Source organism: Triticum aestivum, chromosome 2B (genome assembly GCF_018294505.1).
Source record: "Triticum aestivum cultivar Chinese Spring chromosome 2B, IWGSC CS RefSeq v2.1, whole genome shotgun sequence".
NCBI classification, from domain to species: domain Eukaryota; kingdom Viridiplantae; phylum Streptophyta; class Magnoliopsida; order Poales; family Poaceae; genus Triticum; species Triticum aestivum.
In genome coordinates, this window is record NC_057798.1 from 87,873,423 (window position 1) to 87,945,511 (window position 72,089).

Here is a 72,089-nt window from a genome sequence, read left to right on the forward strand (position 1 = left end):
AACTCTAACAAGTGGGGTCACGTATACGTGGGAACATGCAAGACCGGGCTCATGCGTGCGCGGTCGTGGGGTAGCACGTGTCCATGGACATGCCCGAAGCATCCCATCATATAAAGAGGGGCAACCACCTCCATCGCCCCTACCATTTTCCCCCAAATCCCCTTCATACCGTATTGTCTTCCTCTCCCCCACTGGCGTCGTCTCGCTCTCCTCCACTGCCTCCACCGCACCATCTCTCTCTCCCCCACCGCATCCTATTCCTCACCTTCATCGCCTCCATCTGTCAGATGGCCGACGCTCGTGGTGACACCGGCACAGCGGCCGGAGATGTGGTGGAGCTGCAGGGTCAGGGCGCTGTGACCACAGATGTCGGCGGCGTCCATGGCGGTGGAGGGAAACTCGCAACCGCTGCGGATGTGGCGGGCTCCGCCTCATCGCTGCATAAGGTGACGATGTCAAGCGGCGCAGTCCATCCTGATATCCGTGATGCGCCGCCTGCCGTGGAGCAGCAAGTATTTGCACTTGCTTAGCTTGTAGAGTGAGTTTATCCCTAGTTGCATTGGTTAGATTGTGATTCATACAGTAGTTCAGGTGGTTAGAGTAGTTGGTTTGACGGATGGGCCGGGTTTTTTTGTATGGGTTGGGGGGATGGGGGTTTTTGGACTAGGGTTTGTTGGATAAATTCGTTGCAAAAATGCTAGATGTTGTGAACTATGATTAGGTGCTACAATGATTGGGGTTTTTAGATTTGTTTTTAGATTTGGATAAATTCATTGCAAAAATGCTAGATGTTGTGAACAGATGCATGCTTATTAGATTTGTTTTTAGTGCTCATAGATTGGGTTTTTTAACGCTACTTAGATTCGCTGCCTTAGATTGGGTCCCTGTCAGATTTGTTTTTGAATGCTACTCAGATTGGGGTTTTGAATGTCATATGCCCAAATGGAATCCATTGATTAAGAAGTTAGTTATGTTTAGAATCACAATCCTACCGTATGAATCACAATATAAATTTGAATGTCATAACCAAAAGTAACCCTTGATTCATTAGTATATAAATTTGTCCACAATATGTAGTTATATTAGCTCTGTTGTTCAATTTGTGTGCATGACAATGGAAAATGCAAAACAATGATCATAGTATATTGGGAGTATATTAGCCCTATTTTCAACGTGTCATGTGTGCATATCTAAATTTTCAATTTGCTTCCGTATTTACTAGTGATGGATGTAATTGTATGTTCAGGAGGATGATGGTTGGGGGTAGAAAGAGGAAGCTGGCCCAGTACGACCCATATGATCTAGAGGAAAGTGATGATGAAGAATATAAGGTAAGCCTACTTGAAATTTAGATTGTTCATTTAGTTCCTTTGACATAGTGTATCCATGAATCTATAATGTATTACTGTAACTCATTCATGTGTGCAGTATGATTCTGGAGAAGAAGTGTACAAGGGCAACGTCGCATCCTTCACAGCCAAGGAGGTGGTGAAGATCAAGGCCAAGGGAGTTGCTTCCTTCTACAATCGCAAGACCAAGAAGTGGCACTGCCCCTACTGAACCACCAAGCCAAATCCAAGGGATGGACGCTTCGATCACCTTCTGTCTCATGCGGAGGATGTAGCAGTTTGCGGGGATGACTACACGATCAGGGGGCAGCATGCCGCCCTCGCAAAGGCCCTGACTCCAGCGTGATGTGATTGATGATGTGATGCTGTGAACTGAATCTTTAAGTTTATCTGTTGGGTTACTTTTGGTTTGTTGAACTGAATCTCATTGGTTATGGTTTGCTGAACTGAATTTAGTTTTCATGAATTTGGTTATGGTTGGCTATATTGATGCTAGTAATTTGGTTGCTATCTATATTTATCCGTCCTTAAATTTGCCAGTGGTATATTTGTCTGTCCTGAATCTATGGTTAGTTATGTTTAGATGTTGTGAACTATGATTTTAGGTGCTTCAATGATTACACATGTTGTGTAGGAAATCAAATGCATGCTCCAAATGAGATCATGTAAACCTTGGCAAACCTAGATAGTATAAATTCAAGAAAATTCAAAAACAAGTAAAACCTTGGCAAACTATCTATGTTTGTGTAGTAGATCATGTGCGCAAAATTTGAAGTGATTTAGAGGAGGTCAAGTAAATTTGAATTTGACAAATGTGCTCCAAATGAGCTCCCAGGCTAGGGTAAACAACCCATTTGTAATCAAGTTTTTTTGGGACCTACTCTAAATGAGCCAAATGTTTTTTTATTAACACATATTCACTTTCCATAGTGTAGATTCAAAGTCTCACTATTTTTTGAATTAATCTTCATATTTTTACATTTTATTTTGAAAACATATGCTTTAATATAAAAACTATTAAAAACATGTTTGAAATATGAAAATGGAAAACTAACTTCAAATCCTTCTTATTCACTTTGAAATAAAGCTTTGGTGTTTTTTTAATTTTTCAAAAACAGAAGGTAACCCTACCTCCTCTGCTTGAACTCTATGAAATCATGTACATGATAGCACATATGTGTGAAGGTTTTCTCATGAAAATGACCATAGACGAAGTTTATGATTTTTGGTTGGTAACATGTCACATAAGACAACATTGTGCGCAGGTTTTATATTTTTTTGATTTTTTAAATTAATGGTGCTCATTTGACCTAGATCGTGCCAACTAGTGTTTTTTTTCATGAAAATGACCATAAACTAAGTTTAGTATTTTTCCTCGTTAGTTTTTCTTATAAAATGACAAACAACGAAGGTTTCATATTTTTTCAATTTTTTTAAATTAGTTATGCTCAGTCAAAGCCTTCGAAACCCCGTTGACCAGCTCAAAACCCCTCTAAACCCCATGGGGTTTCGCCTAACCCTAGCTCCAACCATCAGCTGTTCGATCATACCCTCGCGCCAAGCGACAGCCCTCAGATCTAGTCTTCTAGAAGGAATTAGGTGGGTTGGCTGCGTGTAGGCTCCGCCCCGTTGGATCACAAGGACGGCTCCGCATCGTTGGATCATGGGGCGATCCGCGAGATGCGATCCTATTGGTTGTGATCAGCTACTCGCCCACCACCGACTCCGTGAAAAAAATGTTGTTATTGGGCCCAAGAGGAAACCAAGCTCTGGTTGGGCCGTCGAATTGCGTCGTTTTTTGCATCATTTGCTCTGTTTTTTGTGAACGTGCTGGCTCTGTATTTTTGGATCATTTACTCTGTTTTTTGTGAACGTGCTGGCTCTATTCTTTTTTTTCTATACAATGCAAAATGACCAAAATTTTGTTCAAAAATTGTCTCCTTTTATCCATATAATATATATGACCATAGATTCCCACCGTGCAATTAGCTTCTTTTTCTTCTTCTTTTTCAAACCATCGTTTCCCACGCGTGTACACTCCCAATGCTGCAGTGGGTTTGAACACATTTGACCCCGTTATTGCCACGGCCAGATAACACGTAGCACTACGACTATTTAAGCCACCCTCTGCCTCTGCCATCCCTCATCCATCTCCCATCCTCTCTGCCATATGCCCTTCTTGCTCTTCTACCACTTCTCCTTCTAGCATATGTTCAGCCATGCAGTACACCGGACCAACCTACCACTTCCCACACACCCTGCCGGAGAGGCTCTACCCTCTTGGCATGTACGTTGAGCGCACACTACGTGTGTGGGCGATATCAAGGTGGAGGACCGCAAGGAACTTCACCGAGTTCTTCCTCGCATCCGGCTACCACCACCTCCCGCGGGGATCTCCAAGGATGTTCCTTGTCGAGGAGGTCATCCAAAATGGGGTGGTGGTTGCTCTCCTTGCCCAGTTCACCAACACAATCGACGCCTTCTACCTCCTCGGCCGGGTGTTTTGGTGTGGCTGCGAGTTCATCACTTTCACCACCCACAACATGTTCAGGGAGTACACCAACATCTTCCCCACCGCGTCACGAATGCACACTCTTCCGTACCCCATCGACAGCGCCTCGGAGGAGCAGTGAAGGCCGCCCGGAGGAGGAGCAAGGCGGAGAAGGCGGCGCCTAGGGTTCTAAACCCTCTATCTATTTTTTGAGTCTATGTTATGTCAAGTTGTAATTGAACTATGTTGGAGATTCTATGGGCTTGTTGGCCCTTTTAGCAAGTTCTATTATTAAGTTTTCTATCTATTCTATTATAAAGTTCTTCCTAGTTTCAACTATGTGATCGTGTTTTGGGCTTGTTGGCCTGTCGGTGTACTAGAGTAGGGGTACCCTAGTATCCCTAACTTGTGCACGGGCAGTCCCCGCGGCAAGGCTTGCCGGGTGACCGCCAAGGCCCTCCGCGGTTCCTTTGGAGCCATTCAAGAACAAAGTATTTAAACCAAGGAGACAAGGCCCCGGCAAGAGGAGCTTGCCGGGAAGGCCAATCAAGGCAGCACAAGGAACTTGCCGCGACGCGCCGCGCATCCCGGCAAGGCCCGGTGAGCGACAAGCTTCCGGACCCGACAAGACAACGGCCGCGGCAAGGCGCTTGCCGCGGCAGGCTACCACTCTGTACCCACGCTCCAGCACATCCACCAACGTGTCGCTCTGAGGGCCTTTCTAGGCGCGCGTGGCAGGAGGCTGTGCAGCCAGCGGTGCGCGGTGGCATGCGAAGCTGACAAGATTGCCATCGTGGCGAACGGTGGCGTCCCTGATGGTCCTTTTCTGCACTGTTTGGGCGACGCAGACGGGCATTTAATGCCTTTGTCCCCTGCCGTCAGGGTTAGGTAGGATGCACTGTGTAGGTAGCTGCACCAACCACCTCTCTTTTTACATTTTTACCCTTCTCTACATTGCCACCTGTCGGTGACCCCTTTAGCATATAAAAGGAGGCCCATGCGCAACGTAGAGGGGGTTCGGATCATTTCGAAGCCAGAAAAACACTTAGCTCTCTGGAGCAAGAACACAATACAACCAAACAAGCAGCAGTAGGAGTATTATCTCTCCGGAGAGCTCCGAAGCTGGGTAAACTGCTCATGTGCTCCGCCTCGATCTGCTCTTCGTGCGATCTCCGCCCCCCGCCGAACCGAAAGGGGCTCGGTCCGCCGGTCCCATAGGTGCTCGTGGATCAGTTTCCCCGACATCTTTGGCGCGCCAGGTAGGGGGCGTTGAGGTTGTGTGAACCTGATCCTGCGTTCACATGAGCCAGATCTTCATTTTCTCCATCAACATGCCACCGAAGAAGAAAATCTCGGCGGCAGCTGCTCCGTCCACGTCACTTCCACCACCACCGGAGCAAACGGGTGGTGGAGTAGACGCCAGCGGAAGGACGGACGTCGACGAGGAAGCTCACGACGCTGCCAGGTCCAAGGACAAGGCTGCGCAGACCTCGGCGTCCGTAGACGTTCCGCGCCCATCTCAGGAGGTGCAGGACCGACAGCGTCATGGTACTCGCAGTACCATACGTTTGTTGGGTCAAGATCGAGCTGGTGGATCTCGGGGTGCTCAAGACCAGCATGCACGCCAACATGCTGGAACGAGCGAGGCACGGTCGCCTGGACAGGATACTGCTCCTTCTAACATAGTTAGAAGTCCGAGCATATCCCGCTCCTCGCACATTTCGCCACTGCCACCCACCACTCCAGCAGAAGCGTTGGCACGAGCTCAACTGCTCCTGGATTACCCTCCAGCGGAAGACAAGATCGACCAATGGAGGGCCACCATTCAGAGTCTCATCGGCTTTGCCAACGGCGACACTCCGCGGCAGCCAACTGCATCGCAGCCGCGGCAAGACTACCAGGCACGAGCCGATGGCGACGAAACTGGTGGGGGTGCAACCACCATGCACTCTCCACCCCGAAGGCCAAGATCGCCGACTCGTCGGATCCACCTCGACAGCGACTCCACCGCATCATTAGATCCACGAGCTCGCCGCGATCAGCGCCAAGTTCTTCACGAACGACAGCAAGAAGATGCTCGTACTCGCATCGAGCACCGAAGAGAAGCGCGACGTCAATCCGACAAGCGCGTTGGGCCCTGCGTTCACTCATGAGCTGCGGCAAGTCCAGTGGCCCAGCACGAAGAATTTCAAGCCAGATGTACCTGATAAGTATGACGGCAAGTCGCATCCGTCAGAGTTCCTCAGCATCTACACCATTGCGATGCAAGCTGCTGGGGGGCGAGACGACAAGATCCTTGCCAACTACTTCCCGCTGGTGCTCAAGCCCAATGTCAGATCATGGCTCATGCACTTGCCGGACAACTCCATATCCTCCTGGGCTGACTTGTGCCATCAGTTTGTCAGCGCCTTTACAGGCGGCCACAAGCCTCATGGCCAAGAAAGCGACCTTCATCCGCTCGCCCAGATGGAAGGAGAGCCCCTGCGCAAGTAACTTGTGCCATCAGTTTGTCGGCGCCTTTACAGGCGGCCACAAGCCTCATGCCCAAGAAAGCGACCTTCATCTGCTCGCCCAGATGGAAGGAGAGCCCCTGCGCAAGTACATTCAGAGACGAGCATCCCCGTCAAGGAAGCAAGCAAAGAGTGGCTGATGTACTTTGACGGTGCCTTCTCGCTGCAAGGCGCCGGTGCGGGCGTGCTACTTGTTGCACCCACCGGAGAGCACCTCAAGTATGTGGTCCAAATGCACTTTCCCAAGGAGCAAGCAACGAACAATACCGCAGAGTATGAAGGTTTGCTTGCCGGTCTCAGGATCGCGGCAGACCTTGGGATCAAGAAGCTCATTGTCAGGGGTGACTCACAGCTTGTCGTCCGCCAAGTGAACAAGAATTATCAGAGTCCGTTGATGGAAGCTTACGTTGATGAAGTAAGGAAGCTAGAAGAACACTTTGACGGCCTGCAGATGGAACATGTTCCAAGAGCTCAGAACGACATTGCTGACGGCCTGTCAAAGTGCGCCGCACTTAAGTTACCTGTGGAACCAGGGATCTTTGTGCTCAAGCTGACTCAACCGTCCGTAACACCATCAACTGGACAGAGCAAGAAGAGGAAGTTGATTTCTGGAGACTACTTTCCGGCAAAGCTCCCCGAAGCCGCCGCCAAGAAAGTCCTCAAGGTCAACACCAAGGATGCTGAGGAGCAGTCTACTCCGGCGAGCCCTAGGGTTTGTACCGTTGAAACAGATGCTCCTGACAAGTTTTGCTCCGGCAAGCTTGCCGGGGAACATCAAGCTCCGGCAGAGTCACAGGTTCTCACCGTAGAAGCGGATGTTCGCGCAGCAGCAGATGTGCCTTTAGTCCTTGTTGTCGAGCCACAAGCTCCAACCTGGGCACAGCAGATTGTCCACTTCCTTCAGACAGGAGAACTTCCCGAAGAGCAAGAAGAAGCGGAAAGAGTAGCCCGGCAGTCAAGTATGTACCAGTTTGTCGACAACACACTGTACAGAAGAAGACTCAACGGTGTGAAATTAAAGTGTATTCACCGGGAAGACAGACAAAAGCTATTGGCAGAGATACATGGAGGCATATGTGGCCACCACATTGGCGCAAGAGCACTTGCAGGCAAAGCGTTCCGGCAAGGTTTCTTTTGGCCGACAGCCCTCCAGGTTCAACTGCACAAGTAACCAAGTGTGAAGCGTGCCAGTTTCATTCAAAGCAGATACACCAGCCAGCTCAAGCTCTCCAGACGATCCCTTTATCCTGGCCATTTTTGGTCTGGGGGCTCGACATCCTCGGCCCCTTTCCCCGAGCTGTCGGGGGCTTTGAGTACTTGTACGTTGCAATCGACAAGTTCACAAAGTGGCCGGAAGTGGAAGCAGTGAGGAAGGTGACAGCACAGTCAGCAGTCAAGTTCTTTAGGTCGATTGTTTGCCGTTTCGGGATCCCTAACAGGATCATCACCGACAACGGCACGCAATTCACGAGAAGCACCTTCATGCAGTACGTCCAAGATCTTGGCACCAAGTTCTGCTTCGCTTCTGTTGCTCATCCGAGAAGCAACGGTCCAGCAGAGAGGGCAAATGCTGAAGTGCTGCGCGGGCTCAAGACCAGAACTTTCAACAGGCTGCACAAGTGCGGAAAGAACTGGATCGAGGAGCTGCCGGTGGTTCTTTGGTCGATCAGGACGACGCCAAATCGAGCCACTGGCCAGACACCTTTCGCTCTAGTCTATGGAGCAGAGGCAGTTCTCCCCACGGAACTCGTATACGGGTCACTCGAGTGCTCGCTTATGATGAGCTTGAGCAAGAGCAGCTGCGACAAGATGACGCGCTGCTCCTTGAGGACGACCGTCTTTAGGCTGCTGTACGAGCTGCTCGATACCAGCAAGCTTTGCGCCGCTACCATAGCCGCAAAGTTAATGCCAGAAGTTTCGAGGAAGGCGACCTTGTTCTTCGGCGCGTTCAGTCCGCCAAGAATTCCAACAAGTTGACGCCGAAGTGGGAAGGCCCTTACCAGGTGAAACGAGTCACTAGGCCCGGCGCTGTCTGCCTTGAGACCGAAGATGGCATTCCGGTGAGCAACTCCTGGAACATTGAGCATCTTCGTAAGTTCTACCCGTAGGGCGCGGTTGCCGGAACCCGTTCTGGCAACCACCTTTTGTACAAGTCTTGCCGATGTTGCATGTAATCCTTTGTACAAAGCTGGGCGCAGATCCCGTGCATAAGTAAAGCTCACGTGCTCCGCACATCTTGTCAATTTCATGCTTTCTACTTTATATTTGCATGCGCTATCTGACACTTTGTGCAGCACCTACCCCCGGTAAGCAATAACAAGCCGAAAGGCTCCATACCTTTATTTTCTCTTCTTTCTTTTTCTCAACAAAGGAAAGGAAGGTTCCCTCGCACACAAGTTTGCTGGGGGGAAAGGAGAAGAAAATGTGTGGACCAGGCATCATTCAAGGAAGTTTCGCCTTGTCGGGAAGCAAGCGACAGAAAAGCTAAGTTACCAAAGTTTGAGCAATCAGTTTTAAATTTTTTAAGTTATCTTCCTTGAACGACCGTGTATGGAAAACCTGTGCGCGGAGGAACCAACTCATAGCTAGTTGCGCCCTTACTTTGTTTCGAGTCCGCTCAACAACTTAAGTGAGCTGCGACTAGCTGCGACAAGGTTTCTTGTCGGTAGCGGCACCACCAGCAGGCTGCTGACGTCCCGCACTCAGCGCTCGCGGCTAAGGTGCCTACGCCGGCAAGTTCCCTAAAAGCGTAGGGCAAAAAGATACAAAGGAAAGGATCAAGTAAAGGGAATAACATAGCAAATCTCTAACCAAAATAGAGTTATATTACAAGATAGCTTGTCGCAGCTCTAATAGATGTTCTCGTGACATGACCAGCAGCGACAAAGAGAAAGGGAAAACGGGCGGCCTAATCGACGCGGTCGCCCTCAACCCTCTTGATCCCGCTCACCTTGTCCACGATGGGTGCGACAAGGGCCTTGAGCGCTTCCACGTCAGCATCCGGCGGCAAGGACTTGAGGACATTGGTGAAGTTGAGGCCTGGGTTGCGGAAGGCCACCTTCATCAGCACCTTCTGGAGAGCCCCCGCGCAAATCCTGCACGACTCGTCGGCCAGCTGCTTTGGGATCTTCTCCCGGAGTTGCTGGAGAGCCGTCGCCACGCCTTTGAAGAATAGGCTGAGCTTGGCGCTGGGTTGGAGATGCTCGTCGGAAGGATACCCAAAATCCTCCATCCCCAGCTGCGCCAGCTCCCCGTCGATGGCTGCAACGGCATCCACAAGACCCTCGGTCCAGTGCTCCACAGTCTCCCGGAAAGCATCATGGGCGGCAGCGGCGTTCGTCAGCAGCGCCTCGTCGGCCTTGATCTTTTCCTTCAGTGTCACCTCCTGCTCCCTGGCGCCATCCAGCGTCTGGGTCAAGGTGGCCAACTTCAGTTCAAGGTCCGCGTTGGAGTCCTTGGCGGCGCTGAGCTCCTTGCCCCTCTCAGCGAGAAGACCCTGCAGCTCACCATGAGCGGCAGCATCCTTCTCGCGCTCGCGCTTGAGCGCGGCAAGCTCCTCGCCGCTCGCCCTAAGATCGGCTTCCAGCTGCGCTACTTTCGCCTCCAGCTCCTTCTTGGCGGCCTCGGCAGCTGCGGCAGCATCCTTTGCCTCCTTGAGAGCCCCGCCAATCGCTAGCTCCCACGCGGCAAGCTCCTCCTCGTGGCTGTCAAGGTTCACCTTGTGCTGCGCCAACTCTCCTTCCTGCGCGAATAAGTTTTCGGCGACAAGCCGTTGCTTCTCTTTAGCTTCAGCCTTCTCGAGGAGGAAGGCTTTCCGCTCCTCGAGAAGTTGCTCCCGCTCCTCTACCAAGGACCGGAGAGCTTCCTGCTTGAGGCCTCAGAGCTCCTCCGCGCACTTCTCAATATCAACTCCTGCCTTTGCGAAAAGCGCTTCTCAAGAGGCCAGCTTGGCTTGTCGGGCACGGTAGAGCGACGTCAGCTTCCGCAGCAGCCGCTCCTCTTCAGGCTCGTCGCTGCTGCTGCTTGGCACATCGACTACCGTCAACCCTGCAGAGGCGAGCACCTCTCCGTCCAGGATTTCTCCCTTGACTGGCGCCCTGGAGCTTGACGCCCAGGGGAGCTTGATGAAGATACCGTCGCCGACCTTCAAGTAGGCACCGGACTGGGGCTCTTTGGAGCCTGGTGCTGCAGCATCGGCGGAGGGATCGGCGGTCGGCGTAGCGCCTGGCGCTCCTGCGGCCTCAGGGCCGTCAGTGCGATCGCCGGATCCCTCGCCTGCTTCTGCGGTGGCAGCCTTGGTGGCCTCTTCGCCGGCGGGATCATCAGCACCGGCCTCTTCTTCGGTGGCGGCGGCGTCGTCGTTGTTGCCGCGCGTGTTCTCCTCGCCGGTGTCCTCGGTTTCTGTTGGGGATATTACCACTAGGCGTAAACCGGCCTACTTGGGCCGGGTTAACTTCATTAGTGGCGTAAACAGATGAAGGCCCAAGGCCTGTAGTCGGTTAGAACATGTAGCCGTAAACCAGCCTGATGTATGACTTGTATTGTAAGTTAGGAATAGAAAGATACCAACCAGGATACAAGTATGAACCGGTTGGGACTCTATGGACCGACGGGCGTCACCCGTGTATATAAGGGGACGACCCGGCGGCGGTTCAGGGACAACCACAACTCGAGCCTAGGCGAAGCTTGTTTGCTCCCTAGCCATCGAGATCATATCAATTCCATCACAACTAGACGTAGGCTTTTACCTTCATCGAAGGGGCCGAACTAGTATAAAACCCTCATGTCTTTGTGTCCGCTTTAACCCCTTCAAGTAAACCCGTGGCGATGGCTCCACGACTAAGTCCTTCCGCTAGGACATCTGCCATGACAAATCCACGACAGTTGGTGCCCACCGTGGGGCTATCGCACGATGGTTTGACGATCTTGGAGGGCAAGCTCAAGGGACTCGAAGGCTATGTTGTGGGCCAGATGACCAAGAGTCGTCGGGGCAGGATCTACATCGACGATGCAGGATGGGGTCCCGAGGCCGATTCGATCGAGTACGGGTACCGGGTCCCCTTTGGTGGCATACACGTTTTCATTGGCAAAATCGGTGAGCCTGGGCCTGAGCCGGACATCTGCACCAACCTCATCGAGACGGCTCAGTGTGCGAGATCTACCTGGGCTAAACCGGCCGTGAAGCGTGTCTTCGTTGGAGTCGTCCACGAAGGAGAGCGTGAGGACGAATCAGAACACGGTAGTGAGACCGTCGTCTATTCCGATGACGAGTCCTCGACCGGAGAGACCGAATCTCTATACCAGTTGCAAGACGACCAGATTAGGGGCTGTTCCAATGGCGACAGTATTCCGGACCCCCCGGGCCAGGTCAACCGGGTTGGAATATTCATGGTCGGCACACAGGCCGCGAATCACTCTTCGACCGCCGCAGCAATGCTCTCTGGATTAGCAGCGGCAGCTGCAGCAGGGGCAGGAGGCCTTGTGCGCCCTTCGGTTCAAGTTCTATCGGATCTGTTTGATGCACTAGCCGCGCTTATGGCAGAGGACAATCCGGCGGATCAGGAGGCCCATAATGCAGAAATCGCAAAGGTGAAAGAGCAGATCGTGCAAGCCAAAGCGGATCTGGCAGCAGAAAAAGACAGGATGGCTGCAGAACGGGCCGCTTTGGACGCCCAGGCCTATAAACTCATGCTTGACCAGAACGCATCACAGGAGGTTTTGAAGCGGAAGCACAGATCACGCCTGCCGTTAGGGTTTGACCCCCGAAATCTCTTTCACACTCCAGGAGCTGGACCCAGTAATCCCCCACAGTACCCGGAGACAAACCGGATTGAGGCACCAGGACCAGGGGGGACGGTCCAACCTTGCCTGATGGAACCTCCTCAGCAGAACATTATGAATTTTCCGCCGGTCCAGACGCCCCCAGGTCATTATTCTAATCCTATGGACAACCTTGTTGCAGCTGCCGCGTGATTAGAGGCTATCCCAGTTGAAGGGGACTCTCCGCAAGCGATAGAGACACGCCGGGTTAAGGAGCTTCTCCGGACCGCGCTGATTCAGCAGGAAGCATACTCGTACAGCCGTGATTGGATTCACTCTACGCCCTGTCCAAGCCGGAGCTATAGCAGGTGCATGGATGAACCGGCTATATCGAGCAATGTGCGAGGCTGTGAAGCAGCACATGGCAATAGCCCGGCAGGCGGTGTTCGCGAGGCTCAGGATGTGGTGGACCGGGCCCGGACACGGAGGGAAGCCGAGTTAGCAGCGTAGGATGGTGCAGATCAACTTACACCGGTTCGCCCTACCACCTTTGCCGGACCAGGAGTCGCATCCGCTTTAGGAGTGCCTTGTTTAATCCCCGCTTTACGCAATGTGCGCCTGCCCAAAGATTTCAAGGGTCCACGCAAGGTGCCGAATTACACCGTTGATTTACCCCCTAAAGCATGGGTAGAGAGTTATGAGATGGCCATGGAAATGCTGGACGTGGATGAGGCCGCATGTGCAAAATACTTCACCATGATGCTTGAGGGCACGGCTCGTACTTGGTTAAAGAGCCTACCACCCAATTCTATCAGCTCATGGGCCCAGTTGCGGGCCCAGTTTATACAGAATTTTAAGGATGTGTGTAAGCAGCCCAAGTCCATAGTAGACCTGGCGGCTTGTGTCCAGGAGGAAGGAGAATCAACGACCTGTTGGGTGCGCCGCGTTTCGGAAATTTTGCACTCATCTGACAGGATTAATGCTGACTCTGCGATCTTAACTCTGGAAGGCAACTGCCGGTTTGAGCCTCTAAAATTGAAGTTGGGACGCATGAAGCGGTTCTGTAATGACATGGGAACCCTCATGGCCGCTTTAGTGAAGTATGCCGATTCGGACAGTACCAAGGATCCCGAGCCTGATGATGATGAAGCAGGGAAGGGAAAGAAGAATAGCAACTCCAAACAGCAGCAGTACAAACTAGCGGGTCATGGAAACGGAGGCAAGCGCAAGGCGGATGGCAGCGTGGACTTTGTGGCCAACACTAATGCACAGGACAGGGGGCAGCGGCGCAGAGGTAAAGCGGCAAATCATAATGGGGCTCCCAATCCTAACGCAAGCCGTTTGAACTATTTGTTGAATCAGCCTTGCCCGAAACACGGGACGAAGGAGGCGCCGGCTAACCATCTTTGGAAAGATTGTTATATCATGCAGGAGTTCAAAAACTCTAATGCTTTCCGGTATGATCACGGAACAGGTGGCGGTTCAGGATCCGGTGTCCACGGGCCGGATCACGATGGAGCTTCCGGTTCAGGTCACAATCAGGGCGGCCACAATCACCAGAATAATCAGAACAGCCAGCAGCAGCAGCAGCAGTCGGGTTATCAGAGCCAGCCAAAACAGTTGAACAATGGGCAGTATCATGTTTTCACAACTAGTTTGGATAAACGTGACCGAAAACTCCACAGGCGAGCGGTGAATTCTGTTGAACCGGCCTTACCACGTTACTTGCGCTGGTCGGAGCAGCCTATCGTGTGGAGCAGAGAGGATCACCCGCCCCGGGTTGATAATCCGGGCCAGCTAGCGTTAGTGGTAGACCCTCAGGTGGGGGGTTACAAATTCACCAAGGTACTCATGGATGGAGGAAGCAGTATTAACATATTGTACTATGAGACATTCCGCCGCATGGGTTTAACAGACAAAGATCTCAGACCTTCGAATACGGTGTTCCATGGTGTGGTGCCTGGCAAATCTGCATATCCTGTTGGTAAGATAGCCCTGGATGTGGCCTTTGGGGACGAGCACGACTCCCGGTCGGAAAAACTAACATTTGAGGTGGTGAAGATCCGGAGCCCGTATCACGCCTTGTTTGGCCGGCCGGCTTACGCCAAGTTCATAGCGCGGCCTTGTTATATCTACTTGCAGCTCAAGATGCCGGGTTACAAGGGGACCATAACGGTTCATGGGAGCCGTAGGGTCGCTTTGGAATGTGAGGAAGGTGATGCGGCTTATGCAGAGTCAGTCTGTGCCACGGAGGAGTTGAAGTATTATAAGGACAATGTTGATTCGGCGGATATGACCCCTTTAAAGAAGCCAACTACAGAGCATGATTCAGATCTGAAGTTCAAATCGGCAGCTGAGACCAAGCTTGTTGACTTCATGCCCGGCGATTCGTCCAAGCAGTTCACTATCAGTGCCAACCTGGATCCCAAATAGGAAAGCGCACTCATAGAGTTCATCCGTGAGAATCGGGACATTTTTGCATGGAAGCCGTCTGACATGCCAGGTGTACCGAGAGAACTCGCTGAGCACACTCTTAATGTGGATCCTAAGTATAAACCGGTGAAACAGTTTCTCCGCCGGTTTAATGAAGAAGGACGCAAAGCCATTGGAGAGGAAGTGGCCAGGCTTTTAGCAGCTGGTTTTATTATTGAGGTGTTCCATCCAGAGTGGCTTGCTAATCCGGTGCTGGTTCTTAAGAAAAACGACACTTGGCGTATGTGTGTGGATTACACAGATCTTAACAAAGCCTGTCCGGCAGATCCTTTTGCCCTCCCCCGTATTGACCAGATCATTGATGCCACGGCGGGTTGTGAGCGTTTGAGTTTTTTGGATGCATATTCTGGATATCATCAGATCAAGATGGCGGTTAAGGACCAGGAGAAAACATCATTTATTACTCCCTTTGGAGCCTTCTGCTATGTATCTATGCCCTTCGGGCTCAAGAGTGCCCAAGCCACCTATCAACGGTGTATACAGAATTGCCTGCATAAACAGATTGGCCGCAATGTGCACGCCTATGTGGATGATATTGTAGTGAAGTCAAGACAGAAGGAGACACTGGTGGATGATTTGAAGGAGACCTTTGACAACTTGCGAGTTTACAAGATGATGCTTAATCCGGCCAAGTGTGTATTTGGTGTTCCGGCAGGCAAGTTATTGGGTTTCCTGGTGTCTAACAGAGGAATCGAGGCTAACCCGGAGAAGATTACGGCTATTACATCCCTAGTTAAACCAAAATGTATCAACGATGTTCAGCGTTTGGCGGGCCGGATCGCTGCACTAAGCCGGTTTATCAGCTGCCTCAGAGAGAAGGCCATTCCTTTGTATCAAATGCTGAGGAAGACAAACCATTTCATTTGGAGTCCGGCTGCTGATGAAGCATTTGAGGACCTGAAGCGGCAGTTAGCCAATCCACCTGTTCTTGCAGCTCCGGTCGACAAGGAGCCACTATTATTATACGTAGCGGCCAATGCTCGGGCAGTTAGTGTGGCTATTGTGGTGGAACACAAAGAGGCAGGCAAGGAATATCCGGTTCAGCGGCGGGTTTATTATATCAGCGAGGTGCTTATTGAATCCAAGCAAAGGTATCCGCATTGGCAGAAGCTGGTCTATGGTGTTTTTATGGCCAGTCGGAAGTTGAAGCAGTATTTTCAAGGGCACCCCATCACAGTGGTCAATTCAGCTCCCTTGGGTGATATTATACAGAACCGGGAGGCGACTGGCCGGATTGCCAAGTGGGCTATAGAGCTTGGGCCGCACGGACTGAAGTACGTGCCTCGGACGGCAGTGAAGTCTCAAGCACTTGTTGATTTCATCAATGACTGGACGGAGTTACAAGCACCAGAGGAGAAGCCGGATCACACATATTGGACTATTCATTTTGACGGATCCAGGCAATTGGAAGGCTCGGGGGCTGGAGTTGTATTAACTTCCCCACGAGGTGATAAGTTTTGTTATGTTCTCCGCTTAATGTTCCCTTGTACTAATAATGCAGCTGAGTACGAAGCCTTGCTCCATGGTCTCCGGATGGCTAAAGAGATGAATTTAAGCCGGGTTAAGTGCTTTGGTGACTCGGACCTAGTGGCTCAACAGGTGTCTGGCACTTGGGATTCTAAGGACCCGCTCATGGCTGCATATCGTCGGGAAGTGGATAATATTGCAGGTTGTTTCAAGGGTTATCAAGTGGATCATGTGGACCGTCGGAAGAATGAAGCGGCGGATGCTTTAAGCCGTTTGGGCTCTCAGCGTAAACCGGTCCTGCCTAACGTCTTTTTGGACGTGTTGCACAACCCGTCAGTCAAGCTCCCAGGTGAGGTGGATTTGGCCATCCCTGATCCGGAGGCTCAATTGGTGGCAGCCCTGCATGTTATTCCGGATTGGACAGTTCCTTATCTTGCGTACATGAACCGGGGGGAGTTACTAGAGGATGAGATTCTGGCCAGGCAGATAGTCCGGCGATCCAAGTCTATGACGATTGTCAATGGTGAATTACATCATTGCAGTGTATCAGGGGCGTTTCAACATTGTGTTTCTCCTGAGGAAGGCTGTGAAATCTTAAGAGAAATCCATGAAGGGGATTGTGGGCACCGCGCTGGTTCAAAGTCTCTGGTGGCAAAGGCGTTTCGTCACGGGTTCTACTGGTTGACAGCGCATGCTGACGCGGAGGACTTGGTTAAACGGTGTGATGGATGTCAGAAATTTTCAAGGCGTGCTCATGTGCCGGCTCAAGAATTGAGGATGATCCCAATAACATGGCCGTTTGCAATTTGGGGGCTGAATATGGTTGGGCCTTTTAAAGATCCAAGGATAAGAAAACCCACCTTTTGGTGGCAGTTGACAAATTTACCAAGTGGGTTGAAGCGGAGCCTGTCAGCAAGTGTGATGCAGCAACAGCGGTGCAGTTCATCAAGAAGGTGATTTTCCGGTTTGGTTTTCCACACAGTATCATTACTGACAATGGTACCAATTTATCCAAGGGCGCTATGAAGGAGTTCTGTGAACGTGAGCACATCCGACTTGACGTGTCGTCAGTGGCACACCCCCAGTCCAATGGACAGGCAGAACGAGCTAATCAGGAAATCTTGCGAGGCATCAAACCCCGGCTTATGGTCCCATTGCAAAGAACACCAGGATGTTGGGTTGAAGAGCTACCATCTGTATTATGGAGTATCAATACTACGCCAAACCGGTCCACAGGATACACGCCATTTTTCATGGTCTATGGAGCAGAGGCAGTTCTCCCTAGTGACATCCGGCACGATTCGCCTCGTGTGGCAGCTTATGTTGAAGCAGACAATGAGACAGCACGGCAAGACGCTTTGGACCTATTGGACGAGGAGCGTGATATAGCGGCTGCCCATTCGGCGATTTACCAGCAAGATCTTCGTCGCTATCACAGTCGCTGGGTTAGAACCAGAACTTTTCAAGAAGGAGATTTGGTGCTTCGACTCATCGAAGATCAAACGGATATGCACAAGTTATCCCCACCTTGGGAGGGACCTTTCGTGGTCAGCAAGAATTTGCACAACGGGTCGTACTATCTGATTGATATTCGAGGGCATCAAGACTCACGTACATCAGAGGAGGATACCAACAAGCCGTGGAATATAGCTCATCTTCGGCCTTACTATACTTGAGCCATCGGCTCTATCTATGTACATATCATGACAATGTATACATTATCTTTGATATATCAAACCGGAGCCTCAGCTAAAGCGGGGTCTCTGTCTTTCTCATCATGCGAGGTTACACGGAGTGGCTCTGTTTAAAGCGGCCTCCGGTTTACCCCTTGACATTTGTTTTTTATATATCACAGGGGGCCTTGGTCGTGTCCGAACCAACGAACACCCTTTGATAGGCGACAGCCACGACATCATTTGGGGACATGGTCAAGTCTGAACCAGTCACGCCTCTTGGTCGGCCTAAGTCCACAAAATCACTTGGGGGCATGGTCGAACCTGAACCAGTGTCACGCCTCTTGATCTGGCATATATGCCACGAGTCATTTGGGAACCTGGCTGACTTGAATCATTGTCACTCCTATTGGGGGCCTTGATCCTGTCCGACCATGGTAATACCATATGAACAGGTCAGTATAGCATATTTTTGCAAATGGTTTTTATCATTGCCTTTGCTTCCATGTTGTTTTCATGGTTTGTTCGTTCTTTGCTTTTGTTGGATTTCTTTTATGTCAACAAGCATATTTTTTCCGGTTCAGCCAATGATTTTTGATCCCCCTTTAAATCCGGAGGAGTCTGTCTGGTTTACCTTTTCCCTGTTAACATCATGGAGTAACCAGGGGGCTCGTATTAAGTCAGTACGGTTTGTACGGGAGCTACTTTCTCCCTTTTTGACGGTCATGGTTTATAAAACCACCGCTTTAGGCTTGGCTAAAGCCAGCTTTATGCTCAAACATGGCAGGTATTTATGTATCATCTATTTGTTATATTACTGATACACATATCAAGATCATAATCCGGCTGACGGTATAACCGCCACCGAAGTTCAAATTTTTCTAATTGTAGGAAATATGAATTAAAGTTTTTCAAGCAAAAGCTTCAGTACTTATGCACGAAGGCATATTCCAGGTAGAAGTTTTAACTATCCTATTACAAGGCAGCATGGTGCTCAAACAAAATCATTGTTTTTGTGGAAGGATGTTGCAAATAGCTCTTCAGACCGGCTTCCGGTTCAAGCCTGCTCCTCATCCTCCGCCGCTTCAGCTTCCTCGTCTCTACCCATTGGCTGGAAATCAACAGTGGTCCAGTCGATTCCCATTAAATCTTGGAAAATAGCCTCTTCATGGATCAGGGAAGACGGTTCAATATCAGGGGCGTAAGTGTGCTTACGGATTGGAGGAATCAGATTCTCCTCTTCAACAGTTGGGGCAGGCACTCGCTTGTTTTGATTATTATATTGCGCTTGATAATGCGTCAAATCTGCCTCTTCAGCTAGCTGGCAAGCCAGAGGGCGCACTGCACGGTTTATGGCCCTTAAATCTTCTTCGTTGAATTCAGAGCCATCTTCTTTCAGACTGGGATAGCCTTGAGCTGCTTCCACAGGATCAAAGTCGGGCACCCATGCCTTTGCCCGGATTAAGGCATTGATGGCTCCGGTTCGGGCAGCGGATTTTTTCAGCTCCTCAATCCGGGCTGGAAGCATTGACAACTTGCTAAGAGTGTCCTGGATTAAAGAGGGCGCCGGGTTGTTGTGAGAAGCTGTGGTGATGATCCGTTGGGCTCCGGTATACAATTGTTCCACCAAGGTGTAGGCAGCTTTCAATTTCTTCCGCACATCATTTCCTAAATGCCCAATACGTGTGCCTACAACAAGATTGGAATGGTCTCAAACCGGATTTACGATACAGCAGATTCAAATTTATCACAGAAGTTACAAGGAGCTTACCAAAGATTGCAGCAGTCATGGAGTGTATTTTCCGCTGTACGGCCGTCTGTTCATCCACCACCGGTTTAAGGGCCGCTTCAGCATTTTCCGCTCTTTTGGTTAAATCGGCCTTCTCAGTGGCCCAGTCAGCCCGCTCTTTCTTGAAGCCTTCTTTTAGCCGTTCAGCAGTGCTCAAAGCGCTGGTTAATTCTTGCTTGGCCTTATCTGTTTCAGCCTGCTGGGTCTTCAGGGCCTCCTGCAAATCGGCAATCCGGTCCTCCTTGATTTTCACCTCAGCCTGCATACAGATGGCATTTTAAGCTTTGCACAGGCAATCCAAGAAATGGAAGTATCAACCACATAACAAAGTTATATGCCTGATACTTGGGGGCTAATGCACCTTCAATTTTTTGTATATTGCTAGATTACAACGTCCCAAGCTCAATACAAGTATTCAACTTGGCACTTGGGGGCTAATAGCTATTTGATCAAGTTATGTTCTAAGGACAACTTTTTTGAGCCCCGGTTTACTTATGCTAAGTCAGACCGGCCCTCGAGGGTTATGCCGACGGAATTCAAAAATGTTCAGGATCCAGTCCCGGTTTGACCAAGGTCACAAACCGACCCTTGGGGGCTACAAGGATGAATGCAATGGCAGAAAGGAAAGAAGGAATTTACCTCAAATTTATCCCTCATCATTTTGACCAGGCCAACTTCACAGTCACGGCTAGTGTAAAGCCGGTTTAAATAGCCAGAGTGAAGATCTTGAGCATTCAGAGCGGCGTATGTCTCTAATTCAACATCCCATTTTCCTTTGTTCAAAGGGGAAGAATCCTCTTTGATGGTATGCCTGGTAAGGGTGGCAGGATTCCCGTGTTCAGAGCGTCCTACGCCGGTAATCATCTTTGGACTCGCCGGTTTGGGTTGGCGCGGCCGGTTTGTCAGCAGGAGTGTGGGATTTCTCAATCTGGACAGAGCTGGCAGGCGGATCAGCAGAGGCTGGAGTATTAATAAGACCTTCTTCAGGGATAACGTCGTCTTGCAGAGGAGGATCATTGGGGATATCTTCACAAGTAAACACTTCATGATCCGGTGCTTGGTCATGTTCTGGGGCCACAGCTTCTTCAGCCGCTCTATCCAGGCAGGCCTTCTTGCTTGGTTTCGGTTTAGCCCTGAAAGAAAAATAAAAAGTCAAGGAAAAGCGTAAGCCATTGCGCAGTATACTGGAAGCATATGTTCGGTTTAACTTACCCAGCAACTGTTTTCAAAGGTGGTAGCTGGGTGGCCGACGATTCACCAGACGATGAATGAGAAGTGACCTGGTGATCGGAGTCGGATGGATTAAGAGGTTGACGGAAGAAACCCGCTTTAGGATTTAAATCAATAAAAAGGTCGGAGACCTCGGAGCGGCGTTTTCGAACCGGATTGTTCGGTAAACCGGCAGAAGTAACTACCTGGCCGCTGTGCCGGGTTGTGCGGCGAGCTTCGTGTTGCTGGGTCTTCATAAGAAAGTTGGGATCCAAATAAGCAAGAGGATGAGAAAATTTAACTTTCCGGTTTGTCCGGCGAGATTTTGGCAAAGGCAAGATTTCTGAATCAGAAGAGAGAATAGTTACCTCAACGAAGCCCGCATTGCTGGCTTCAGCGTCATCCTGACAAGCATCATCATCAATAAGGCGGGTAAAAAGTAAGCCAAGTGAATCAAGTTCTACCTCAAGATCCGGATTACCCACATCATCATCAATGGCTGGGTCAGATGAAGCGGTGGTCTTTCTTTTACGAGCTGGTTTCTTGATAGCCTTGGTCTTGGGCCGGGTTGGCCGCCCTGCCTTCTCCGTTTTATCTTGTGAAAGCTTCTTGCTCCAAAATGGATTATCACTCTGGATCAACAATAATTAAAGGTCAGACAGATAAAGCAGTAACAGGTTCAATAATAAAGCAAGTAAAATCTTACCACTGGCGGTTCGTTGGTGGTGCAGTAAGGAAGCAGACCGGTTTGAGCACAGAGGTGCTCCGGTTCATTCAACATCTTCTTTACAGATTCTGTGACTTCGTCGTCGGAGACCTGGATTTTGATATGTCGGAGTGGGTCATCGACACTGCCAGTATATTCGCACATCAAACCAGGGCGCCGGCTTAGAGGCAGAATGCTCCATGATATCCAGCAGCGTGCAAGGTCTATTCCTGTTAAACCATTGGCCATGAAGGCCCGGAGCTTGGACAGTTGAGGGGCATATTTAATTCTCTCCTTGGCGCTTAGCCTTTGTGGAAAAGGGTGAGTGTTGCTGAGCCGTTCCGGACGGAAGCCAGGCAAGGGATTTTCATTGTCAGGGGAGGTATCCTTGCAATAAAACCAAGTTGCGTTCCACTCCTTGGGGTGAGTATGGAGTTTGACGTGGGGATAGGTGATTTCCTTCCTCTTCTGAATGGCCATACCGCCCAGTTCGGTATTAGGGCCGTCGGTGAATTCAGTACGGCGGTTTAGATGAAAGAGATCTCTAAATAACTCGACTGAAGCCTCCTCTTGAAGGTATGCCTCAGAAAGTACTTGAAAGTGACATAGATTGGTGACGGAGTTGGGGCCAGTATCCTGTGGACGGAGTTGAAAGTTGGCTAACACATCCCGATAAAATTTAGAGCCGGGCGGTTTGAAGCCCCGGGCCATGTGATCTGCGAAGACCACGACCTCTCCTTCCTGGGGCATGGGAGGACATTAATCTCCAGGAACCCTCCAGTGAATCGTATCTTTGCTATCCAAAGCGCCGATCAGGACTAGATCGTCCAGCTGTGATTCTGTGACACGGGAGGGAACCCAGTTGCACTCGTACACTTGTTTGGCCATGGAGATATCTACAAGAAATAGGTGATCCGGTTCAAGGACATGCTGGATAAAAAGGTGTTGATCTAATTACGGTAAACCGGAGGCAGTACCCATAAACCGGTCTTCTACAACGCGGCATCAGATGGATTCTGGCGGTTCAACCAGGGGACTAATGACATATATACCGGTTTAGCAATTTTTTCTCTATGGTGAAGTTAAACCGCCTGGCCTAAGCATCGGAAGCAATTGAAACTGTGGATAACTAGTTATGCAGAAACAAATTTCACAAAATCATGGTACAGCCGCGGATCTACAGCAAGCTCACAAAAACAGGAAATATTTCGAAGACTAAGGCGGAAACAGAAGTGAACCATTGAGCGGATATGTGCGGGAGATCTATGAGCTTGGATGAGAAATCGCAAGCGGATGATAAAGGGATCGCTACTAAGCACAGCAAGAGTTCACAGATGCATTCAAGGTCAGAGAACAGCTATGAATGCGCAATGAACATAGCAAGAACATGGAACCCTAAGAACAGATCTAGGTTAAGAAGGAGAGAGAACTTACCGGGAACGGAGAAGATGCGGAAAGACGCCGCAACACTCTGGTACGTTCAGGTTGATGCAGCGGCCCGAGACGAGGCAGAGGTCGACGGTGGTGGCGGAACTCCAAAGCCGGCGATGTGAGGAAGAAGAAGAAGAAGGGACAAAGGGGAAGAGAAAGGAAATGACCCTTCGGTCTTATTTATAAGGCAACCGAGCTAGGTCAAACGCGCGAATCCAGGAGCTGTCATTAAGAGGGCGTTATGAATTTCATAATGACGTCATGCCGGTTTACAGTAACCAAAACTGAAGATGTCATGCCGGTTTACAGCAACCAAAAATGATGACGACATGGAGATTTGCCTATTAACAGAAGATATCCAAGACGCAAGATGGTGTGAAGGATTGACATGAACCAGTTCAAATCAATCGGGGGCCTAATGTTGGGGATATTACCACTAGGCGTAAACCGGCCTACTTGGGCCGGGTTAACTTCATTAGTGGCGTAAACAGATGAAGGCCCAAGGCCTGTAGTCGGTTAGAACATGTAGCCGTAAACCGGCCTGATGTATGACTTGTATTGTAAGTTAGGAATAGAAAGATACCAACCGGGATACGAGTATGAACCGGTTGGGACTCTATGGACCGACGGGCGTCACCCGTGTATATAAGGGGACGACCCGGCGGCGGTTCAGGGACAACCACAACTCGAGCCTAGGCGAAGCTTGTTTTCTCCCTAGCCATCGAGATCATATCAATTCCATCACAACTAGACGTAGGCTTTTACCTTCATCGAAGGGGCCGAACTAGTATAAAACCCTCGTGTCTTTGTGTCCGCTTTAACCCCTTCAAGTAAACCCGTGGCGATGGCTCCATGACTAAGTCCTTCCGCTAGGACATCTGCCGTGACAAATCCATGACAGTTTCCATTGGCTCCGCAGCAGATGGATCTGAGGAACGAAAAAGGGAGAAAAGTCAAGCAAAAATCCAAGAAAGGAAATTCAGAAGAAGAAGAACCCAAGGAAAGTTTTCAGGCAAGAAGATTATCTGTGCTAGGATCTGCGGTCGCGGTCTCAACCACTGGAGGATCAATGATGTCGTCTCTTGCCGGAGAACTGTCCCTTGCCGGAGAGTTCTCCCTTGCCGGAGAGCGCTCCCTTGCCGGGGACTCCTCCCTTGGCGGCATAGTCGAAGCAGATGGCACTTCGGGAGCAGCTTCCGGGCATTCCTGGTGAGGCTGTTCTGCTCCTACACAAATCCATCAGTCAAGATGTCAGTAGAGAAAAGAGCACCCATGCGCGCCTGACAGCAGGAAGTAAGCTATAAACTTACACTGGGGGCTGCTTTGGGGAGTAGTTGCCGGGTCCGTCAAGGTTGTCTCAGACACACCCCCTGCTGACACGGTAGGATCATCTTCGATGACAATCACCGGGGCCTTGGCTCTCTTCGCCGCTCTCTGGGCCAGCGTCCTGAAAAGGAATGGATTCAGATCGAAGCAAGTCAGATACAAGACGAAAGCAACAAGATTGAAATACTACAAGGACAACAAGGAATCTTACTCTTCTTCTTCCTCGTCGGAGCTGAGCGCGGAGAGATCAAAGTCCGGCTCGCCTCCGGTGCGACGAGGCGGAGGAGTGGGCTCCCTTGCCCACTTGGCAGGAGCAGCGGCGGTGGACCGGGAAGACCCCGCTCCAGTTGCCGCAGCGGTGTGAGGCGCTCCCGCGGCAACGGTGCTTGCCGCGGTAGAGCGTGTCGCGCGGCTCGGCGGCTGTTGACCCGTCTGCCGCCCCGCTACGTCCGCGGCCTTGCGAAGACGCCTCGTTGGCGGGGCCGGGGGCTCCGCCTGCGGCAAGCTGTCTGAAGGCTCGGGCCCGACAAGCTCTTCCTCGCTGGGCTCGCTCGGCTCAGCTTCAGGCCCGGCAAGATCTCCCTGACCGGCAAACTCCTCGCGCTCGGCAAGGCTTGCCGCCTCTGTTGCCTCTGCCTCCTCCACGGTGAATCCAAACTCACCCGCGGCGGCAGCTGCCGCCGCCTCTTCCAGCCTGGTGGCGATGCGCTGCATCTCCGCATCGGTGGTGTCGCGGGTGAGGCTCTTCTGCTCATCAGCGCGGACCGGCCCTTCTACCAAGTCGTCGAAGAACGCCCGCACAACGTCATCCGCAGGTTCTTGCCAAGTTGGGGCGATTCCGTGCGAGTCGCACAACGGCATCATCGCGCGGATGCGGTCAAGTGAAGAATTATTGCACAGTGGAACGACATTCCACGGCAACATGAATGGGTGCTGAGGGTTGCGCTTGAACAGCTCCAGAAGCATCGTGTCCAATTCCAAGACCGTGAAGTTGAAGTTGAGGCCCGGGCGCAGCCTCATGATATCCGCCGAGTTCTTGAACTCCCAGGCGGATCTCCCCCTCTCCTGCAGGGGGGCGATGCGGCGGCGAAGAAAGTCTGCACCAACTGCGCCTACAGTGAGCCCGGCAAGCCTGAGGCGAAGGATCCGGGTAACGGCAATCTTCAGCCTGTCGTCCTCCGGGGCCACATTGCTCCAATCATTGTCGCGCACTACTGGGGCTTGGCGCAGGGCGGTGAAAGGCTGCGGGTTCTCCTCGACGATCCAGCACCACTCTGCCCTCCACTCTTCCCATTTGCTGCGGAGCTCTCCATCCAGATAGGCGTCCTTTTTGCCAGTTCTCGAGATCCAAGCGATTCCTCCGGCAAGGGGCTCTCCTCTCTCGACCCGGGGCATGAAGTGGTGGAAGAGGGCTACGTTTGGGTGGACTTCGACAAAGTTTTCGCACAAATGTGCGAAAACTGCCATGGTCAGAACGACGTTGGGGGTGAAGTCAAGGAGGCGGAACCCGTAGGTGTTCATGATATCACAGAAGAATTCAGAGAAGGGCAGGCAGAGCCCGCCGTAGAAGAACAACGCGAAGAAGGGGTACCCGTTCGGAGCCAGTCTCGAAGCGGTGGCTGGGAGTACCCTCGTACGCGGATGCGCTCGCGTCTCCGTCGACCAGAAGAGGTAGTAGTACTCCCTCAGCTCCTTCGCGTCAAGCTGAGGGGGGAAGATGGCCCGCTCCTTCCGCAGCGCCGCGAGCCGTTGCGCCTCGGCTGACTTCACGCCCTTCCCCTTGTCGGCTTTTAGAGCCATGGCGGAGGTGGTGAGGGAGGTCGGCGGCGTCAGTGGAGCTGGTGGCAATGGGGAGCGGAGCGCTGCTCTCTTTCGGCTTCGGGAAGAAGGGGGGAGCGGCGGAGATTTTCGGGAATGAAGTAGCAACCGGCGAAGTGGGAAAACTGCCCCTATTTCCCCTGCTTATAAAGAGGGAGGGGGCGGACGTTTCGCCCTTCTGAAGAAAGAAACCACCCACGATCTCTCCCACGATGCCGCATTCAACGCGTGCCGTTGGGGGAGGGCGCGGTGGATACGGAGTAAGATTCGGCGTAACCCAGGCTGCGTGTGCCCGTGCCCTGTCTTGGGCCTGGCCCAACAGCGCTCTGCACCGTGTGTGGCCCAGGCCCAGGGGCTCCTATCGGTGTACTAGAGTAGGGGTACCCTAGTATCCCTAACTTGTGCACGGGCAGTTGCAGCGCCCCGCGGCAAGGCTTGCCGGGTGACTGCCAAGGCCCTCCGTGGTTCCTTTGGAGCCATTCAAGAACAAAGTATTTAAACCAAGGAGACAAGGCCCCGGCAAGAGGAGCTTGCCGGGAAGGCCAATCTAGGCAGCACAAGGAACTTGCCGCGACGCGCCGCGCATCCCGGCAAGGCCCGGTGAGCGACAAGCTTCCAGACCCGACAAGACAACGGCCGCGGCAAGGCGCTTGCCGCAGCAGGCTACCACTCTGTACCCATGCTCCAGCACATCCACCAACGTGTCGCTCTGGGGGCCTTTCCAGGCGCGCGTGGCGGGAGGCTGTGCAGCCAGCGGTGCGCGGTGGCATGCGAACCTGACAAGATTACCATCGTGGCGAACGGTGGCGTCCCTGACGGTCCTTTTCTGCACTGTTTGGGCGACGCAGACGGGCATTTAATGCCTTTGTCCCCTGCCGTCAGGGTTAGGTAGGATGCACTGTGCAGGTAGCTGCACCAACCACCTCTCTTTTTACATTTTTACCCTTCTCTGCATTGCCACCTGTCGGTGACCCCTTTAGCATATAAAAGGAGGCCCATGCGCAACGTAGAGGGGGTTCGGATCATTTCGAAGCCAGAAAAACACTTAGCTCTCTGGAGCAAGAAAACAATACAACCAAACAAGCAGCAGTAGGAGTATTATCTCTCTGGAGAGCTCCGAAGCTGGGTAAACTGCTCGTGTGCTCCGCCTCGATCTGCTCTTCGTGCGATCTCTGCCCCCCGCCGAACCGAAAGGGGCTCGGTCCACCGGTCCCATAGGTGCTCGTGGATCAGTTTCCCCGACATGGCCCTATCTACATGTTTGTTGATCGTTTTCTTAGAGAGCTTGCTTTGTTAGTAACCACCTAGCACATGCAGCCACAACGAACCCTTATTTTTTTACACAAGCCACAAATATGTAGCCACCTAGCTAGCGCATGCAGCCACAACATATTTGTTCAATTTATTTGTCGTAGCAAAACGGGTGCAGATGCAAGTGGATCGAAAAGGCTGGAACTGATTGTAAAAAATGATGCTCTAAATCGAGGAGACAAGCGTGCAAGAAGAGAGGAACCAGCGACAGCGACCATCGTTGCATCCGTGGCGGCTGGCGTGCATGAAAGCGGCTCGGTCAGTGCATCGTGGCGGCATGCATCAACGCATGCATGCTCGGTCGGCGCATGGAGGCTCGGTCGGGCATCATGGCGGCGTGCATCGATGCATGTAGGCAGGCTTGTTGGGTGCATGCATAGCAGGCTTCTGTCGTGGTGACGCGTGCAGGCGTTTAATGCAAGGGATGGCCCAACAAAACCACGGCCCAACAAAACCACAACCCAACGGCCGAACAGCTACACCGCCCAACACGGCCCACTCGTCAGATTTAACAGTCAAAGCACTAACCCGATGGCGACATCCGTTCAGACCTGTTCTGAGGGTTTCGGGCAAGGGAGTGGGGAAAAGTGATAAAAAGGTAAGAGCGTGGGGATGAATGAGTAGAGCTAAGGAACCAGGGGCACAGATATAAAAAACCCTTGATTGTTCCATGCTATTGTAATATCAAGCTTGGATGTTCACTATGAAATTATATATCATTTTTTGGGACTAACCTATTAACCTAGTGCCCAGTGCTAGTTGCTATTTTTTGATTGTTTTTGGATTTTCAAGAAATAAATATCAAACATAGTCCAAACGGAGAAACAACTTTGGATTAATTTTTTCTGGACCAGAAGGGAGCCTAGAAGGTTTGGGAGAAGACCCGACGAACCACGAGGGAGCGAGCAGCTCGAAAGGCGCGCCCCAAGGGGGGCACCCCCAAGCTTGTTGGTCCCTCATGGCACCTTTTGACCTAATTTCGCCTCTATAAATTCTCAAATATTCCCCATACATCAGAGAGCCACCCGAAATACTTTTTCCGCCACCACAAGTTTCTGTTCTCATGAGATCCTATCTGGAGGCCTTTTCCGACACTCAGCCGGAGGGGGAATCAACCATGGAGGGGCTTTACATCAACCTTGCTTCCATTCCGATAATGTGTAAGTAGTTTACCATAGAGCTAAGGGTCCATAGCTAGTAGCTAGATGGCTTCTTCTCTCTCTCTCTCTCTTTGATCTTCAATACAATGTTCTCCTCGATGTTCTTGGAGATCTATTCGATGTAATCCTTTTTTGCGGTGTGTTTGTTGGGGTCCGTTGAATTGTGGGTTTATGATCAGATTATCCATGAATATTATTTGACTCTTCTCCGAACTCTTTTATGCATGATTATTATAGCTTTGTATTTCTCCCGATCTATTGATTTGTTTTGGCCAACTAGATTGATTTATCTTGCAATGGGAGAGGTGCTTTTTGATGGGTTCAATCTTGCGGTGATCTATATCCTAGTGACAGAAGGGGACAAGACATGTATTTGTTTTGTTGCCATTAAGGGTAAAATGATGGGGTTTATTCATATTGATTGAGTTTACTTTGTCTACACCATGTCATCTTGCTTAGGGCGTTACTCCATTCTTTATGAACTTAATACTCTAGATGCATGCTAGATAGCGGTCGATGTGTCGAGCAATAGTAGTAGATGCAGGCAGGAGTCGGTCTACTTGTCTCGGACGTGATGCCTATATACATGATCATTGCCTTGGATATCGTCATGATTATTCGCTTTTCTATCGATTGCCCAACAGTAATTTGTTCACCCACCATTTGCTATTTTTAAGAGAGAAGCCTCTAGTGAAAACTATGGCCCCCGGGTCTATTTTAATCATATATAGAAAATCCAAAAATACCTTCCTGCAATTTATTTACCTTTATTTTTATTTTGTGTTATCTATCTATCTATATATCTACCTACCTATCTATCTATCTATCTATCACTACGAGATTCGATCCTTGCAATTAACTGCCAAGGGATTGACAACCCCTTGTTTGCGTTGGGTGCAAGTATTTGTTATTTTGTGTGTATATGTAGTTCATGAAGTGTTGCATTGTTCTCCTACTAGATTTATAACCTTAGTTCTTAATTTAGGGAAATACTTATCTCTACTAATACTGCATCATCCTCTCCTCTTCAAGGAAATCCCAACGCAGCTCACAAGTAGAAGGAAGAATTTCTCGTGCCGTTGCCGGGGAGACATCATCAACATCTATCAAGTACCATCGCATGAACTTTCATCTCCTTGCATTTACATTATTTACCATTTGCCTCTCATTTTCATCTCCCCACTTCTAAAACGTTTTCACGAACACACAAAAATATTTTGGTTTTCCTTTTTGCTCGTTTGCTTGATTTTTGCCTTCATGTGAACAGACTAAAAACAAAAAATAAAAAGGAAAAGTAAATAATATGGATCCACTTAAATTTTCTACTTGGATCATCTTCGATCCATTTGTGCTTGTGCTAAAACTCCAACTAGTTTTGTTGAGGGAAAATCATTAGATGAGCATGCTCAATTTGTGCACCACTGTTTGTCTCGAAAAGGGAGACCCTTGTGGAATCAAATAAATTTTTTGCTATGCTATGCTTGGAATCTATGTGAAATTCATCATTTTACTTGTTGTTGTGAGAATCCTAAAAACACCTTTCCTACCTATGTGAGTTTAATGATAATGAAATCTTATCTTCTTATGCCAAAGGTGTTTATAGTTACTATGATATCAAATAAATTGAAGAATTTGTTGCTTTTAAGGGTGCTTATGAAGTTGCTTCTTTCATTGAAAAGTATGATGCTACTCTTTATAAATCTGAAAAATTTGCCATACTTAATATTGCTATGAAAACTATGCTTCTAACGCCTATGTTAGTGAATTCATTGGGAGAATGTCTACTGCTTTGGAAGAGAATAATGATATATAGGAATCTATAGATAATTATGATCCCATTGATTTGCTTGAAATATCCCTTATTGATGAATTTGATGCTTGCTATTCTTACGGCCATGATACCAATACTAATGATGCTTATGGAGATGAAGTTGCTATAGTTCCTTATATTAAAAATGAAATTATTACTATTGCACCCACACTTGATAGCTCCTTGAATGAAAAGCATGATTGCAAAGATGTTATTATAAGTTCTAATAATGTTAGTTGTGCTAATCATATGCAAAGCTATAAGCTTGGGGATGATGATTTTCTTATGTCCACTACTTATTGCAATCATCATGATTTGGGTGATAATCCTTCTTATGATCTTCAAAATTTATTTAAACCTCATGATGAATATGAAACCGATAATAATGTTTGCAATAATATTGAAAGTGGGGTTGGAATAGTGTCAACTTTAGAAAAAAAGAATCCCACATATTTGGAGAGTCTTCAATCTTATGAAATTATTGATAAAAGTGGGTTTGCAGAGGTCATGACTTTAGTTATCGTTAATCCCACTATCTTACATGATTATAAGACTTTTATGCATGTGGATAATGAAGAGAAAATTTTATACAATAGCTCTATTGTTGAATTTGATTATGATCCTACATGTAATTATTATGAGAGAGGAAAATATGGTTGTAGAAATTTTCATGTTACTAAATTACCTCTCATTATGTTGAAATCATCAATGTTCTATTCTTCTCCTTTGCATATGCTAGAAATTGCTTGTCTAGATAATTGGTTTTTCTATAAAATGCCTGTGCATAGGAAGTATGTTAGACTTAAATGTGTTTGTCACATGTTTTACGATGCTCTCTTTGTGCTTCAATTCTTGTCTTTTATGTGAGCATCGTTAATATCCTAAGTGTATCTTAATGGCTATAAAGAAAAAGCTTGTTGGGAGACAATGCAATAGTTATCTTTTCTATTTTTTATGTGCACATTATTATTCTACTGTTATGGTTGTGTTTTTGTGTTTTAATTAGTGTTTGTGCCAAGTAAATCCTTTTGGGATGATTTGGGTGATAGTTGATTTGATTCTATGAAAAAAAAACGTTTGTGCCCAGTAGCAGAAGTGAAAATATCTCTTAAACCATATGATTCCCATCATGATTTTTAACATTGCCATGATATTAGTATCAATCTCAAGTGCTTGATAAATAGTATGAAAATGAAATAGGAACCAATTGCTTGGAAAGAACTGCAATCAAGAAAAATTATACTCAAATCCTAGCCTAGAAGTAGAATTAATATATTAATATATTGAGCATCCACTCTATGTTGTTCATAAATTGAAGTGCAAATGAATCCATACTTCTATTGTAGGGAATATGTAATCCATACACTAAAGGCCTAAAAAATGAAATTGGCAGGCCAGATCAAATCCCATTAATAGATTACCCCAGATGAAGCTTGCCATGCAACATCTTGTAGGAATTCACTTGGCGGTTCTCCATCTTTATGCAATCGTATTGATTGTCATTGAGCGATATGATGTAAACCAAAGCCAACGGTAATAAGTGCATCACTTCAATTGGTTTCTACTTCTTTTAATCAACAACCAAGAAGAGATGGAATGGTACAGTACCACCTCACAACATTCAATGCTTCCATGGTAAGCCTAATGCCAACTTGGTCGATAGCGATGGCGATGATGCCTTCAGACTTTTACTACCTTCTTGAAGGAATCATTATGAAGATTTTGTAGCTCATTCTTGATATGCTCCATGTGAACGCCTTGAGCACTGCTTAGAAATATGTAGCATCTACGTGTGCACTAGACCATGTAAATCTAATAAGGAATTTCAGCTCACGGGATATTTACTATCAAAATGACACTGTTGAGAAGTTCAACTATGTTTACATTAACAAAGGCTCCTCAAAGTATGCTTTCCTTGCAGTCGGTTCTATCATCGAGGTAATTTAGTGTGTACTTTTCCTACAATTCATAGATGCATTCTCTTGTGTTATACAATAGTTCTAATTCCATTCATCACACGTGCTAAAAAATGACTCCTTTTATAATTAGGTTGTCGAGAAGGTTGTGGCTGGTGAGTTGAGTCCTGCTATTTCTTTAGTCAGGCCACAAGTCCACCATGCCGAACATAGTGAGCCAATAGGAATTTATCTCTTCAACAATGTGGCTATTGCAGCTAATTATCTCTAAAATCATAGGATTCCAACACCAAGTTTTTTAACATTGCCATGACATTAGTATCCACCTCAATGACTCGAGAAATAGTATGAAAATAAAATCAGCACCAAATTGCTTAGGAAAGAACACCAGTCGAGGAATTTTGTATTCAAACCATAGCCATATCGTATAATCCGATAAGGTATTGAGCATTTACTCATTATTGTTCATAAACTACAGTTCATATGTAATCCACAATTTTATGACAAAGAATATGTAATCAACATGCTAAAGGCCCAAATTGACAAAATTGGTAGCCTAGGTCCAAGCCCAATTGTATATTACCCTAAATGAAGTTTACCATATGCTACCTTTAGTGAGAATTCACTTGGTGGCTCTCCATCCTTATGCACCATACTGACCATAGTAATCAGTTAGATTTTGTCTCCACAATAATGTAGCTATGTAGCTAATTATCTCTTAAATCATAGGATTCCCTTCATGATTTTTGAAAAGTGCAATGATAATAGTATCCATCTCAACTACTTGAGAAATAGTATGAAAATAAAATCGGCACCAAGTTGCTTAGGAAACTGCAAACAAGAAAATGTGTACTCAAATCATAGCTTGGAAGTACAATACATTAATATATTGAGCATATTGTTGTTCATAAATTGAACTTCATATGTAATCCACGCTTTTATCGCAGGGAATATGTAATCCACATATCAAAGGCCCAAATTGACAAATTTAGTAGGCTAGCGCCAATCCCAATTATGATTACCCTCAATCAAGTTTACCATGGAACATCTTTTAAGAATTCACTTGGCGGTTCTAAATCTTTATGTAGTAGTATTGATTGTCATATGATGATGCGATGTAAACCAAAGCTAACAATAATTTTGGATCATTGTAGTTGGTTTCTACTTCATTTAATCAACAACCTAAATGATATGGTACGGTACCATACCAACACATGACAATCGATGCTTTCGGTGAAAGCATAATGCAAACTTGGGCGGCATCGATGATGTTCATGCCTTTAGGCATCGTTACCTTCTTGAAGGCATCACCGTGAAGTTTGCATAGTTCATTATTAATGTGCTCCAGGCAAAAGCCTTGAGAACTTTTGAGAAACATATACCATTTGTCCATGCCCTGAAACATGTAAATTGGAGAAGGACTATCAGTTCGGACGATAATTACAATCAACATAGCACTGCTGAGAAATTCAATTATCTTTACTTCAACAAAGGCTCCTCGGAGCCAGTTATACGTCTCCAAAGTATCTATAATTTTTTATTGTTCCATGCTATTATATTATCTGTTTTGGATGTTTAACGGGCATTAATATGCTATTTTATATATTTTTGGGACTAACCTATTAACCGAGGGCCCAGTGTCAGTTTCTTGCCTATTTTAGAGTTTTGTAGAAAAGGAATACAAAACAGAGTCCAAACGGAATGAAACCTTCACGATGATCTTTCTTGGACCAAAAGAAAACCAGAAGACTTGTAGATGAATTCGGAGACGCAATGAGGAAGCCACGAGGCAGGAGGGCACGCCCCCACCCTCGTGGGCCCCTCGTGGCTCCCCTGACCTAGTTCATTCACATATATATACTCTTATACCCTGAAAACACCAGGGGGATCCATGAAACCACTTTTCCACCGCTGCAACCTTCTGTACCCATGAGATCCCATCTAGGGACCTTTTCCGGCATCCTACCGGAGGGGCATTCGATCACGGAGGGCTTCTACATCAATACCATTACCTCTCCGATGAAGCATGAGTAGTTTACCATAGACCTTTGGGTCCATAGTTATTAGCTAGATGGCTTCTTCTCTCTCTTTGATTATCAATACCATGTTCTCCTCGATGTTCTTGGAGACCTATTCGATGTAATACTCTTTTGTGGTGTGTTTGCCGAGATCCGATGAATTGTGGATTTATGCAAGATTATCTATGAATATTATTTGGTTCTTCTCTGAATTCTTATGTGCATGATTTATATCTTTGCAAGTCTCTTCGAATTATCGGTTTAGTTTGGCCTACTATATTGATATTTCTTGCAATGGGAGAAGTGCTTTGCTTTGGGTTCAATCTTGCGGTGTCCTTTCCCAGTGATAGTAGGGGCAGCAAGGAACGTATTGTATTGTTGCCATTGAGTATAACAAGATGGGGTTTTCATCATATTTCTTGAGTTGATTCCTCTAGATCATGTCATCTTGCTTAATGCGTTACTCCGTTCTTTATGAACTTAATACTCTAGATGCATGCTGGATAGCGGTCGATGTCTGGAGTAGTAGTAGTAGATGTAGGCAGGAGTCAGTCTACTTGACACTGACGTGATGCCTATGTTCATGATCATTGCCTTAGATATCATCATAACTATGCGCTTTTCTATCAATTGCTCGACAGTAATTCGTTCACCCACTTAATATTTGCTATCTTGAGAGAAGCCACTAGTGAAACCTATGGCCCCTGGGTCTCTTTTCCATTATATTGAATCTCGTTTACATCTTGCTAGTTTTCGATCTACTATTTTGCAATCTTTTACTTTCAGATCTATAAACCAAAAATACCAAAAATATTTACTTTACCATTTATGTATCCCTATCAGATCTAACTTTTGCAAGTGATCGTGAAGGGATTGACAACCCCTTTATCGCGTTGGGTGCAAGTGGTTGATTTCTTATGCAGGTATTTGGTGACTTGTGCGTTGTCTCCTACTGGATTGATACCTTGGTTCTCAAAACTGTGGGAAATACTTATGCTAATTTGCTGTATCACCCTTTCCTCTTCAAGGGAAAACCAACACAAGCTCAAGAGGTAGGAATAAGGATTTCTGGCGCCGTTCTCGAGGATATCTACGTCAAGTCAAGCCATACCAAGTACCCATCATAAACTCTTCTCCCTTGCATTACATTATTCGCCATTCACCTAATCTCATTTTCCTCTCCCCCACTTCTAAAACAATTTTTCAAAACCTTTGCCTTTTCTTCGCCCCTCTTCCATTCGTCTCATTTCGCTTGCTTCTTTTGTGTTTGTGTGTTATATCGCTTGATTCGCCTTCATGGCTAGTCCTCCTATCATTGTCAGTACTCCCGATAATGAAGTTCTCAATTTTAAACAAAGGGAGGGAGAAAATCTAAAAGATGCTTGGTACAGAAATTGCAATGCTCAAAATAGATCTACTAGAAAGCAATCTACTTCCGTTCTTCTCCGCAATTTTTATGTAGGCATTACTCCTTGGAATAGATATGTTCTTAACACCATTACTGAAGGGAATTTATTGGGAAGCCATACTTTTGATTCTTATAATGCCATGATATATTTGTTAGGCCGACCACCTCTTTTGGTAAATGGAACTATTTTAACCTTGGAACATGTGATGCAAAGACTTGATATTATTAAGAATAAAATTGCTACTGTAGAGTTAATCGAAAATATGGATAAAAAGATTCATAATCAAATTATCAATATGGATCTAAGGTAGGAGTTATGCTTAAGAATCTTAGAGAAAAGGAACCCATAGTTAATGAAAAGATAGATCAAGATTCTACTAGAATTGATAAACTCGAAGATATTATTACCAACTTGGGTTCTGCTTTTTCTGCTGTTAAAAATACCTTGAATCCTCCTCCTTCCAAAGTTGCTAAGTTTATCTACGTTCCAAAGAATAAGGGTGAATCTTCTAGTAAGGAAAATGAAGATCCCAAATCAATAAGTGTTCACCCCAATTTTTTCGATATTATTAAGGAACCTTTTGCCACAAATGAATTTCTCGATTTCTTGCCTAGGAGTTCGATCATTGACAAAACCAAAGAACCTCCTAAGGATTATATGTGTTCAATTGAAGAATTGCATACCGAAGATGGCAATACCTAGATCTATTCGTGTTTTTATGCCTAGCTAGGGGCGTTAAACGATAGCGCTTGTTGGGATGCAACCCGATTTTTTTTGTTCTTTACTTTTTGCTCCTATTTAGTAATAAATAATTCATCTAGCCTTTGTTTAGATGTGGTTTTATGTTTTAGTTACTGTTTGTGCCAAGTAAGACCTTTGGGATAGCTTACGATGATAGTTTTGTTGATCCTGCTGAAAATCAGAAACTTTTGCGCTTAGTAAATTAGTTTTGAAAATTTATAGAAACGTGCTTTTGATCTGATTATCTTAAAGTGGTAATTTATTTTCTTATACTAACGACGATCATGAGATTTTCTGTTGAGTTTTGTGGTGTGAAGTTTTCAAGTTTTGGGTAAGGATTTGATGTACTATGGAATAAGGAGTGGCAAGAGTCTAAGCTTGGGGATGCCCAAGGAACCCCAAGGTAAAATTCAAGGACAATCAAAAGCCTAAGCTTGGGAATGCACCAGAAGGCATCCCCTCTTTCGTCTTCGTCTATCGGTAACTTTACTTGAGGATATATTTTTATTCACCACATGATATGTGTTTTGGTTGGAGCGTCTTGTATGATTTGAGTCTTTGCTTTTCAGGTTTCCTCAATCATCCTTGCTGTACACACCTTTTGGGAGACACACACATGAATCGTGATTTATTAGAATACTCTATGTGCTTCACTTATATCTTTTGAGCTAGACAATATTGCTCTAGTGCTTCACTTATATATTTTTAGAGCACGGCGGTGGTTTTATTTTATAGAAATTGTTGAATTCTCATGCTTCACTTATATTATTTTGAGAGTCTTTTAGAACAATCATGGTAATTTGCTTTGGTTATAAAACTAGTCCTAATATGATGGGCATCCAAGATGGGTATAATAAAAACTTTCATATGAAGTGCATTGAATACTATGAGAAGTTTGATTCCTTATGATTGTTTTGAGATATGAAGATGGTGATATTAGAGTCATGCTAGTCGAGTAGTTGTGAATTTGAGAGATACTTGTGTTAAAGTTTGTGATTCCCGTAGCATGCATGTATGGTGAACCATTATGTGATGAAGTTGGAGCATGATTTATTTATTGATTGTCTTCCTTATTAGTGGCAGTCGGGGATGAGCGATGGTCTTTTCCTACCAATATATACCCCTAGGTGCATAACCAAGTTACTAAATTTATCTCTTCAGTGGGAACCACCACTACAAGAAATATGTCAACTTGTGACCACCACTATTGGTCACTGAATGGTCACTGTTTTCAATTTGTGACCTTTTTGTGACCAAAAACATAAGGTCAAAAGCTGGCCGTCGTTAACTGACTACAGCGACCTTTCTTCTGGAATGGTCGTAGACGTTTATGACCAAAATATGTCTACTGTGGCGTTTTGGTCACAAGCAACCTCCCCAGACCACGTAGGCATCCAGCGTGGCAAGCTAATGTGGCACAAGAATCAGTCCGGTCCAATTCGGTTTTCTACATGGGCCGAGCCCATTAATTCGGCCTTTTTAATATTTATTTTTCCTATTAATTTTTGCTAGCTACATGGGCTGGCCCAGCAATTCGGCCTTTTTATTTCTAGATGCGGCCTTTTACAGCATATAATCTTTTATTTTTTGCCATTTTAGTTTCCACTGTTTTACATTTGTCCCAAGAGTTTCAGTTTTTCTTTTTCTCAGAAGATTGGTCCCACTTGTCAATTTCTAGTAATGGGACCCGGTTGTCAGGGTCAAGTTCTTTAGATTTCATTTCATAATAAATAGGTAACCAATATCTAAATCAGCACTGACAAAATACACTGCTTGAAATAGTAGCCAGAATGGCAATCACAGTATTACAACGTGAATACATTTTTTTGTGGGTAAACACGGATACATCATACAACACAAATACAATGGCAAGGACCAGCGGCGTAGCCAGGCCCGGGGCTGCCCTGGCCGTGGCCTGGGGCGTGAAGAGAAAACTCTTCGTATAATGCAGCTACAGTCGCACACTGTAGCTATAGTACATACTGTAGCAACACTGCTGGCCAGTATTTCCTGGCTACGGCACTGGCAATGACAGTATTACAAGCTCTACTGCTTCTATCGACCTTCACCATGGACCTCCTTCAATCCTTCTATAGCAGACACAAACTCTCCTTCTCCTTTCAACCTTCTTTTGCATGGAGCTATTGTGAGAGGAAATCTACAATTAAGAACAAAATACGTATATAAGCAGTTGGGTACATATCACTTTGGAAAGAACAAAATACGTATATAAGCAGGTGGGTTTTGACAGATTTGATGGGGGCAGGTGGTGCAGACGTCTTCACAATAATGTCTCCAGTTTTGTTCTTGACAATTTAGGCAAAAGGTTAGCAAAATGCTACTGCTGCAGCACACTGAAGCACAAGATTTTTCACTAACAAAAGCATTTACAAACACAAAATTGACACTGAAGAAAGCATGAACTGAACTTTAGCCCTATTGTAATGTATCCAGTAGTAGTTAATTTAGCTTCTGAACTCAACATGATATAGTTAATTAGTCCTATTGGCCATTACCCGATTGGGACCAATCACTTCCGACATTTAACCAGCCAAGAACTTGAACTAGTTAATTTGACTATTGTAGTGGATTCAATACTAGTGATTTTAGTTGAACTAGTCAATTGGCCTCATCACGTGCAAACTTTAACCAGAGAAGAAAAACATAGATCGTGGTAATGCTGGAAGGAACCAATCAATCGGAAGCATCCAACCGACTAGAATATGGAGCGATAGGGGACAGAGGGAGCGGGAGTGGACCTGGATGGTGTTGCTGCTGAAGACGAACACGAGGCCCACGCCGCTTGCTGGATGGCCGACCGCCACCGACCACGTCTGGAACTTGCGTGTCTGCTTCCCGATGTACCACCCCGTCTTGCTGTCATAGTACTCGGGGAAGTCGTCCTTGGCAAGACGGCTCTCCATCACCTCCACCGCGTTGCGGGCGATGTGGGGCCGCCCCAGCTTCACGCTCACCGCCACCAGGAGCCACAGCAGCACTGCAGTTTGCACGCGCACGACAACTTAGAACACATGTGTAAAGCACATTGGCATATAGAAATGCAGTGCATATATGGAAAGAAGAGAATACAATGCATGGGCACAGATCCAAGGAGCTAATACTGAACCAACATAGATCTGGCGATAAACAGCAGCGACATGCATCAAACAACCGAAGCTGTTCAATATAAGATCATCTATATGAGCTAAACTACCAATTTCCTATGGTATGAAGGTTATCTGATTTCAGGACATTCATATATACACCATGGACAGGTATAAAACCGAACAGAAAAGTAAAATACCACCACACAACACAGGTGTGCCATCAAGTCCTGAACCAGTAAGTAGACTAATACTGACCACATGTATAAAGCAGAACAGCAAAGTGAATACTAACTATTCTGCAAAAATAAATAAAAAGTGAATACTAAAACCTAACGCATGTGTGTCCTTAAGCCAAAAACCAGTAACCACGAAGGGGAAAAGGTAAAACAAATTCATGTGTTTTAGGGGGGGCATGATAGCGCATGGTGTCATAATCAGATTCCTGGAAATACTGATACTGTACACAACCCCCTTTTCTGAAGATAAATGCCTAAAAAATTAAGTTGCAAGGAGTAGATCAAAGATTCTGTAAGCAACTAGAACAACAGGAAGGTACTGAGCACATACAACTGGCTCTAGTATACCACCATGCATGAGCACTTGTTAATATTTATATTCATCATAGCAACCTATAACCACCTATGCTTACAAATCATATCATAATGCCTATATAAGATGCAAAAAAGATATGCGCATCTCATATCAGACTAAGAGACAGCGCTCCATAACAGTTCTGATCTTCTGCCAAAACTAAACACAACATGTACCAAGCAAAATCAACACTTATAGATTCATATCACACTAACAGCCAACACTGCATAACAGTTCTGAACTTCTGCCAGAACTGAACACAACATATACCAAGAAAAATCAATGCTTCTGAATTAATATCAGACTAACAGCCATTCAACACCGCATAACAATCCTAAACTTTTGTCAAACTGAACAAAACATACACTAAAGGAAACAATTAGCAAACAAGATGAAAAGTGTAACAACCTGAGGTTCTATCAACAGGATTTCCTCTGACGCAAGTGCTCACTCCTCTTCCATGCTTCGGAGCCATCGCTTGAACTGTATCGGTGCCTCGTGCACCAACATCACGCGGGCAAGGTACGTTCTTCTTAGACCCGAGGTTATCAGAGGCTCCCTCTTGGAGCACCTTGAGCCCATGGCCACTACCCACATGGATCATGCTCCTGTCGAGAGTGGCGTGGTGGTGGTGCTGCTGCTGGCCACAGAGCTTCTGCATGAAGGACACCTCCATGGAGCTGATGTACATGTTGTGGGTCTTGTTGGTCCATCCGGCCGACACCAGCTCCCCAACCTGATCACCCTGCTGAAGAAGAAGAAGTTTGAAACCAGTTTCAGTTTTACAGGCACAAAATCACACCAGCTCCCCAACAGGAAGGTGGTAAGCATAAGGGCAGGGGCAACTAACAATTAACATCATAGGAGAAGAAAACATACAATTTGTGACTACATCAGAACGGTATATTCCTCGGCAAAAGATGCCCCTAGGACCTACACAGATCTAGATTTATAGATGGAACCTTCAGATTTAATTATTCTATGATCAAACAAAAGCGGAGACTATATACTGGGTACTGATGCACTATTCTATGATCTGAGCTATCTTGTTTCAATAGCTTGACAAACATTGATAGCAAAGAAACAAAAAATTTAAGTCAATATCTTTGTGAGCGTGTAGTAGATTGTTCACATCCTAATGAGATACATGGCAAATAAGCTTGAACTATACTAGCAACAGAAAGCAGTCAGCAGTATCTGAGAGTGACTGATGGTTGTTTCAACAAACAATCAGTTTCTTGACATCTTAACACGGACCAAAGAACTGTTGTTACTTCACAATGCAGATAAATAGATCAACTCTAGCAAGCAAGGACCTGACCTCTCCTCTCGGAAGAAAGGAAGAGGGTTTCAGTTTCCTTGTCACAAATTTGATGGCTAACTGACCAATCACTACTAGCATACGAAGCTCATCACCAGTCACTACTAGAATGCATACAAAGCTCATCCAGCTAACTGACCATTGAAACACGGGAGATCACCCATACAAGACAGAGACAAATATGTACACAAGCCAGAGGCACCGGGGCAGAGAGAGGGAGGGAGAGGGCTTACGAGGCGGGCGAGGAGCCTGAGGAGCGCGCGGATCCTGGGGCGGACGTGCGCGTTGGGCATACATGAAGACGAAGATGGCACTGGGCACCCTCTTGGGCTTGTTGGGGTCCTTGTCGGCCTTGCCCTTCTTCCCTTGGCGGCCGGCTTCTCGGCCCCCTTGCTCCTCGCCGCCAACCTACAACACCACAGATCGTCAGAAACCTAATCACTGGAACAGATCTACCACGAGTGGAAGGGAGTACCTTGAGCTCGTGTCGTCGGGCTCGGATGAATGGGCAGCTGCGTGTGGGGTGAGGTAAGAGTCACCAGAGCCGCACCATCGACGGAGGCGCCATCGCATCCGAAACCCTAAGCCATGGGGACATTGTCGGGGAAGGACGCAAGCAAAAGGAGCAGCACAACCGGCCTTGAGGTCTGGCGCGTCGACGGCCTGCCTGGCATCGGGCGCCCTCACGGAGACGCCATAGGAGGAGGCTGGTGAAGCAGCGACGGCTGGGATTGACTGCTAGGGTGGAGTACGATGAACCCCTCCCTACAGCGAGGTGTACGACAGCCGTCCGAGGATCCCGCAAACCCTAGGTCGCATGCCGTCGTGGTCCGGCCAGCTCGACGGAGCGGTGCACATTGAAGAGCGCGCGCGTCAGCGAGCCAGCCGGCCATGACGCCGAGGCTGCAGGGCGCTGGATCTGCTGTGGGAGGTGGAGGGAGGGAGCGGAAGATGGGGAACGATGGGCGGCGCGCGGATCTGCCGTTGTCAGGCTCGGATGAATGGGCGGCGCGAGGGAGGGAGGGATGGCGGTGGTGGCAGCGCGAGGGATGGGGAGGTGGCGGCGGCGATCTGGAAGGGGAGGAGGAGAGCTCTCTCTCTCTCTCCGCATCAGGCATAGCGGGTGGGTGGGTGGGACACAGCGGGTGGGTGTGGGACTGTGGGTGGGTGGGTGGATGGATGGATGGATGGATGGATTTGTGCCATGTCATCGATCCATGGCACACATGTTTCCACCAATGATGATTAAGCTTATGAAATTGTTTTTTCTTTTTTTCCCTTACATATTTTCTCACCCATGTAAATAACCTATCCAATATTTGCTGCAAAAGGGCACCACTTCATTTTCAAAAATATTATACAATATTGACTAACTCGGGGAGGCTTCGTTGCAACTCAGGTGACCCTCGATGATATTACATCAGAACACTGGCGGCCTGACAATGCTTCATTGCAACTCCGTCGGTCCCGACAATGTTGGATCACAGCACCCGCGGTCCGCGGTGATGCTATGTTCCATCACCGGTGACTATTTGCAGCACCACCTTCTGCTGCAACCCCCGGCAACCTTGCGACACCATCCTCGTGTGCATGACCGGTGGCCACGACCCGGCATCCTGCGGCGCCACGCATCACTATCCCACACCAAGAGCTTCGACACCCCTCGCATCAACAAATCGTCACCACCGTCGTCGAACATCAACCATCACAGAAATGCTCAAATGTTATGGTAGATCAATGGCTTTCAAGCCAAATGATCAATCTTATGGCCACATTCATGGCATAGTTTGTTCAAATGATCTCATATTGTGCACAAGGGTTCATCTTGTAATTCCAAACAATGTTGCCTGAGGGAGTTTTCATTTTCTTTGCACGGAAATTTCATTTTCCATTTTCTGAGTGCCTGAAATGAGTTTTTTTGTGAAGGACCTACCATATATTTGTTGCAAAATTGGACCTAATCAATTTTATAAAATACTAGGCCATATTTAATGCACAATTGACCAAATGGTTGGGTGTAAAAAGTTTTGATCCACCTCTGGTGAAAAAGACAAATTCCAGCCGATTTAGTTGGAAGCGGGTCAAATTTGAACTGAAGCTGCCTCATAGTTTGCTATTTATTTTTTCCAAAATCATTTCTAGGTACATAAGTATCTATTTAATCAGAGAAACGCCAAAAAAATTCCAAGATTCAACCACCAGCAAGGAACGGTCAAGCCCGCCGTTTTGACCGCATTTTGAAACGGGCATAAAAAATTCAAAAAAATCAAAAAAATTGGAAAACCTTTGCATTGTGTCATTATATGTGACCAAGTTTATAGGAAAAATAATAAACTTGTAATACGGTAATTATTTTAAAAAAGTGTTCTCAGAAATGAGCTATCATGTGTGAAGATTCATGGCTTTCAAGCCAAATGATCAATCTTATGGCCACATTCATGGCATAGTTTGTTCAAATGACCTCATATCGTGCACAAGGGTGCATATTGGAATGGCAAACAATGTTGCCTAAGGAAGTTTTCATTTTCTTTGCACGGAAAATTAATTTTCCATTTTCCGAGTGCCTAAAATGAGTTTTTTTTGTGAAGGACCTACCATATATTTGTTGCAAAATTGGACCTAATCAATTTTATAAAATACTAGGCCATATTTAATGCACAATTGACCAAATGGTTGTGTGTAAAAAGTTTTGATACACCTCCGGTGAAAAAGACAAATTCCCGCCGATTTAGTTGGAAGCGGGTCAAATTTGAACTGAAGCTGCCTCATAGTTTGCTATCTATTTTTTCCAAAAATCATTTCTAGGTACATAAGTATCTATTTAATCAGAGAAACACCAAAAGAAAATCCAAGATTCAACCACTAGATAGGTACGGTCAAGCTCGCCGTTTTGACTGCATTTTGAAACGGCATAAAAAATTCGAAAAAACAAAAAATTGGAAAACCTTCGCATTGTGTCCTTATATGTGACCAAGTTTCCAGGAAAAATAATAAACTTGTAATACGGTAATTATTTTTAAAAAGTATTATCAGAAATGAGCTATCAAGTGTGAAGATTCATGGCTTTCAAGCCAAATGATCAATTTATGGCCACATTCATGGCATAGTTTGTTCAAATGATCTAATATTGTGCACAAGGGTGCATCTTGGAATTCCAAACAATGTTGCCTAAGGGAGTTTTCATTTTCTTTGCACGAAAAATTAATTTTCCATTTTCCGAGTGCCCGAAATGAGTTTTTTTTGTGAAGGACCTACCATATATTTGTTGCAAAAATGGACCTAATCAATTTTATAAAATACTAGGCCATATTTAATGCACAATTGACAAAATGATTGGGTGTCAAAATTTTTGATCCACCTCTGGTGAAAAAGACAAATCCCTGTCGATTCAGTTGGAAGCGGGTCAAATTTGAACTGCAGCTGCCTCATAGTTTGCTCTTTATTTTTTCCAAAAATCATTTCTAGGTAAATAAGTATCTATTTAATTAGAAATACATGGTTTGATGGCGAGACATCGAGGTTTGGAAGGTGGCCGAGGGCCCCAACTCTAGAGCGTGTAAGATCACATGCCCGCCGCGTGGTCACCGCGTGACCGTGGCGTTGCCATGTGTTCTGGGCGGCCTAGGCATGTCTAGTGGGTTGGGCACTCCCCAGGTAGGTGCTAGGAAGAAAATCACAACATAAGATTCTCACGAGGAGACCTATCGATGCTCAAACATGAATAAGCAGCCAAGTGTTTGATTTGCGGTACAGGAAATGCACATGGCTAATGGGCGTGAGTTTTGGCTGAGGATGATTAGTTACTAAGAAGACCCTCTTCACAAATTTTCACCTCAAAAGGAGGAGCCTAGGTGGTACTTGCTTTACAAAGTACCACACTGGACATAAATATGAATGTTGAAGCTGGGCTCAAAATAATGAATGGATTGAGCTGGCATTTGGTGGAGGATGGTTATTTGGGCATAGGAAAGCACTGTAGAAAATGGATACCGTTTGGACATGCCAAAGTGGTACTTCCTTCACAAAGTGCTGCTTTGAACAGAATAGGAAAATGAATATTTTCGAATTATTTTTGAACTAGGCAAGGAACATTTTTGACATATTTGATGAATATATGATCCAAAACATTTATGTGAATTTTTTGAGAATTTTTGGAATAACAGAAATATAGGTTGCTTCACAACCTAGGGCAAAAACTGCCACATGGACATGACACATAGGCAAAATTGATGAGATGGTGCCTAGTCATCACAACCCACCACAATCTACAAGGCTATGACCATCTATATTGGTTGTTAACAACTAGAAATAAGGCATCGGACTAGCACTATTTGCTTTGTGACCATTTCGTGTAAGGAAATTACGACCTTTCTGACCAAGATGGTCGCAATGGTTTAGGGTTTGGAGCCCCCCGAACAGCTTTTGACCAATTGGTCTGAAATGGTCATAGACCTATGACCAATTCTTCCAGGGTCACTGACAGAAGGTCACTAGTTGACATATTTCTTGTAGTGCACATTAAAATTATTAAAGGATAGAGAACCAACCGAGAGAGTAGAACAAAGTCCTGCTAGAATTGATAAACTGAAAGAGACCATTAATAACTTGGGCTCAACTTTTTCTTCCCTTAAAACCATTGAAAGGACTCATACAAGTAAGAATTCTAAGCTTATGTATGTTCCTAAAAACAAGGGTGCTTCATCTATTAAAGAGAAAGAAGATCTAAAAAGATTAGCGTTCACCCAACTTCATTAAAATGATAAAGGAACCTATGATTGAAAAAAAATCCTTAATTTTGTTCCTAGGAGTGTCGTTATTAAAAACATGTTTGCTAAACCTTCTAGGAAATCCGGATGCCTAATTGAAGAATTGGACAAGGATGATAATAGTTGAAACTATGCATTATGCCTAGCTAGGGGCATTAAACAATAACGCTTGTCGGGAGCAACCCAATAGTTATATTTTTGCTTTCATTTTATTTTCTTGAGTAAACATGGTTATTGCTACTGTAATGATTATGTTTGTATCCTTTATTTTGAGTTTGGTGCCAAGTAAAGCCTTTAGGATGATTTGGGTGATTGTTGAAATTGGTACTGTGTAGAATTTTTTTAGCATCCAATGCGTGAATTGTTCCCGTTTACTGGAACCTGGTCAATTGATGATTTTTTTACACATTACTGTGATATAATATTTTTTTACGTTGTATTAATTGTTCAAATTTTTTGGAGTTACATAAGCATGGATACAAATTCTAGCATTACAAATTGTCATGTTTTAGACAAATTCTGTTTTTATTGCACAATGTGCTTATTTTGATGATGCTATGGATTATATCGAGGGGTATACGTCATAGATAAGTTAGAATATAGTAGGTATTATGCAAGGAGAATTATGAATCTATTTATAGCAGTACCTAAAGTGGACAATTGTTTTATTATACTAACGGATCTCATGAAGTTTCTATTGAGATTTATGTGCTAAAGTCTTTAAGTTTTGAGTGAGATCACGATGGATGAAGGAATAAGGAGCGGCAAGACCCTAAGCTTGGGGATGTCCAAGGCATCCAAGGTAATATTCAAGGAAGACTCAAGCATATAAGCTTGGGGATGCCCTGTATGGCATCCCCTCTTTCATCTCTAATCTATCGATAATATTACTTGGAGCTATAGTTTGTTTATCACATGTGAGTTTTACTTGGAGCGTTGTGTGCTATAGTTTTATTTTGTGTGTTAGTTTTCCACAATCATTCTTTGCTGGACACACCTATTGAGAGAGACACGTATTCATCATGATTTGTTAGAATGCTCTATGTGCTTCACTTATATCTTTTGAGTTGGGCAGTTGCTCATTACTTCACTTATATCTTTAGAGCATGGCGGTATATATATTTTATAAAAATCATTTGCACTCTCATGCTTCACTTATATCTTATTGGGAGTTAAATAGCAAGTAATAATTTGCATGAGTTATATGACTAGTTAAAAAATGATAGGTATACAAGAGTGGTATAATAAAAACTTTCATGTAGATCGCTGAATATGAAGCGTGTGATTTAAATGATATTGATGTAGTAATATGAAAGAGTATTAGTTCATAATTGTTTGTTTGTATAAATATCGATATTAAAGCTTGTTATGTACTACTCATTTATATTCTCGTTGAAATCCTTTGTGTTGTCCGGATCAGGGGCGTGTGATGGTGAACTCCTCACAACCTCCTCCCTTGGAGCATGTGAGTAGTACTTTGCTTCGAGTGCTAATAAAACTTTCACAATAAGTATATGAGTTCTTTATGACTAATGTGAGTTCATGGACTAATATGGCATTCCCATCTATCCATATTTTTCTAGCCTCTTCAGTGCCGTGCATTGCCCATTTTCACCTCAAGAATTGGCGCAAACTTTGTTGGTGCATCCAAACCCCGTGATATGACATGCTCTATCACACATAAACCTTATTATATCCTTCCTCAAAACAACCACCATACCTACTTATCATGACATTTCCATTTCGAGATATATTGGCATGCAACTTCCACAGTTACTATTGACATGACTTGTGTGTTCATCATCATATTGCTTTGCATGATCATATAGAGCCAACATGATATTTGTCGCAAATCCACCGTTCATCGTTGTAATACATGTTACACCAGATCATTGCACATCATGGTACACCGCCAGAGACATTCATATAGTCATATCATTCAGTTTATCGAGTTATAAGTAAAAATAAGTGTGATGATCATCAGCATTGTTCCGGTGAGGTAAAGAATGATGGAGACTGATGAGTCCTCGAAAAAGTGGGGATGATGCTCAGGATATTGCTCTAAAAAATGAGAGAAGAAGAGAAGGGGAAATTCTACTATCCTTTTACCATGCACGTGCTTCAAAGTAGCACCATGTTCTTCATATAGGGAGTCTCAATGATTTATCACTTTCATATACTAGTGGGAATTTTTACATTATAGAACTTGGATTGTATATTCCGATGATGGGCTTCCTCGAATGCCCGAGGTCTTCATGAGCAAGCAAGTTGGATGCACACCCACTTAGTTTCCGTAGAGATCTTTCATACATTTATAGCTCTAGTGCATTGATATCGATTGTCACACCACTCCAGTGCCTAACGATCCACCGAGTTGATGCGAGATTTTCTTCACTTTTTGTCTTCCCTCTACCAAAATACTCTATTCCACCCATAGTGTTAAGTCCATTTCTCACGCTCATATATTGAGTGAAGTTGAAAAATGCTGAATCAAGAAAAGATACGATGTAATTGCTTGATTTGGCACTAGGGTGCTCATAATTTGTACTTATGTTTGGAAGATGGAGTCATTCCATGCTTACATAATTCAATGAGTAGGGGTAACATTCGTTAAGCATCGTATATTTTGAAAAGTAATTATTATTTTCTAGTATTCATGGATATTATTATGTCGATATTAATTACATTATCGCTTCTCAATATTCATCTCATAAAAGAGATTACATGATAAGACATGTTAGTTAGCATTCAACATAAACATTATGTTTTTATCATTTACCTACTCGAGGACGAGCAGGAATTAAGCTTGGGGATGCTGACACGTATCTATAATTTTTGATTGTTTCACGCTATTATATTGTCAATCTTGTAAGCTTTATACACCATTTTATATCATATTTGGGAACTAACCTGTTAACCAAGTGCCCAGTAGCAGTGGTTATTTTTGGCTTGTTTTTGGTTTTACAGAAAATCCGTACCAAACGAAGTCCAAACACGATAACAAATTGGCAGAACAGACAATGCATGAGGAAGCGACAAGGCAAGGGGCGTGCCCTACCCCCTTGTGGGCCCCATGTTGCTCCGATTGACCTAATTCCTGGCCTATAAAATCACATATATTCCAAAAACCCCAGAGCGAGACCCGAAACAATTCTTCCACCACCGCAAGCCTATGTTCTTTCGTGACCCCATCTGTGGCCTTTTCCGGTACTCTGCCAAAGGGGGAATCGATCATGGAGGGCGTCTTCATCAACCTTGCTGCCTCCATGATGATGCGTGAGTAGTTCCCATAGGTCCTAAAGGTCCATAGTAGTAGATCTCTCTCTCTCTCTCTCTCTGTGTGTGTGTGTGTGTGATGTTCAATACAATGTTTTTCTTTAGATCAATTCAATGTAATCCTTTTGCGATGCATTTGTTGGGATCCGATGAATTGAGGGTTTATGATCAGATTATTCACTGAAAGTAATTGAGTTTTTTCTAAACTTTATTATGTGTGATTTCTATAGATTTGTATTTCTCTTTGATCTATCTGTTTAGTTTTTCCAACTATATTATTGATTTATCTTCAGTGGGAGAGGTGCTTTTTGGTAGGTTCAATCCTGCCTCTTATGGTTGTATTGTTGTTTTTTGCGGGTTTATGGTTGTATTGTTGTTATTGATGAGTCCAATTATGTGATGATTTTGATAAGTATTTTATGCCTACATGGTATACTTTGTGGAATTTTATCGCGTACGTGCACCTCTTTTTGTTGCTAATCCCTAGGAACGTATTTTGGACTAATTATCATATAATGGAACAAATTCTCAGAAATGGTAGTGGAATCACGTATTTAAAGTAATAATCACCTACCATAAAAGAATCAAGCAAGAAGGCTAAAGAAGTAGTCATCACCACGCATCCAGAGCAAAAGACGCCATTCCATACGACCGCACCCGTTCATATGGGAGGTCGTATGGAGTGTCACCACCATCGCCAAATCGACTACTTTCACCCTGTCAAATCAGATTGTGGATAAAGCGCTCAGAGAGACCGGAAAAGCGTCCCCAAGGAAGAACTCTAGCCTCCAAAGTTCATTCGGAGAAGGGATTGGCAAGGAGAAGAAGGGGATCTTCCTCACCGCGCACGTGGGAGATACAACATCATCGCCACTGCCATCATCATCATCATCATCCACCCCATCATCATCATCATCATCATCATCATCATCATCATCATCATCATCATCATCATCATCATCACCATCCACATCCTTATCGTCTGTAACATCAAGAACCTAGTGGATCATCTTGTGTATCATTTGAATCATGCATCCATGTATGCCATCACTTTTGTCATGATGATTGTTGTCCCCATGTCTGAGTAGATGATACCTCCTTTTATTGACCCATGTTGGAACAAAAGAGAGTATCCTGCACCTATTTCCCCAAAGGTGACCCTGGGTTATCAAACCCACGATAGGAAGATTCCCTTTAAGCAATGTTCTCTAGCAAGCTTTTGTCAAAGTGTCAAATCCAGCTTTTGACCGGATCAACAAGCAAATAGTGATTCAAACACTTATAATAAAAAGAGGTATGAGTATGAGGTCTTAATGCTTACAACCTTGTATTTGTGCTGGGATCAAGTAGGATATTAATTTGTGCGCTGTAAGTCACCCATTGAGATGTGCTTGTTATGAAACAAAGTGGGGGATGTGTCTAAATAGCATCTTGACCGACATGAGTCCTGCATCAAGAATTAGTTGTCCTACCAGAGGCCGTATCCATCGCGCGAGGTTTCCTCGATAATTAATATAATCAAATCAGACAAGAGCTTTGGGCGTTTAATGACTACACCTCATTTATCCCCAAGGATATGATCCATGTTACCCTACTGAACCTTACTATCACCATTGTTCGGTATAACACTTCACGATCTCCTTGCTCCTAGCCTCACGGGTGCTTGATCTCCATGATCCTGGGTACCTTCAAGGATGAAGATCGCAGACAAGACAAGAGACATCTGCACAAAACAATTTTATTTCATACATACGTGACGTGATGTCAAAGTCTTCCATTGATTCCCTCAACAAATATACCTTGGGTTGGTCATGCCTCAACCCATACCTTACCGAACTACTCACACATGCAGATCAGATCACGAGAAGAAAACATTGAAGAACACATCTTGAGATTGATTGATTGCAATATCTCTTACAATGGATGCCTTGTGCGATGCACGATTACAAGTATGAACTAGATCAGAGAGCACTATGGTGGTGGAGATGACTATGGAGATGGAAATGGCGGCAACTAGGGTTTGTGGATGAACATGATCATGAAGAGGTTCTGGCTTTTGTATTCATCGTTCTACTGACATTTTGATGGGGCCCCTTTAATAAAAGTTGTACAGCTGGACGATTGATATGTCTCCAACATACCTATAATATTTGATTGTTGGGTTTTTTATTTCTGTGCCCCTGGTTCCTTAGCTCTACTCATTCATCCCCACTTGGTTAACTTTTGCTCACTTTTCCCCGCTCCCTTACCCGAAACCCTCAAAATAGGTTATAACAGACATTGCCATCGGGTCAATGCCTTTGACTGTTAACTCTGACGAGTGGGGTCGCGTATACGTGGGCACATGCAAGACCGGGGTCATGCGTGCGCGGTCGTGGGGTAGCACGTGTCCATGGACATGCCTGAAGCGTCCCATCATATAAAGAGGGGCAACCACCTCCATCACCCCTACCATTTTCCCCCAAATCCCCTTCATACCGTATTGTCTTCCTCTCCCCCACTAGCGTCGTCTCGCTCTCCTCCACTGCCTCCACCGCACCATCTCACTCTCCCCCACCGCATCCTCTTCCTCACCTTCATCGCCTCCATCTGTCAGATGGCCGACGCTCGTGGTGACACCGGCACAGCGGCCGGAGATGTGGTGGAGCTGCAGGGTCAGGGCGCTGTGACCACAGATGTCGGCGGCGTCCATGGCGGTGGAGGGAAACTCGCAACCGCTGTGGATGTGGCGGGCTCCGCCTCATCGCTGCAAAAGGTGACGATGTCAAGCGGCGCAGTCCATCCTGATATCCGTGATGCGCCGCCTGCCGTGGAGCAGCAAGTATTTGCACTTGCTTAGCTTGTAGAGTGAGTTTATCCCTAGTTGCATTGGTTAGATTGTGATTCATACGATAGTTCAGGTGGTTAGAGTAGTTGGTTTGACGGATGGGCCGGGTTTTTTTGTATGGGTTGGGGGGATGGGGGTTTTTGGACTAGGGTTTGTTGGATAAATTCGTTGCAAAAATGCTAGATGTTGTGAACTATGATTAGGTGCTACAATGATTGGGGTTTTTAGATTTGTTTTTAGATTTGGATAAATTCATTGGAAAAATGCTAGATGTTGTGAACAGATGCATGCTTATTAGATTTGTTCTTAGTGCTCACAGATTGGTTTTTTTAATGCTACTCAGATTCGCTGCCTTAGATTGGGTCCCTATCAGATTTGTTTTTGAATGCTACTCAGATTGGGGTTTTGAATGTCATATGCTCAAATGGAATCCATTGATTAAGAAGTTAGTTATGTTTAGAATCACAATCCTACCGTATGAATCACAATATAAATTTGAATGTCATAACCAAAAGTAACCCTTGATTCATTAGTATATAAATTTGTCCACAATATGTAGTTATATTAGCTCTGTTGTTCAATTTGTGTGCATGACAATGGAAAATGCAAAACAATGATCATAGTATATTGGGAGTATATTAGCCCTATGATCAACGTGTCATGTGTGCATATCTAAATTTTCAATTGGCTTCTGTATTTACTAGTGATGGATGTAATTGTATGTTCAGGAGGATGATGGTTGGGGGTAGAAAGAGGAAGCTGGCCCAGTACGACCCGTATGATCTAGAGGAAAGTGATGATGAAGAATATAAGGTAAGCCTACTTGAAATTTAGATTGTTCATTTAGTTCCTTTGACATAGTGTATCCACGAATCTATAATGTATTACTGTAACTCATTCATGTCTGCAGTATGATTCTGGAGAAGAAGTGTACAAGGGCAACGTCGCATCCTTCACAGCCAAGGAGGTGGTGAAGATCAAGGCCAAGGGAGTTGCTTCCTTCTACAACCGCAAGACCAAGAAGTGGCACTGCCCCTACTGAACCACCAAGCCAAAGCCAAGGTATGGACGCTTCGATCACCTTCTGTCTCATGCGGAGGATGTAGCAGTTTGCGGGGAGGACTACACGATCAGGGGGCAACATGCCGCCCTCGCAAAGGCCCTGACTCCGGCGTGATGTGATCGATGATGTGATGCCGTGAACTGAATCTTTAAGTTTACCTGTTGGGTTACTTTTGGTTTGTTGAACTGAACCTCATTGGTTATGGTTTGTTGAACTGAATTTAGTTTTCATGAATTTCGTTATGGTTGGCTATATTGATGCTAGTAATCTGGTTGCTATCTATATTTATCCGTCCTTAAATTTGCTAGTGGTATATTTGTCTGTCCTGAATCTATGGTTAGTTATGTTTAGATGTTGTGAACTATGATTTTAGGTGCTGCAATGATCACACATGTTGTGTAGGAAATCAAATGCATGCTCCAAATGAGATCATGTAAACCTTGGCAAACCTAGACAGTATAAATTCAAGAAAATGCAAAAACAAGTAAAACCTTGGCAAACTATTTATGTTTGTGTAGTAGATCATGTGCGCAAAATTTGAAGTGATTTAGAGGAGGTCAAGTAAATTTGAATTTGAGAAATGTGCTCCAAATGAGCTCCCAGGCTAGGGTAAACAACCCATTTGTAATCAAGTTTTTTTGGACCTACTCTAAATGAGCCAAATGTTTTTTTATTAACACATATTCACTTTCCATAGTGTAGATTCGAAGTCTCACTATTTTTTGAATTAATCTTCATATTTTTACATTTTATTTTGAAAACATATGCTTTAATATAAAAACTATTAAAAACATGTTTGAAATATGAAAATGGAAAACTAACTTCAAATCCTTCTTATTCACTTTGAAATAAAGCTTTGGTGTTTTTTAATTTTTCAAAAACAGAAGGTAACCCTACCTCCTCTGCTTGAACTCTATGAAATCATGTACATGATAGCACATATGTGTGAAGGTTTTCTCATGAAAATGACCATAAACGAAGTTTATGATTTTTGGTTGGTAACATGTTACATAAGACAACATTGTGCGCAGGTTTTATATTTTTTTGATTTTTTTAAATTAGTGGTGCTCATTTGACCTAGATCGTGCCAACTAGGTTTTTTTTCATGAAAATGACCATAAACTAAGTTTAGTATTTTTCCTCGTTAGTTTTTCTTATAAAACGACAAACGACGAAGGTTTCATATTTTTTCAATTTTTTTAAATTAGTTATGCTCAGTCAAAGCCTTCGAAACCCCGTTGACCAGCTCAAAACCCCTCGAAACCCCATGGGGTTTCGCCTAACCCTAGATCCCAACATCAGCTATTCGATCATACCCTCGCGCCAAGCGACAGCCCTCAGATTTGGTCTTCTAGAAGGAATTAGGTGGGTTGGCTACGTGCAGGCTCCGCCCCGTTGGATCACAAGGACGGCTCCGCATCGTTGGATCATGGGGCGATCCGCGAGAGGCGATCCTATTGGTTGTGATCAGCTGCTCGCCCACCACCGACTCCGCGAAAAAATGTTATTATTGGGCCCAAGAGGAAACCAAGCTCTGGTTGGGCCGTTGAATTGCGTCGTTTTTTGCATCATTTGCTCTGTTTTTTGTGAATGTGTTGGCTCTGTATTTTTGGATCATTTACTCTGTTTTTTGTGAACGTGCTGGCTCTGTTCTTTTTTTCTATACAAATGCAAAATGACCAAAATTTTGTTCATAAATTATCTCTTTTTGTTCATATAATATATATGACCATAGATTCCCACCGTGCAATTAGCTTCTTTTTCTTCTTCTTTTTCAAACCATCGTTTCCCACGCGTGTACACTCCCAATGCTGCAGTGGGTTTGAACACATTTGACCCCGTTATTGCCACGGCCAGATAACACATAGCACTACGACTATTTAAGCCACCCTCTGCCTCTACCATCCCTCATCCATCTCCCATCCTCTCTGCCATATGCCCTTCTTGCTCTTCGACCACTTCTCCTTCTAGCACATCTTCAGCCATGCAGTACACCGGACCAACCTACCACTTCCCACACACCCTGCCGGAGAGGCTCTACCCTCTTGGCGTGTATGTTGAGTGCACACTACGTGTGTGGGCGATATCAAGGTGGAGGACCGCAAGGAACTTCACTGAGTTCTTCCTCGCATCCGGCTACCACCACCTCCCGCGGGGATCTCCAAGGATGTTCCGTGTCGAGGAGGTCATCCAAAATGGGGTGGTGGTTGCTCTCCTTGCCCACTTCACCAACACAATCGACGCCTTCTACCTCCTCGGCCGGGTGTTTTGGTGTGGCTGCGAGTTCATCGCTTTCACCACCCACAACATGTTCAGGGAGTACACCAACATCTTTCCCACCGCGTCACGAATGCACACTCTTCCGTACCCCATCGACAGCGCCTTAGAGGAGCAGTGAAGGGCGCCCGGAGGAGGAACAAGGTGGAGAAGGCGGCGTCTAGGGTTCTAAACCCTCTATCTATTTTTTTGAGTCTATGTTATGTCAAGTTGTAATTGAACTATGTTGGAGATTCTATGGGCTTGTTGGCCCTTTTAGCAAGTTCTATTATTAAGTTTTCTATCTATTCTATTATAAAGTTCTTCCTAGTTTCAACTATGTGATCGTGTTTTGGGCTTGTTGGCCCTATCTACATGTTTGTTGATTGTTTTCTTAGAGAGCTCGCTTTGTTAGTAACCACCTAGCACATGCAGCCACAACGAACCCTTATTTTTTTACACAAGCCACAAATATGTAGCCACCTAGCTAGCGCATGTAGCCACAACATATTTGTTCAATTTATTTGTCGTAGCAAAACGGGTGCAGATGCGACTGGAACGAAAAGGCTGCAACTGATTGTAAAAAATGATGCTCTAAATCGAGGAGACAAGCATGCAAGAAGAGAGGAACCAGCAATAGCGACCGTCGTTGCATCCGTGGCGGCTGGCGTGCATGAAAGCGGCTCGGTCAGTGCATCGTGGCGGCATGCATCAACGCATGCATGCTCGGTCGATGCATGGAGGCTCGGTCGGCACATCATGGCGGCGCGCATCGACGCATGCAGGCAGCCTTGTTGGGTGCATGCATAGCAGGCTTCTATCGTGGCGACGCGTGCAGGCGTTTAATGCAAGGGATGGCCCAACAAAACCACGGCCCAACGAAACCACGACCCAACGGCCGAACAGCTACACCGCCCAACACGGCCCCACTCGTCAGAGTTAACAGTCAAAGCACTAACCCGACGACGATATCCGTTCTGACCTGTTCTGAGGGTTTCGGGCAAGGGAGTGGGGAAAAGTGAGAAAAAGGTAAGAGCGTGGGGATGAATGAGTAGAGCTAAGGAACCAGGGGCACAGATATAAAAAACCCTTGATTGTTCCATGCTATTGTAATCTCAAGCTTGGATGTTCACTATGCAATTATATGAAATTATATATCATTTTTTGGGACTAACCTATTAACCTAGTGCCCAGTGCTAGTTGCTATTTTTTGATTGTTTTTGGCTTTTCAAGAAATAAATATCAAACATAGTCCAAACGGAGAAACAACTTTGGATTAATTTTTTCTGGACCAGAAGGGAGCCTAGAAGGTTTGGGAGAAGACCCGACGAACCACGAGGGAGCGAGCAGCTCGAAAGGCGCGCCCCAAGGGGGGCGCCCCCAAGCTTGTGGGTCCCTCATGGCACCTTTTGACCTAATTTCGCCTCTATAAATTCTCAAATATTCCCCATACATCAGAGAGCCACCCGAAATACTTTTTCCGCCACCACAAGTTTCTGTTCTCATGAGATCCTATCTGGAGGCCTTTTCTGACACTCAGCCGGAGGGGGAATCAACCATGGAGGGGCTTTACATCAACCTTGCTTCCATTCCAATAATATGTAAGTAGATTACCATAGACCTACGGGTCCATAGCTAGTAGCTAGATGGCTTCTTCTTCTCTCTCTCTCTCTCTTTGATCTTCAATACAATGTTCTCCTCGATGTTCTTGGAGATCTATTCGATGTAATCCTTTTTTGCGGTGTGTTTGTTGGGGTCCGTTGAATTGTGGGTTTATGATCAGATTATCCATGAATATTATTTAACTCTTCTCCGAACTCTTTTATGCATGATTATTATAGCTTTGTATTTCTCCCCGATCTATTGATTTGGTTTGGCCAACTAGATTGATTTATCTTGCAATGGGCGAGGTGCTTTTTGATGGGTTCAATCTTGCGGTGATCTATATCCTAGTGACAGAAGGGGACAAGACATGTATTTGTTTTGTTGCCATTAAGGGTAAAACGATGGGTTTTATTCATATTGATTGAGTTTACTTTGTCTACACCATGTCATCTTGCTTAAGGTGTTACTCCATTCTTTATGAACTTAATACTCTAGATGCATGCTAGATAGTGGTCGATGTGTCGAGCAATAGTAGTAGATGCAGGCAGGAGTCGGTCTACTTGTCTCGGACGTGATGCCTATATACATGATCATTGCCTTGGATATCGTCATGATTATTCGCTTTTCTATTGATTGCCCAACAGTAATTTGTTCACCCACCATTTGCTATTTTTAAGAGAGAAGCCTCTAGTGAAAACTATGGCCCCCGGGTCTATTTTAATCATATATAGAAAATCCAAAAATACCTTCCTACAATTTATTTACCTTTATTTTTATTTTGTGTTATCTATCTATCTATATATCTATCTATCTATCTATCTATCTATCTATCTATCTATCACTACGAGATTCGATCCTTGCAATTAACTGCCAAGGGATTGACAACCCCTTGTTTGCGTTGGGTGCAAGTATTTGTTATTTTGTGTGTATGTGTTGTTCATGAAGTGTTGCATTGTTCTCCTACTAGATTTATAACCTTAGTTCTTAATTTAGGGAAATACTTATCTCTACTATACTGCATCATCCTCTCCTCTTCAAGGAAATCCCAACGCAGCTCACAAGTAGAAGGAAGAATTTCTGTTGCCGTTGCCGGGGAGACATCATCAACATCTATCAAGTACCATCGCATAAACTTTCATCTCCTTGCATTTACATTATTTACCATTTGCCTCTCATTTTCATCTCCCCACTTCTAAAACGTTTTCACGAAAACACAAAAATATTTTGGTTTTCCTTTTTGCTCGTTTGCTTGATTTTTGCCTTCATGTCAACAGACTAAAAACAAAAAATAAAAAGGAAAAGTAAATAATATGGATCCACTTAAATCTTTTACTTGGATCATCTTCGATCCATTTGTGCTTGTGCTGAAACTCCAACTAGTTTTGTTGAGGGAAAATCATTAGATGAGCATGCTCATTTTGTGCGTCACTGTTTGTCTCGAAAAGGGAGACCCTTGTGGAATCAAATAATTTTTTTGCTATGCTATGCTTGGAATCTATGTGAAATTCATCATTTTACTTGTTTTTGTGAGAACCCTAAAAAACACCTTCCCTACCTATGTGAGTTTAATGAGAATGAAATCTTATCTTCTTATGCCAAAGGTGTTTATAGTTACTATGATATCAAATAAATTGAAGAATTTGTTGCTTTTAAGGGTGCTTATGAAGTTGCTTCTTTCATTGAAAAGTATGATGCTACTCTCTATAAATCTAAAAAATTTGCCATACTTAATATTGCTATGAAAACTATGCTTCTAATGCCTATGTTAGTGAATTCATTGGGAGAATGTCTACTGATTTGGAAGAGAATAATGATATATAGGAATATATAGATAATTATGATCCCGTTGATTTGCTTGAAATATCCCTTATTGATGAATTTGATGCTTGCTATTCTTACGGCCATGATACCAATACTAATGATGCTTATGGAGATGAAGTTGCTATAGTTCCTTATATTAAAAATGAAATTATTACTATTGCACCCACACTTGATAGCTCCTTGAAGGAAAAGCATGACTGCAACGATGTTATTATAAATTCTAATAATGTTAGTTGTGCTAATCATATGTCCACTACTTATTGCAATCATCATGATTTGGGTGATAATCCTTCTTATGATCTTCAAAATTTATTTAAACCTCATGATGAATATGAAACCGATAATAATGTTTGCAATAATATTGAAAGTGGGGTTGGAATAGTGTCAACTTCAGAAAAAAGGAATCCCACATATTTGGAGAGTCTTCAATCTTATGAAATTATTGATAAAAGTGGGTTTGCAGAGGTCATGACTTTAGTTATCGTTAATCCCACTATCTTACATGATTATAAGACTTTTATGCAGGTGGATAATGAAGAGAAAATTTTATACAATAGCTCTATTGTTGAATTTGATTATGATCCTACATGTAATTATTATGAGAGAGGAAAATATGGTTGTAGAAATTTTCATGTTACTAAATTACCTCTCATTATGTTGAAATCATCAATGTTCTATTCTTCTCCTTTGCATATGCTAGAAATTGCTTGTCTAGATAATTGGTTTTCCTATAAAATGCCTATGCATAGGAAGTATGTTAGACTTAAATGTGTTTGTCACATGTTTTATGATGCTCTCTTTGTGCTTCAATTCTTGTCTTTTATGTGAGCATCGTTAATATCCCAAGTGTATCCTAATGGCTATAAAGAAAAAGCTTGTTGGGAGACAATGCAATAGTTATCTTTTCTATTTTTTATGTGCACACAATTATTCTACTATTATGGTTGTGTTTTTGTGTTTTAATTAGTGTTCGTGCCAAGTAAATCCTTTGGGATGATTTGGGTGATAGTTGATTTGATTCTATGAAACAAACGTTTGTGCCCAGTAGCAGAAGTGAAAATATCTCTTAAACCATATGATTCCCATCATGATTTTTAACATTGCCATGATATTAGTATTAATCTCAAGTGCTCGATAAATAGTATGAAAATTGAATAGGAACCAATTGCTTGGAAAGAACTACAATCAAGAAAAATTATACTCAAATCCTAGCCTAGAAGTAGAATTAATATATTAATATATTGAGCATTCACTCTATGTTGTTCATAAATTGAAGTGCAAATTAATCCATACTTCTATTGCAGGGAATATGTAATCCATACACTAAAGGCCTAAAAAATGAAATTGGCAGGCCAGATCAAATCCCATTAATAGATTACCCCAGATGAAGCTTGCCATGCGACATCTTGTAGGAATTCACTTGGCGGTTCTCCATCTTTCTGCAATCGTATTGATTGTCATTGAGCGATATGATGTAAACCAAAGCCAACGGTAATAAGTGCATCACTTCAATTGGTTTCTACTTCTTTTAATCAACAACCAAGAAGAGATGGAATGGTACAGTACCACCTCACAACATTCAATGCTTCCATGGTAAGCCTAATGCCAACTTGGTCGATAGCGATGGCGATGATGCCTTCGGACTTCTACTACCTTCTTGAAGGAATCATTGTGAAGATTTTGTAGCTCATTCTTGATATGCTCCATGTGAACGCCTTGAGCACTGCTTAGAAATATGTAGCATCTACGCGTGCACTAGACCATGTAAATCTAATAAGGAATTTCAGCTCACTGGATATTTACTATCAAAATGACACTATTGAGAAGTTCAACTATGTTTACATTAACAAAGGCTCCTCAAAGTATGCTTTCCTTGCAGTCGGTTCTATCATCGAGGTAATTTAGTGTGTACTTTTCCTACAATTCATAGATGCATTCTCTTGTGTTATACAATAGTTCTAATTCCATTCATCACACGTGCTAAAAATGACTCATTTTATAATTAGGTTGTCGAGAAGGTTGTGGCTGGTGAGTTGAGTTCTGCTATTTCTTTAGTCAGGCCACAAGTCCACCATGCCGAACATAGTGAGCCAATAAGAATTTGTCTCTTCAACAATGTGGCTATTGCAGCTAATTATCTCTGAAATCATAGGATTCCAACACCAAGTTTTTTAACATTGCCATGACATTAGTATCCACCTCAATGACTCGAGAAATAGTATGAAAATAAAATCAGCACCAAATTGCTTAGGAAAGAACACCAGTCGAGAATTTTGTATTCAAATCATAGCCATGTCGTATAATCCGTTAAGGTATTGAGCATTTACTCATTGTTGTTCATAAACTACAGTTCATATGTAATCCACAATTTTATGACAAAGAATATGTAATCAACATGTTAAAGGCCCAAATTGACAAAATTGGTAGCCTAGGTCCAAGCCCAATTATATATTACCCTAAATGAAGTTTACCATATGCAACCTTTAGTGAGAATTCACTTGGTGGCTCTCCATCCTTATGCACCATACTGACCATAGTAACTCAGTTAGATTTTGTCTCCACAATAATGTAGCTATGCAGCTAATTATCTCTTAAATCATAGGATTCCCTTCATGATTTTTGAACAGTGCAATGATAATAGTATCCATCTCAACTACTTGAGAAATAGTATGAAAATAAAATTGGTACCAAGTTGCTTAGGAAACTGCAAACAAGAAAATGTGTACTCAAATCATAGCTTGGAAGTACAATACATTAATATATTGAGCATATTGTTGTTCATAAATTGAACTTCATATGTAATCCATGCTTATATCGCAGGGAATATGTAATCCATATATCGAAGGCCCAAATTGACAAATTTAGTAGGCTAGCGCCAATCCCAATTATGATTACCCTCAATCAAGTTTACCATGGAACATCTTTTAAGAATTCACTTGGCGGTTCCAAATCTTTATGCAGTAGTATTGATTGTCATATGATGATGCGATGTAAACCAAAGCTAACAATAATTTTGGATCATTGTAGTTGGTTTCTACTTCATTTAATCAACAACCTAAATGATATGGTACGGTACCATACCAACACATGACAATCGATGCTTTCAGTGAAAGCATAATGCAAACTTGGGCGGCATGGATGATGTTCATGCCTTTAGGCATCGTTACCTTCTTGAAGGCATCACCGTGAAGTTTGCATAGCTCATTATTAATGTGCTCCAGGAAAAAGCCTTGAGCTCTTTTGAGAAACATATACCATTTGTCCATGCCCCGAAACATGTAAATTGGAGAAGGACTATCAGTTCGGACGATAATTACAATCAACATAGCACTGCTGAGAAATTCAATTATCTTTACTTCAACAAAGGCTCCTCGGAGCCAGTTATATGTCTCCAAAGTATCTATAATTTTTTTATTGTTCCATGCTATTATATTATCTGTTTTGGATGTTTAACGGGCATTAATATGCTATTTTATATTTTTTTGGGACTAACCTATTAACCGAGGGCCCAGTGTCAGTTTCTTGCCTATTTTAGAGTTTTGCAAAAAAGGAATACAAAACAGAGTCCAAACGGAATGAAACCTTCGCGATGATCTTTCTTGGACCGAAAGAAAACCAGAAGACTTGGAGATGAATTCGGAGACGCAATGAGGAAGCCACGAGGCAGGAGGGCACGCCCCCACCCTCGTGGGCCCCTCGTGGCTCCCCTGACCTAGTTCATTCACATATATATACTCTTATACCCTGAAAACACCAGGGGGATCCATGAAACCACTTTTCCACCGCCACAACCTTCTGTACCCATGAGATCCCATCTAGGGACCTTTTTCGGCATCCTGCCGGAGGGGCATTCGATCACGAAGGGCTTCTACATCAATACCATTACCTCTCCGATGAAGCATGAGTAGTTTACCACAGACCTTCGGGTCCATAGTTATTAGCTAGATGGCTTCTTCTCTCTCTTTGATTACCAATACCATGTTCTCCTCGATGTTCTTGGAGACCTATTGGATGTAATACTCTTTTGTGGTGTGTTTGCCGAGATCCGATGAATTGTGGATTTATGATCAAGATTATCTATGAATATTATTTGGTTCTTCTCTGAATTCTTATGTGCATGATTTATATCTTTGCAAGTCTCTTCGAATTATCGGTTTAGTTTGGCCTACTAGATTGATATTTCTTGCAATGGGAGAAGTGCTTTGCTTTGGGTTCAATCTTGCGGTGTCCTTTCCCAGTGATAGTAGGGGCAGCAAGGCATGTATTGTATTGTTGCCATTGAGGATAAAAAGATGGGGTTTTCATCATATTTCTTGAGTTGATTCCTCTAGATCATGTCATCTTGCTTAATGCGTTACTCCATTCTTTATGAACTTAATACTCTAGATGCATGCTGGATAGCGGTCGATGTGTGGAGTCGGTCTACTTGACACTGACGTGATGCCTATGTTCACAATCATTGCCTTAGATATCATCATAACTATGCGCTTTTCTATCAATTGCTCTGCAGTAATTCGTTCACCCACTTAATATTTGCTATCTTGAGAGAAGCCACTAGTGAAACCTATGGCCCCCGGGTCTCTTTTCCATTATATTGAATCTCGTTTACATCTTGCTAGTTTCCGATTTACTATTTTGCAATCTTTTACTTTCAGATCTATAAACCAAAAACACCAAAAGTATTTACTTTACCATTTATGTATCTCTATTAGATCTCACTTTTGCAAGTGATCATGAAGGGATTGACAACCCCTTTATCGCGTTGGGTGCAAGTGGTTGATTGTTTGTGCAGGTATTTGGTGACTTGTGTGTTGTCTCCTACTGGATTGATACCTTGGTTCTCAAAACTGAGGGAAATACTTATGCTACTTTGCTGTATCACCCTTTCCTCTTCAGGCCTCATTTGGTAGAGGAGTTTTGGAGGGGATTCGAGAGGAGAATCCTCGAGGGTCCCAGAAACCTCGGAAATCCCGGACGGCCCGTTTGACACGCAGGTTTTGTTTGGGCGAACCCCTCCGATCCCCGACAAATCTCGCCAAACCACGCGGTTCAGAAGACTCGTGTAGCCCCTCGCGGAATCGGCAAAGAAAACAACCTCCTTGATGCGCCGCCGTCTCCTCGACGTGCGCTGCCGCCAGATCCTGCCACCTGCGTCCTCCTCCGGCAGCTTGGCGTTCTCCTCGCAGGTGATTCGTCCCATCTCCTCCACACACCCCTCCCCAGGTGATTTTCTGAGTTACCACTTGGCCTTGGCGGTTCCCCCCGCCGATGCAGCCGCGGCCGTTCCTGCTCAATCACCTTGTCGCAGCCACTCATCATCCCCTGCTTCCTCGTCTGCATGGCCTTGGTCACCTATGCACTCACCGACTCACGCACCACCGAGAAATTGACTGATTAATCTGTATATATGTGAGCACAAGAGGGAACTGGACTAGAAGTGGAAAGAATCTAATCCAAGAACTCTGGAGTTTTTTGTTCCTTGTGTCAATGGTTACTGGCTTGCACATTCCAGATTCTCTTGGAACAACATCACTAATGTCTGTCATTTTAGTCTGAATTGTGCTGTACAAGTTCTTGTTGTTCCAGAAACAAGATTTTCTGATGTTTACATGCTCCTAGTGTAGTAGAGTAGCAGCAGCAGGTAAGTGCAAGCAGCTATCCCCTTGTCGTCCGGTTAATTATTCAGAGTTGTTCCTCAAATTATTACATTCATATGGGCACATATAGTACTGTTGATGATATGAATCGCTCAGGGATATTTGTGTATGAATGTGTGTGTGTGTGTGTGGTAATTGCAGTTTTGGTGGGTTTAAGTTGATTTACAGCATAGAGGTTTCATGATGGTGTAGGCATGCATTCTAAGGTAAGCTTTCTTAGACTGAACTATAATAAGCAAGCTATTGATTAAATGTTTACGAGAAAATGTCTCATGGTAATATCTGCACATAATTATAAGGATCAAGCTCACTTGGTTTAATCTTTGTTAGACTGTTGCTGAAATTAATTAAGTAAGCTTTCTTGCTGTGCACTAGTTCATTAGTTCAGCAAGGGACAAGAATTGCATAGTAGAAAATTCAAAATTGCCATCATATATCAGTGGTGGTGCGTTAATTTACCTTTGAGCATGTCATGCATCCCAACGATTTAATAATAGAAGATGTAGTGGTGCTTTGGCTAACGGAAAATATCTTCTATACATGCCTTGTCTTATAGCAGGTACTTTTGTCATAATATGTTTGTTGGCTAATTGAATCCTCGTAATTTACTGGGTGTGGGCATGCTATTGCTGTGAACGATGACTTCTAGTCGTTGCATCTGTGTGTATTAGTATGTTGTAATTCGATGACTCCTAGTTGTTTGTCCATCTATGTGTATTTGTATGTCGTAATTCGTTCAGCAAACTGTTAATAGAACATAGGGTGGCCTATTTAGGTTTCTAGTACTAGTTATCTCTCTGACTTGTTGGCCTATTTAAAAATACCATCTTCTTTTGTTTTAGCATGTTCTCCGGAAACCACTTGGGTAACTAGAGAAGAAAGATTAAACAAGCTGGACAAAGTTTTGGCCATTCAAAAACTAGGTGATCATGAAGAGCAAGTCATCTTTATGAAAACATCATTCTCAGCCTTGCTTGGTCTATAAACTTATAATTGATTGTGAGCTATTGCACAAGTACCTTGTATGCTGTTAGAGATCAAGTTGCTATGAGATACTATTTGTTCCAAGTCATGCTGCCATGAGAGATTATGTTGTTGTGATGTGACTGATATTGCTGCGATGAGAAATTATATTACAAGTCAAGCAAAATTATTATGTTGCTATGAAGAACTGCTGCAAAATTATTTCCGTGTAGCAAGTTTCATCATGTCACAATATTATTAGGTGACATTTACAATTTTGTAGCAAGTTGTCTTGCTATGATGCTATTTAACTTGCTAAGATTGGATTTTTAACTGTTTTGCATATTTTTTCTCAATATGGCAATCCCTCCCAACCAAATAGTGTTTTATATGGAGGGGATTTTGGCTGCAGGGGGATTTGAGGATTCAAGGGGATCTCAAGGGCTTGGGTGGAAAAGGGGGATTCACCAAATCCCCTGAAATCCCCACCTTCCAAAACCTCCCCAATCCACTTCTACCAAATGAGGCCTCAAGGGAAAACCAACACAAGCTCAAGAGGTAGGAATAAGGATTTCTGGCGCCATTCTCGAGGATATCTACATCAAGTCAAGCCATACCAAGTTCCCATCATAAACTCTTCTCCCTTGCATTACATTATTCGCCATTCACCTAATCTCGTTTTCCTCTCCCCCACTTCTAAAACGAATTTTCAAAACCTTTGCCTTTTTTTCGCCCCTCTTCCGTTCGTCTCTTTTTGCTTACTTCTTTTGTGTTTGTGTGTTAGATCGCTTGATTCGCCTTCATGGCTAGTCCTCCTATCGTTGCCAGTACTCCCGATAATGAAGTTCTCAATTTTAAACAAAGGGAGGGAGAAAATCTAAAAGATGCTTGGTACAGAAATTGCAATGCTCAAAATAGATCTACTAGAAAGCAATCTACTTCCGTTCTTCTCCGCAATTTTTATGTAGGCATTACTCCTTGAAATAGATATGTTCTTAACACCATTACTGGAGGGAATTTCTTGGGAAGCCATACTTTTGATTCTTATAATGCCATGATATATTTGTTAGGCCCACCACCTCTTTTGGTAAATGGAACTATTTTAACCTTGGAACATGTGATGCAAAGACTTGATATTATTAAGAATAAAATTGCTACTGTAGAGTTAATCGAAAATATGGATAAAAAGATTCATAATCAAATTACTCAATATTGATCTAAGGTAGGAGTTACGCTTAAGAATCTTAGAGAAAAGGAACCCATAGTTAATGAAAAGATAGATCAAGATTCTACTAGAATTGATAAACTTGAAGATATTATTACCAACTTGGGTTCTGCTTTTTCTACTGTTAAAAATACCTCGAATCCTCCTCCTTCCAAAGTTGCCAAGTTTATCTACGTTCCAAATAATAACGGTGAATCTTCTAGTAAGGAAAATGAAGATCCCAAATCAATAAGTGTTCACCCCAATTTTTTCAATATTATTAAGGAACCTTTTGCCACAAATGAATTTCTCGATTTCTTGCCTAGGAGTTCGATCATTGACAAAACCAAAGAACCTCCTAAGGGTTATACATGTTGAATTGAAGAATTGCATACCGAGGATGGCAATACCTAGATCTATTCGTGTTTTTATGCCTAGCTAGGGGCGTTAAACGATAGCGCTTGTTGGGAGGCAACCCAATTTGTTTTTTTCTTTACTTTTTGCTCCTATTTAGTAATAAATAATTCATCTAGCCTTTGTTTGGATGTGGTTTTATGTTTTAGTTAGTGTTTGTGCCAAGTAAGACCTTTGGGATAGCTTACGGTGATAGTTTTGTTGATCCTGCTGAAAATCAGAAACTTTTGCGCTTAGTAAATTAGTTTTCAAAATTTATAGAAACGTGCTTTTGATATGATTATTTTTTATATGGATTGATACACCAAATTCTCAGGTTTTCCTAAATTTTTAGGATTTTTAGAGTTACAGAAGTATTCGGGAGTTACAGATTACTACAGACTCTTCTATTTTTGACAGATTCTGTTTTTCGCGTGTTGTTTGCTTATTTTGATGAATCTATGAGTAGTATCAGGGGGGGTATGAACCATAGAGAAGTTGAAATACAGTAGATTTTACACTAATATGAATACAGAATGAGTTCACAACAGTATCTTAAAGTGGTAATTTATTTTCTTATACTAACGGCGATCATGAGATTTTCTGTTGAGTTTTGTGGTGTGAAGTTTTCAAGTTTTGGGTAAGGATTTGATGTACTATGGAATAAGGAGTGGCAAGAGTCTAAGCTTGGGGATGGCCAAGGAACCCCAAGGTAAAATTCAAGGACAACCAAAAGCCTAAGCTTGGGAATGCCCCAGAAGGCATCCCCTCTTTCGTCTTCGTCTATCGGTAACTTTACTTGAGGATATGTTTTTATTCACCACATGATATGTGTTTTGCTTGGAGTGTCTTGTATGATTTGAGTCTTTGCTTTTCAGGTTTCCTCAATCATCCTTGCTGTACACACCTTTTGGGAGACACACACATGAATCGTGATTTATTAGAATACTCTATGTGCTTCACTTATATCTTTTGAGCTAGACAATATTGCTCTAGTGCTTCACTTATATATTTTTAGAGCACGGCGGTGGTTTTATTTTATAGAAATTGTTGAATTCTCATGCTTCACTTATATTATTTTGAGAGTCTTTTAGAACAATCATGGTAATTTGCTTTGGTTATAAAACTAGTCCTAATATGATGGGCATCCAAGATGGGTATAATAAAAACTTTCATATGAAGTGCGTTGAATACTATGAGAAGTTTGATTCTTTATGATTGTTTTGAGATATGAAGATGGTGATATTAGAGTCAAGCTAGTCAAGTAGTTGGGAATTTGAGAGATACTTGTGTTAAAGTTTGTGATTCCCGTAGCATGCACGTATGGTGAACCGTTATGTGATGAAGTTGGAGCATGATTTATTTATTGATTGTCTTCCTTATTAGTGGCAGTCGGGATGAGCGATGGTCTTTTCCTACCAATATATACCCCTAGGAGCATGCGCGTAGTACTTCATTTTGATAACTAATAGATTTTTGTAATAAGTATGTGAGTTCTTTATGACTAATGTTGAGTCCATGGATTATACGCACTCTCACCCTTCCACCATTGCTAGCCTCTCTCGTGTCGCGCATCGCCGATACCATACACCCGCCATATACCTTCCTCAAAACAACCACCATACCTACCTATTATGGCATTTCCATAGCTATTCCGAGATATATTGCCATGCAACTTTCCACCATTCCGTTTATTATGAAACGCTCCATCATTTTCATATTTCTTTGCATGATCATGCAGTTGACATTGTGTTTGTGGAAAAGCCACCATTCATAATTTTTCCTACATGTCACTCCTGATTCATTGCACTTCCCGGTACTCCACTGGAGGCATTCACATAGAGTCATATTTTGTTCTAAGTATTGAGTTGTAATTCTTGAGTTGTAAGTAAATAAAAGTGTTGGGGAACGTAGTAATTTCAAAAAATTTCCTACGTACACGCAAGATCATGGTGATGACATAGCAACGAGAGGGGAGAGTGTTGTCCACGTACCCTCGTAGACCGTAAGCGTAAGCGTTATGACAACGCGGTTGATGTAGTCGTACGTCTTCATGATCCGACCGATCCAAGCACCGAACTACGACACCTCCGAGTTCAGCACACGTTCAGCTCGATGACGATCCCCGGGCTCCGATCCAGCAAAGCTTCGGGGATGAGTTCCGTCAGCACGACGGCGTGGTGACGATGATGATGTTCTACCGGCGCAGGGCTTCGCCTAAACTCCGCGACGATATGACCGAGGTGGAATATGGTGGAGGGGGGCACCGCACACGGCTAAGGAACGATCCGTAGATCAACTTGTGTGTCCTAGGGTGCCCCCTGCCCCCGTATATAAAGGAGGGAGGGGGGAGGCCGGCCGGCCCTTGTGGGCGCGCCAAGGAGGAGGAGTCCTCCTCCTAGTAGGAGTAGGACTCCCCCTATCCTACTCCTACTAGGAGGGGGAAGGAAGGGGAAGAGGGGGGAAGGAAAGAGGGGGGCGCCTCCCCCCCTCCTAGTCCAATTCGGACCAGAGGGAGAGGGGGCGCGCGCCCACCCTGGCCGCCCCTCTCTCTTTCCACCAAGGCCCATGTGGCCCATTATCTCTCCCCGGGGGGTTCCGGTAACCCTCCGGCACTCCGGTTTTCTCCGACAACGTCCGGAACACTTCCGGTGTCCGAATATAGTCATCCAATATATCAATCTTTATGTCTCGACCATTTCGAGACTCCTCGTCATGTCCGTGATCACATCCGGGACTCCGAACAAACTTCGGCACATAAAAACTTATAAACTCATAATAAAACTGTCATCGTAACGTTAAGCGTGCGGACCCTACGGGTTCGAGAACTATGTAGACATGACCTAGAACTATTCTCGGTCAATAACCAATAGCGGAACCTGGATGCCCATATTGGTTCCTACATATTCTACGAAGATCTTTATCGGTCAAACCGCATAACAACATACGTTGTTCCCTTTGTCATCGGTATGTTACTTGCCCTAGATTTGATCGTCGGTATCCAATACCTAGTTCAATCTCGTTACCGGCAAGTCTCTTTACTCGTTATGTAATGCATCATCCCGTAACCAACTCATTGGTCACATTTCTTGCAAGGCTTATAGTGATGTGCATTACCGAGAGGGCCCAGAGATACCTATCCGACAATCGGAGTGACAAAACCTAATCTCGAAATACGCCAACTCAACATGTACCTTCGGAGACACCTGTAGTACTCCTTTATAATCACCCAGCTACGTTGTGACATTTGGTAGTACCCAAAGTGTACCTCCGGTAAACGGGAGTTGCATAATCTCATAGTTACAGGAACATGTATAAGTCATGAAGAAAGCAATAGCAATATACTAAACGATCAAGTGCTAGGCTAACGGAATGGGTCATGTCAATCACATCATTCTCCTAATGATGTGATCCCATTAATCAAATGACAACACATGTCTATGGTTAGGAAACATAACCATCTTTGATTAATGAGCTAGTCAAGTAGAGGCATACTAGTGACTATATGTTTGTCTATGTATTCACACATGTATCATGTTTCCGGTTAATACAATTCTAGCATGAATAATAAACATTTATCATGATATGAGGAAATAAATAATAACTTTATTATTGCCTCTAGGGCATATTTCCTTCAGTCTCCCACTTGCACTAGAGTCAATAATCTAGATTACATAGTAATGATTCTAACACCCATGGAGTCTTGGTGCTGATCATGTTTTGCTCGTGAGAGAGGCTTAGTCAATGGGTCTGCAACATTCAGATCCGTATGTATGTTGCAAATTTCTATGTCTCCCACTTAGACTTGGTCCCGGATGGAATTCAAGCGTCTCTTGATGTGCTTGGTCCTCTTGTGAAATCTGGATTCCTTTGCCAAAGCAATTGCACCAATATTGTCACAGAAGATCTTCATTGGTCCTGATGCACTAGGTATGACACCTAGATCGGTAATGAACTCCTTCATCCAGACTCCTTCATTTGCTGCTTCCGAAGCAGCTATGTACTCAGCTTCACATGTAGATCCCGCCACGACGCTTTGTTTAGAACTGCACCAACTTACAGCTCCACCATTTAATAAAAACACGTATCCGGTTTGCGATTTAGAATCGTCCGTATCTGTGTCAAAGCTTGCATCAACGTAACCATTTACGACTAGCTCTTTCTCACCTCCATATACGAGAAACATATCCTTAGTCCTTTTCAGGTATTTCAGGATGTTCTTGACCGTTGTCCAGTGATCCACTCCTGGATTACTTTGGTACCTCCCTGCCAAACTTATTGCTAAGCATACGTCAGGTCTGGTACATAGCATTGCATACATGATAGAGCCTATGGCTGAAGCATAGGGAACATCTTTCATTTTCTCTCTATCTTCTGCTGTGGTCGGGCATTGAGTTTGACTCAACTTCACACCTTGAAGCACGGGAAAGAACCCTTTCTTTGCCTGATCCATTTTTAACTTTTTCAAAATTTTATCAAGGTATGTGCTTTGTGAAAGTCCTATTAAGCGTCTTGATCTATCTCTATAGATCTTGATGCCCAATATGTAAGCAGCTTCACCTAGATCTTTCATTGAAAAACTTTTATTCAAGTATCCCTTTATGCTCTACAGAAATTCTATATCATTTCCAATTAATAATATTTCATCTACATATAATATCAAAAAATGTTACAGAGCTCGCACTCACTTTCTTGTAAATACAGGCTTCTCCAAAAGTCTGTATAAAACCATATGCTTTGATCACACTATCAAAGCGTTTATTCCAACTCCGAGATGCTTGCACGAGTCCATAAATGGATCGCTGGAGCTTGCATACTTTGTTAGCACCTTTTGGATCAACAAAACCTTCTC